This window comes from Punica granatum, chromosome 6 (assembly GCF_007655135.1).
Source record: "Punica granatum isolate Tunisia-2019 chromosome 6, ASM765513v2, whole genome shotgun sequence".
NCBI lineage: Eukaryota > Viridiplantae > Streptophyta > Magnoliopsida > Myrtales > Lythraceae > Punica > Punica granatum.
Genome location: NC_045132.1, coordinates 5,542,985 through 5,614,715, shown reverse-complemented (window position 1 = coordinate 5,614,715; position 71,731 = coordinate 5,542,985). Strand labels below are relative to the sequence as shown.

Here is a 71,731-nt window from a genome sequence, read left to right as displayed (position 1 = left end):
ATACAAAATTATTTTGCACAAGAAGAATATTGTTTCATAATAAAGGATTTCTCTTGTATGAGATCCCAAGTAAGATGTACGAAATTATTTTACAGAAGAAGAATATTGTATCGTACTGAAGGATTTCTCTTGTACAAGATTCCAAGTAATAAGTACAAAATTATTTTGCATAAAAAAAAATTCTTGCTGAAGGATTTTTCTTATACGAGATCCCAAGTAAGAAGCAGGAGAATGTTTTCCACAAGAAGAACATTGTTTCGTACTGAATGATTTTTCTTATACGAGATCCCGAGTAAGAAGTACGACATTGTTTTCTACAAGAAGAACATTGTTTCGTACTGAATGATTTTTCTTGTATGAGATCCCAAGTAAGAAGTACGAAACTGTTTTGCACAAGAAGAACATTTATTCCAAATGAATGATTTCTCTTGTACGAGATTCCAAGTAAGAAGTATGAGATTATTTTGCACAAAAATAATATTATTTCGTACTTAATGATTTCTTGTACGAAATCCCAAGTAAATTGTTTTGCACAAAAAGAACATTATTTCGTATTGAATGATTTCTCTCGTACGAGATCCCAATAAGAAGTATGAAATTGTTTTGCACAAGAGCAACATTGTTTCATACATAAGGATTTCACTTGTATGAGATCACAAGTAAGAAGTACGAAATTGTTTTGTGCAAAAAGAACATTGTTTCGTACTTAAGGATTTCTCTTGTACGAGATCCCAAGTAAGAAAGTATGAAATTGTTTTACACAAGAAGAACATTGTTTTGTACTTACAGATTTCTCTTGTACGAGATACCAAGTAAGAAGTACGACATTGTTTTGCACAAGAAAAACATTGTTTCGTACTAAGGATTTCTCTTGTACGAGATCCCAAGTAAGAAGTATGAAATTGTTTTGCACAAGAAGAGCACTGTTTGGTACTTAAGGATTTCTCTTGAAGTAAGAAATACGAAATTGTTTTGCGCAAGAAGAATATTGTTTCGTACTGAATGATTTCTCTTGTATGAGATCCTAAAAAAGAAGTACGAAATTATTTTGCGCAAGAAGAACATTATTTAGTACTAAAGAATTTCTCTTGTACAAGGACCCAAGTAAGTATGAAATTCTTTTGCACAAAAAGAACATTGTTTAGTACAGAATGATTTCTCATGTACTATAACCCAAGTAAGAAGTACTAAATTCTTTTGCACAATAAGAACATTATTTTCATACTGAATGATTTTTCTTGTACGAGAACCAAAGTAAGAAGTACGAATTTATTTTGCACAAGAAGAACATTATTTAGTACTGAAGGATTTCTCTCGTACGAGAACCCAAGTAAGAAGTACGAAATTATTTTGCACAAGAAGAACATTGTTTTGTATTGAAGGATTTCTCTTATACGAGAACCCAAGTAAGAAGCACGAAATTATTTTGCACAATAAGAATATCGTTTCATGCTGAATGATTTCCCTTGTACAGAAATATGAAATTGTTTTGCACAAGAAAAACATTATTTCGTACTGAAGGATTTCTCTTGTACGAGAAACCAAGTAAGTGATATGAAATTATTTTGCACAAGAAGAATATTGTTTCGTACGGAAAGAATTTTTGTAAGTAACATTCAGTAAGAAGTGTGAAATTGTTTTGCACAAGGAAAATATTGTTTTGTACTAAAGGATTTCGCTTGTACGGGATTTCAAGTAAGAAGTGCGAATTTGTTTTGCACAAGAAGTAGTACTTCTCATTAGGGGTGATTGGTTCCGAGTACCCTATATTTTTCACGATACCTGGACCCTACCCTATAAGAGACAGGTTTCAAGATTTTGGAATTGGACCCTACCATGTTGAATCATGAAACCAGAATCTATACGGAACCTGTATTATACCACAGGTTCCAGGTATTGTATTGGAACCTGTAAATTTTTTTTCTCTGGTTATATAAAATCGAAAATGTCACATACATAATCAATAATTACGCCAAATAGAATATCAACAAAGATTTAGATTAATCCACAACAACAAAAAAATAATGTATCATTAATCCATCGACAAAATTAAGCATCCATAATACGATCTTACACAACAAAGTATCTATGTTTTGATTCATTAGAAAAGACAGTAACTTTACTCTTTCTTCTTTTTTTTTAATAAATAACCGGTTCCGGATACCCTGTAGGTAGGAACCGGAACCGGAACCGGAGCCGATTTTCACCAGTTCCTGATTTTAATACCTGGAACCTACTCTATTTTCAATACGAGTTACCCGAACCCTATCCTAACGGGGGTAGGCTCCGACCGGTTTCGGGTATACACGGTACCCGTGCACACCCCTACTTCTCATACTAAAAGTCTTTTTGTACGAAATAATATTCTCTTTATGTAAAATCTTTATGTATTATTTTTTACAATATTATCAATAATGAAATTAATTATATTAAGATTAAATATTTTAAACAGTGGGTCCCCATAGTGTGTTTGTCTTTGAGTGACAGCCGTGGGCCCCGGCAGGATTTGGGTGAGAGGAGATGTGGGCACCATTAAAGGAAGAGGAAAGGCCAAAAAAAAGAAGGGCTGCGGCCCCTCCAGCAACCGGTGGAGGAAGAAAAACACAAATCTGACAGAAAATCAAGTGACTGATCCCAAGCATTGCCAAGGATGATTAGTCCACCAAACCATCACATTACAATAGCCCAAGACAAGATGTGTCTTAACGGTTCATCCAATCCCATGCCAACATTGACAAGCTGATGCGTTGTTTAAAAATTATATGCTTAATCAAAAGATGTTATAATGAAATGGTGTACTTTTAGTATAGTGATCAAGATGTTTCAGGTTCGATACTCAGTGGGACTACCTCTGCCGCTTTATTAGTTATTTAAAATTTCTATTTCAATATACTAAGTTTATAAACCTCCCCAATAATCGAAAAAAGAAATTATATGATCATCTTTTTTGATTAAGCAAAAAGTGCAACGTTTATCGTTAATTTTAAATCTACTCCTCCCAACGTTTGAATTGTAACAAAAAAGAATCGGTTAAAATGTTTGCTAAAATGGCACTATTAACAATTTTTTTCTTCATATGTCTTCCTTAACCTCTCATCTTTCAAATTCAAGTCTTCGGAGGGTTATGGTGGTTCACAACTAATACCTCTAGTTTCTTTCATGGTCACCGCCGAGGTAACAAAAAAATCTTCAGAGACCTTGCTATTAAATTTTGAGAAGTATTAATAATTTTTCACATTTTAATTAGATTTATATAGTTCCGAGTCACTAAAATGTCCAGAGAAACGATAAAAGTTGACTTAAAATTAACGGTCTCTTGTTAAGATAACAAACCATAGGCTTTGTTATGCAACATTTCAAATGTTGGGTTGGATAAAATAACTGCAGATATTGGGCCTCTGTTCCCGAATAATGGCTTTTTTCGATTTACAAATGATATACTTATAAGTTAGACAATTTTGATTGAAATTTATTTCTTATTTTTTAACCATAAAAAGGGATCACAAATTATTCTCATTTTAGATAGATTATATAATTTATATTGTCATTCAATATGTCACGTGAAAATCACAAAAGTCAATTTTTTTTGTCTCAATTTTGGTAAAATTTTCAATTTTGCTATAAAAATCTACAATATTTCATTTTTATTCCAAATGGAGCAAGAGGTTTCCATCTAACTAGGCTGAACTCCTACGCTCTGTTGTGGGTCCAATGAATCATTTGATTTTTATAATATTTGATTTAATCCAAAAATACTAATTATTTATAAATTTTACAAAATTGTTCGAGGGATAGATCATATGGTAAAATTTAATCATGTCAACAATATATAAATAATCTATAAAAATTTTGGAATCTATTAAATCATATGCTCAAAAATTATAATAAAGAAATAATATGTAAGAAATATCATTTTATTAGACAAAATTAGATTTTTAGGTTAATCGTATCATCATTTCTTTAAAATTTCATGCGTCTTTTTGTATTTGAAATTCTAATTGTAGTTCCATTATTTTTGAGAAAAATATAATTGTTTCTATATATCATCAATTTTTATTATCTTTACCTTTAAATAACTTACAATTTATTTTATTTATTTATCTTAAGTCATACTAGAAATGTATTTTAATGTATGTAATAAATTTAAAACTTTCTGTCAGAAAGTGTGGATGTTGCGCCTAGTATTATTTGAATAGCACACATAATACATGTATAACAAATTATAATTTTATGGTTTTCGTTTTAGGATGTTAAAAAAAATGAGGGTTGAAGAGTCAGTTTAGAAAATATTAATGGTAAACATATCATTTTAAAAATAAAATTAATATAGATGGTAGATGTAATTGTTGCATGTTAATATTATGTAAATGATTCTATTTGGCGATTAAACAAAGCCAGCAAATCTATTGTATTAGGTGTTATATCATCATTAATTTATATTTGGTAGAGTAAAATGCAGTTTGTCTCCCAACCTCTGGATCTAGTGGTAAAGTGCCTCCTAACCTTTAAAAATTTACACTATACCACCCGACCTATCTAAAAGGAAGCAAAGTGCAATCCGAAAGACTTCTTCAACAACTTTTACGGCCAAATTTTAATTTATTAATATCGTATGTCAAGAAATAATTTCAAAAACTACAAAAAAGAAATATTTGGAAAAAAAATGAATAGAGAACAAGAAAGGAGGGGTGGTGGTCGGGTGTGAGGAGGATGAGAAAGAGATTTGGAGACCTTGATTGCCTGGGCTATGTCCGAGTCTTTTGTCAGCTGTACGAGTCTGCTCTTGATCTTCTCAAGCCTTGAGAGCCTTGAGAATGAAAGAACAACGAGAGATACCTATGTCTTGTCCCATTTAGATAAATCAATAGCACCCTGCCATGTCATTGGGACCAAGAACATGTTTATATCCCTTCTCTTCTTAGGCCAAATTGACCTCACAAATTCAAGCCCTAACCAATAATATATATAGGCAAATGGGAATGGAGAATCCGACTACTAGTCGCTGCAATAAGCAGAACCTTACAATGAAACTGGTGAATGCCTTGATCTTTCATGTGAAAATTTTCAGTGTAGGTTTCTCTTTACTCTACATTGGCTCTAAAGGCTTGAGAAGAAAACGAAGAAGAAGCGGGAGAAAAAGAGTGTGATTTGCTTTCTTTTTTGTTTGCTTCTCCACTCCTACTCCTCCCCCAATTATGTTGACATTTCCCCCTTCCCTCTTTCAGCTTGTTATCTGTTTCTTTTTAATTTTCATTTTTTTAGTTTTTGAAATTATTTCCTGAAATATGAAATTAGTAAATTAATATTCGGTTGGAAAAGCCATCGGAAAAGTAGCCCGGGTGCACTTTTTTTCTTTTTATATAAGTTAGGTAGTATAGTGGAACTTTTCAAAGATCATGGGGTACTTTGCCACTAGACTCGAAGGTTGGGGGCAAACAACATTTTACTCTCTTTGGTATATAATATTTGACTTATGGTTGTATTTACCCAATATTTAATTCATTTTAATTTAATATCAGTATGTAATGGCATGTATCAAGATTTTTGTATCAATATTGTGGAAGTAATTTTATTTAGTTATTTAACAAAACTAACGAATCTATTGTATTACGTTTTATATTATCGTTTATATTTAGTAGATAATACTTGATTTATGGTTATATTTACAAAAAATTTAATTATATCATGAAGTGATTAAATTATTTTGAGATAATACTTAATTTATGATTATATTTATAAAAATTTAATCATTTTTATATCGAAGTGATTAAGTTATGTTTCATATAGAAAAAAAAGAAGAAAAATTGCATACTTATAACAAAATTAATAATTTTTTTATATCGAAGTGATTATGTTTCGTATAAAAAAAGAAAAATTATAAATACGGTTGGTTGAGGAAAAATGTTAGGGAATAAAAGGTTGCCTTCAATAGGGGTGGGTAGAGAATCGAAAACCTGACGCCTGCACTAACGGAGGCATACTTTATACCTGCATCAAATTAGCTATTAGCCTCTTAACTCTCTTCAAACTTTTAAAACGTTGTTAGGCAAAGATAAAAAAAAAATTGCAAAATTTAATGGAGCGCCACCTGTCCATTATAAATAACAGTTTTTAATTTAACTAGGGGCAAAGCCCGCGCTTTGCGGCGGGGCTATGTAAGCAGAATTGAACAATTATCGGTGAAAGTCAGTGAATGGTCATTCCACATAAATTTGAATCACATAAATGGTCATGACAGATATATTTCCCTCCTTTGCAAGCACGCCAAAAAACATGGATGTTTCAGCTATTGCCCAAGTAAAACCCAAAAGACTTTCTACTGAGCTTAAACAAAAAATAGTTATCCCCTATAAGGATGAACAAAAAATGATCTTTTTGTGAACGTGCACCTTAAAAGACAGAAGATCGACTTGTTGTCAAAGGGTATATCAGCTCGTTACACTAAGAACGGCAGAAGATCGAGTTGTCACTACTCAGTTTTGATCCTGTAGGTTTGAAAAGTAAAAGACATCATTAGTATTAAAATAACATGAGTGAAGTACAAGAAAATATAATTTTAGCTGGAGTAATAACACTTTCCAACTTTTATTGGATGGAGGCTAACCAGTAGAGATAATGCAGCAAAGATGGACATATGAAACAAAAATTTCAATCTAAGTGACAGAGAATGGAAGATCAGACCTTGCAGCGCAGACTCAACTGCTCAATTGAGGATAAAGAGTCCACGATATGCTGTTTGCCTGTAGTAGTTTCTATTGTACAACACAAAGTCGCTTATGACTTCGACGGGCATGCAGGTATAGCCGTTTGAGATGAAGTCAGTCACTCCTTACTTTCACACTAAAATTCTCAGCATCACGATTGTAAACCAACTACGTGTCCAATAAAATTCATCTCAAGCAGTGAAAATATATATATATATCAACAAATTTGGATTTTAGGCCAAGTAGTACTACTTCAAATAAAACAAAGACAACTTCTGGAAAGTCTTCGGAAAAATAAAAGGCACAATCTTAATTTCATGAAAAATGAAAATGTCATAAATTATTCTTGAATGTTATTCCTTATGTAGAATACTGAATCGCCAAACTAAAAACCAACACCGAAGAGCTTCATGAATCTCCCTCTTCAAACGGTATATATGAAGATTTCACTAAAGGCACCAAATCAACAACCACATAGCACAAATTTCACTCACCTTGAATCAGTCTTGTGCCTCTCATACAAGTGCCGGCGGAGCGTAGTTTAATTTGATGAAGTCAAACCAGTGCGTCAAAACATAACCGGTCAATAAGATTCTCACATTCCTATTGATAAACACTCTTTTGGAGCAGAAATAAATTTGCTGAGAGGAACATCCTTCCTGTCAATATTCTGTCACCACCAAAAATACAATCAGAACTGAAGGTTAGACTATGAAATCAGTTTTTCAGAAGCAAAATGCCGAGTTAGCCAGCTAAATTAGGAAACTTTGCTACCTTAACAATAAAATCGTGGGGGGTCTCCTCCGTAGCAGCTCGGGCATGGATGCCAGAGGACTGGACCTTGAAGGAAGCAGTGGATGAGATCGGAATTGCCAGGGAACCACAAAATTGACGGTACCTGGAATAATTAGGTGCTGCTTGCGCCAAAAGAAATGGAATAAAACAAAACACACGGAAGAAGAAGAATAACAGAGTCCGATGGTTCAATCTAATCAACTCCAACTGTACTTGAAACAGGAAATCGAGAACAAAATATTGTTGTGTTTGGTTTTAGAGTTAAATAGAGTTAAATTTTGGGTTGTAATGATTGTGTTGTTGAATTATGAAAAAAAAGTGTGAAAATGTAATGAATAATTGAGAGAAAATAATAATTGTGCAGTTGAATTGTTAAAAAAATAAGGAATAATTTAGAAAAAGTAATGATTGTGTTATTGAATTAAAGATAAATTGAGTTAAATGGAATAGAGTTAAAATTAAATTTAAAATTTATTTGTGAAAACAAACAAACAAATCTGGCACAATCGGAGTCCCCTAGCCACGCCATGGAACATTCAGGAACAACCGCAAAACAAACCCAACCTAACCTCAAAAAGACTGAGACGAACGAAAGGAAATGAACACTAGGTAAGGACTTACAGGCTTGGGATTATGCCTGCGATTGAGGGTTTTAAAAAAAAGGGAAAAAAAAGGGGTTTAAAGATGAAGAAAATCAAAATTAAAGAGGAAAGAAATTTACAGGTTGACAGTTGTCCCTAATGTACAACAGTTTTAGTTTTTTTTAAGATTTATATCACTTGATTTATGGTTATATTTACCAAAAATTTTATGATAATGAAGTGATTAAGTTATTTTGAGATAATGCTTAATTTATGATTGTATTTATAAAAAAAATTAATCTTTTTTAATATCGAAGTGATGAAGTTATGTTTCATATAAAAAAAGACAAATTGCATATTTATAAAAAAAAGTTAATCATTTTTTATATCAAAGCGATTATGTTTCATACATAAGAAAATAAATAAATAAATACTGGTGGTTGAGGAAAATGTCAGGGGTATATAAAAAGAAAGAATAAAATGCTGCCTTCAATAAGGGTAGGCAAAGAATCAAACTCTTGACGCCTGCAATAACGAAGACATACTTTAACTATTACACCAAATTAGCTATCAGCCTTATAACTCCCTTCAAACTTTTAAAATGCTGCTAGGCAAAGATAAAAAAAAAATACAAAATTTAATGTTGGGACACCGCACACTTGTCCATTATAAATAACATTTTTAATTGTATTTAATGATTGATGCGTGAAAAGTGACGGGAAGGTGGACCTTACTTATTGCCGACGGGGAACCTTTTTGCTGAGTAAAAGAGTTACACATGATGTGTATATTATTTGTTGACTAACAATCTATAAAATCATGATCTTTTCTCATTTTTCACTTTTGTCAAAGACTCACAAACAATACAAAGTGACGGGTAGCCATCGTGGTAGTGTGGGTGGCCAGCAAGGACTCTTGCACCACCTTCTCCGATCAAAAATCATTTTTTTTTAAATTTTATAATTACTTTATACTATTCTGCTGACTTGGCATAACCCATTTGCCATCATCTGTCCGTCATGTTAGTAAATTGGATAGAAAATGGAACTGGTGATAAACGTGAAAAGAAAATCGAAATTCGTGGTTTTACTTGTCAACATTTAAAATTCATATCTATCTATTATGTAGGGTTGTCCATTATTCGATTCGAACTGAAAAACCAGACCGAATTTGTCTCTTTGGTTCAATTGATGTCCTGGAATGTTCGGTTTTGAACCAAAACTGAATAAGAAATTGTCGATTCAGCTTCGGTTCCCAAACCTTGATTCAGTTTGGTTTGGTTTGGTTTATAAGGCAGTCGGTTCAGTAATCATTTCGGTTTGCCCAGTTCAGTGGGGTTTGAGCCGAATGGACAGCCCTACTATTATGCGCCTTTGAATCTAGCATTGAGCAGACCTCCATGACAAAATTGAAAAATGGATAAAGTTCATTATCTTTGAATCATTAACCTAAATCCTTTTTCCAATGAGAAACAAAACCAAGGCCCAAAAAGTTTTAAAAAAAATACATAAACATATACTAACAAGAATATGAATGGAGCAAGGCAGCTCTAACAATATCTCCATAGAGAAGACAAGACGCAAGCCTGTGAAGGATGATCAATCTCCTCAATCTTTGATTTACGTGCTAATTTGTACATCCATTTCCTTGTCACTGAGTATTTTGGGTAATCACCAAGTAGTCGCTACCGATGATAGGATTCCTTGGATAATACTCCCGCTCTATCCATGGTTGTCTCTCCTAGGCTACAAAGCTCGGCCAACAATTTCCAAGTCTACATCAAGGATCAATTGGCGAAATCGTGAGTACCATGCAAGCTCAAGGTTATGAAGGCTGACATTGTGAACGAAACCGCCCAACCGTCCGCCATATTGTCACGTATTATGCCATTTTTGATTTTAGAGTTAATTTTTAACTATACTTCACTTAACTCTACTTATCTTTAGTTTAAAGACACAATTATTACTTTTTCATTTTTTTCAATTTTTTTAATCATTCAATTCAATTTTTAATACTAAATTCTCTCGACTATTCATTACATTTTTTCCCCAATTTAACAACACAATTATTATTTTCTCTTAACTGTTCATTACTTTTTCACACTTATTCTCATAGTTCAACAACACAATCATTATAACCTAATTAAATATATACATATATAAAGTCAGAGTAGAGATGAGTTAAACTCAACTTTATGCAACTCTAATATCAAACAAGCCAGACTTTTTGCCACCCAAATTCCCTCCATCCTAGAAAGTGGGAGAAAAATGGATACCTCGTGGTCAATTTTTAGATTAGGTGGTTGAAGGCACGTGGCACATTTAGATAAAGGATATGAAAAATAAAGACTACATATTATTATATGATGGTGGGTGTTGAGAGCAGTGTTATCAAAATCGAATCGGATGTTGAACCGGTCGAGGTATGGTTAATAGGTTCGATGGGTCCAACCGGGTTCGATGGATCGGACTACACGTTTAATTAAATTATACAATACATAATTATTATAAAAAGTGAAAAACATACCCTAACACGGATTGTGAGCTGAGAAATTCATAGTAAATTCCGGACAATTTCTTCAATCTTAGGATCATCGAAACCATATTTGAGCAGAAATTAACATCTCAAATCTGTACAAGAATAGGGATTGAACAACAAAATGGAATTCATTGTCAGTTACTACTTACAACCTCATTACTTGCAGGGTAGCAATCACTATGCCTTTGCCTTTTGCGTGAGCCGCTTTCTGAGCTTCTAATACCTGTGCATAGTGATCTTCCTTCATCTTCTTCTTCTTCACACTGTCTACCCAAATTATCCCCTCACCATCACCCTCAGCTTCCTCCGACATTTTACCCCAGCCGAAGAAACAGGGCTCGAGCAGAACCCAAATGGCGAATTGGGGAAAATAAGTTGCTGGTATTGCGAAAGGTTGGGACTTACATTGATTCTTGGAGGTAGAGGAATCACTGGTTTTGTCTGGTCGGGTTGGGGGGTGAGGGAAGATGTTGTGGCTGTGGGTTTCGGAAGGAATGGGATGATCTTTTGAAGATTGGAGGAGCTCAAGAGCATGCGAGAGGACGAAGTGTTGCTGCTCCTGACAAGCTTCTGCAAGAAATTAGCCATTCCAGAGATCTCCAAGCTGAAAACCTTGAATCTTCGAGCTTACGAGAGGCCGATGGCTGAAGAAGAAAGAGAAGCTCTTTTCTCGTGAGCTTGGCGGGGCGGAACTTCGGTGAAGCCACTGATGATTGAGCTGGAGGGAAGAAGACTAGGGTTTCACTGTTGAAAATTTTCGGTGAAGAAGACTGGTCACATTTACGGGGGATTTCCTTTAAATTTTAAAAAATTATGAACCGTCCAACCGGCCGGTTCAAATAAGTTTGTTTAAAAACCGGCCGAATTTTTGGATTCACCGATCTGTTTATACATTTTTGGTTTTCAAGCTAATCGGACCGAACATAGATTTGATTTCGGTCCGACCGATCGAACCGTCCGATCCGATCCGGTTCTGATAACACTAGTTAAAAGTAAAAAGAAATTAAAGAGTTTATATGAGACTTGAGTTTCATAAACTAACGACTCGAGATTTTTGGATTAGATATCATCCAATCGCTTATAAGCTTAATTGAAAATTTAAGAATTATATGATTGTATTACATTTCCTATTATTCTGATCAATCTCATGTAGAAAGTTTAATTCCAAGTTCCAACTACTCTATTCTATCTATTTTAACAAACAAAATTTTATTAGAATTTCAGCATCATTCATCCTCAATTTTATATGCTGCTTACTGTACCCTGCATTATTTATATTCCAACGAATCGAACATAAAAAAAGAAAAAAGAAAAAAGAAAAATTCAAACATAATGAAAGTGTTGTCGAGACACACCCAAGGAAGAGACAGATAAGTGGCGCCCACAAATTCCCTTGTTAAGTGGGGCCGTTCACATGACAAATATTTCAACGCCACAAAATGTGGTCTTAACCTTCAAGAAGTTCCTCTCTCCCCACTCCCACCCACTTGGGATTCGGCGACGGTGGATTTATCTGTCTGGTTCGATCTATTTATTTGGTTCCCATTAATAAAATCATGAATTTATAACAACTTTTTTATTTTTCTCAAGATGCACTCAAATATTCGAAAATGCAATAGATCTCGACTAATTCAATTCGATTCGAGAGGCAATACTCTCTCAAAATGAATTTTTTTTATAAAATTCGAACTTGAGATCTTACTGAATGAAAATACATGTTGAATTATTTAAAACAATTCACATTAATGATAATTTTTTTTTATTAATTATTACTAGGGAGGGGGGAGGGACGGGGACCAGTTAGTTCGGTCCCGTGCCGATTATGGTCTGTTCTCGACTTTCGGCGGGGACAGATGGTTCCGTGTTTTATCTGAGTCGTCCATGTGCATTTAATTTGGTAAAACCGTCAGAATAGGGAAGAGGAGATTCTTGCACGCGTGGAATTAATTAAGTGAATTAATTAAGGGAACGCAAACTCTAACTTTAGAAAAATATTTTTTCCTTAAAAAAAGTACATAAGAGCAATAAAATGATTTCATATATCATCATCTATACTTTTTAAGAGATGTTCTTTTCATTTTTATGAGGATTCAATGTTGAAGTGAGTATTGCAAACAATTTTAAACATTATGTAAACTATTTTACATTTCCGAGAAACTAGTTAATTACTTGTGAAATTAAAAAGGAAAAATTGCACCATATATTCTAATTTTTATATAGTATCTTAATTTTATCCCAACGTTATTTTTTTCTTTTTACACAAGTATCCAAACGTTAATAGTTTGGTGTCAAATCTATCCCGCTATAAACATTCAGTCCATTTTTAACTGAAATGCTGACGTGGCGCGTTAAATTGTTTGATGGCGTTAATATGGAGAGTGTGTGAGTTCCAATACAAGAGAAAAATAACACTATATATCCCAACTTTTAAATATTATCTCAATTTTATCCCAACCTTTTTGTTTGTACTCAATTTTATCACAATTTTTTAAAATTTCTCAAATTTATCCCAACCTGTTGTAATAATATTGAGAAAACAGTAGAATATTGAGATAAAATTAAGAACCTATCGAAATGTTGGGATAAAATTGAGAAAGTATCAAAAGATTAGGATAAAATTGAGAAATAACAAAAAAGTTGAGATATATGGTGTAATTTTTCCTCTAGATAGGGACCCACACATTCTCCACGTTAGCTCTGTCAAGCAATTAATGGACCACATCAATATTTTAGTAAAAAATGGACGGAACTTTTACGGTGAGATATATTTGAAACCAAACCATTAACGTTATGGTAGCTCAAGAAAAAAATCGATGTTGGGATAAAACTGAGATAACATGTAATTGTTGGAATATATGACGTTATTTTCTCAAATAAAAATTGTATTAGAATATTAAAAAATATTGTTAGGTATATTAATGGTTAACTAGTCATGTAATCCGCGTATTGTGACCTTATTTGTTTTTTTTTTGTTTATATTGCCGGTACAGTACAAAAATTAAGAAATGAATAAAAAATTAGGATAGTCGTTTTATCAGTTAACATCTCTAAATAAAGTATGAAAGTCTCCATGAGAACATCCAATAAAATTATAAATACATTAATGGGAAAACTCAAGGAGATAACCGACCATGGGCTGAGAGTTTGTGCAATATGCTTATATGGAAGGCCCTTATTGCACAAATGGGAGAATTCATGGAAGTAATGCTAAATTTATATATATATATATATATATATATATATATATATATATTAATGCTAAACTAGGGCATTTGAAGAGTCATCTAATTTGGGGAAAAAATCCTCGAATAAGGAGTTGAGAATTTACGTTTTCAACATAGATGGCGAATTTTGGTAAAATTTTTTTACTCTTATACATAGAATGACAAAATATATATAATTTTTTAATAAGCATAAATGTGATTCATTATACTCTTAAAAAATAGTTTTAGATTTTAATACTGAAATCGAAAAGACACCTCGATTTATTTGAATGCCTTTAACATCTTTTAAAATGTGATAAATTATTCCTATAATTTGACATTTCAACTTATATTACATAAGACTTAGCATTTTTCAGCATTTTTTTGTTCATTTTTCAATCGGGAAAAATGTGATTTACTCTATTTTTAAAAATATGTTAGATTTTAATTTTGAAATTGAAAAGACACTTCGATTTATCTAAATTCCTTTCGCATCTTTTAATATAAGATAAATTATTGACGCAAAATAAAATCTCAACTTAAATTAATGTCGATTTACTGAGCATTTTCATCAAATTATGTTTGACTCTTATTCCTTTCACTATATGAAATTTTAAATAAATTCAATTAGTATCATTTTCAATTTGAGTGGATTAAATATTAACATAGAACCTATGAAGTTTTTAAGTATTCTAAGAATCTCCTTACACTTTCAATTATGTAAGTAATTGCTTTTAGAAAATGTTTCACTATCTTTTAGGGGAAAAAAATTAAGAACCCTTTTGCAAATCTAAGAATATATATATAAACGCCAGAAATAAAATAATTCTAATATATCAATTAAGCACTTGTGAAATTAAAAATTCAAAAATAATGTGGAGATAAGGATTAATATATATATATATATATATATAAAGGATATGGTGAAGTCTTGCTCATCAATGTATAATATAAAAAAGCAGACGCACGAAATCTACTGCCTCAGCTCTTGCTTCAACATCGTTAACGGATTAACCCATACGAAAACCCTAAGCTCCAGAACCATTGCCTCCTCAGTTGCTCCAAAAATGTTGTCTCCTCAGTTGCACCACCTATACTTCCTCCCCCCCCCAAAAAAAAAAAAAAAACGTTTTCCCTTTTCTCTCCTTGTCTGTACCGTTAGTTCCCCCCAAAGGCTTTCCATCTTCCTCTTCGTCTCCCAAACAAACCCCCAGTATGCTTCGATCCAGTTGCAAATTCTCCCATGGACAATCTCTTCGGAGGGTCCTCAAGTTGTTCCTCTCTTCCAACCTCGTGCCATTGCCATTGATGAACTTTGACAGCTCCTATTGGTGGTTGGTACAGGCCCTCCCCTTCCCGGAGCTCCTATCGTTTCCTCGCAGAGGTCCTCTAGTAGCCATTAAAGACTGCGTAGATCTTGTGCACTGCTCCATCTCTGTCCGACAGATCAGATTGTTATTTCCATTGAAGAGATTGCACAAAGCTACAGGTTCTCCCATTGCCATTGAAGGCTTCGCACAGGTTCAACAGTTTTCCCTGTATTGGATGTAGATCAATGTTATATATTATATATTGTTGTGAGTGATTTGCAATTTCCCCAACCCAAAATACGCATATTTTTTTGAAAATGTCACAACTAACAGAGCAATGATGGAGAGTCCTATAAGCCTTATGCTAAATTTTTAATGACATGGTTAAAGATTGACAATTTACGTTCCCCGGCTCAATAATTAACTGAATTATATATTGATTGGGAAAATGACGTCAAGTTCTATGAGATAGATTCTTATGAGTCTTCTATCTCAAGTGGGGCTCTACAGGATAGATGAAAGCTGGTGCTCGAATGAAAGCCGTTGTCCAAAGAAACTTATTGGGCGTTTGGTTTTGAAGTACAGTAATAACTCTACTCCACTCCATCAAATGGACACAAAATAGTTGGAAAATTTTATTTATTAAAAAATTAGTTGTAATAAATTAAGAAAAAATATGTGAGAGAATTTATTATAAAATTGAAAAAAAGACAAAAAAGTAATGAATAGTTAGGAGAATTTACTATTAAAAATCTATATATAATTATAAAAGCCAGGTCAATGCGTCTTGAAACGTCACGTAGGACGAATGAGGGCTTGCATTGTGTGACCTTTCATGTCACAACTAATAAGACTGTGACAAGTGGTGCAATATCATGCTGCCATGTCACTTTTGAAAACCCAAATGGAAAACCATCAGTCACATATTTGTATTTTATATTCATGTTGAAGTAATTATTATTATTATTAGTATTATTATTATCATTATTTACTGTTTACAATAGGTATGTCCTTTGGAGTCAGCACCAATAAGGATGTAAGAATTGATAGAATTTCGTGCCAAATCGAAGAAGTTCTCAACAATTAGGTGAGTGTTTTAGTTATATATAGAAGCTAAATATCGTTACAAAATCTTAAAATTCTAAAATATTTTCCAATTATGTACACAAATCAGTTGCTCTTTAAAGGTATACCTTACACCATAATATGAAAAATTAGAGCAAAATTTTTTTAATATGGAAGTCCATATTTTATATAAATTTTATGATTGAATTGCCATAAATATTTGATATTGCAAAAACTTAGATACGATTAAATTTCAACAAATATTGTTGTACTTCTTGACGTATATGGAGATGAAAATTTAAATTTTATTGGGGAGTAATAATTCTTAAGATTATTGTTTTACTTTTAGTTATTTTTTTAATTTTTAATTTGCTCATTTAATTTAAATATTGAGGAATATATTCTTTGTTAGTTATAATTTGTTCACTTTATCATCTATACAAATTATTTTTCATAATTATCGTCCCAATACTATCCTACGATTATTTCCTTAATCCTAGCAACTAGTTAGTTATAATAATGGTTAAGAAAAAGTATGTGAAAGAATTTATTATTAAATTGAAGAAAAAGTAAAAAAGTGATAATTGTGTGTTGAAAGGAATAATAGAGTAGTGTGGAGTGAAGTAAAGTTTCAATTTTTGAAAACAAACTCTCCATTAATATTTCATGTTAACTTCAATTACCGACTTATCCCTGGAGTGACTATTTAGCATCCACTGTATTCAAAAGATATGTTGAAGTGAACAATCAATTCCTTCTTGCCACATATATCATATGTTGTTTTGGTTGTACTCTGTAAGCCAAATTCTTTAGAAAAGGTTCGGAAGAGCGTTTAACAACTAACCCAATAAAGATTAATGTGATGCTACCGCTCTGCATAAGAATTATGTTATGCCTCAGAGATTGGTCTTATGTAATTATTTTGCAATTTTCAGAGTCAGTTATTCGGGCATGCAGAGATCAATGCCTTGGAGTGACAAGGAAGATGACTCTTCAAAAGAGTCGTCCTCCCACTCGGGTTCTGAATCTGATGATGTGGATGGAAAGACGAAGGCAAAAGACAACTCAAAGGCTGAAAAACTTTCAAAAGCAAAATCATGTGAAGGTACATTCGTCATATTTTTGAAAGACGGTTTTTTTCTATTGAATATCCGTTGTTGTTGTTCATATTTGTTGCACAAGAATTTGATCTCAGCTTATACCTTTTATATTGTCCTCTAACTGTTCTACTCTCTCCTCCACAGCTATGGCCTTCTCTTCTCCTCCCTCTTATCTCGAACCATCCCCTTCCCCTGCTTACTCTATTCTTGGTGTAAGTAATGCAAATAGTTCTTCCTATAAACTGTCGTGCGAGATAGCTAGATTGAAGAGACGATTAAAACTAATTTCACAAAAGGATAATGAAAGCACACAATCCATTAAGCTGCAGAAGATGGTTAAACAACTTGGTATGGTTGAATGCATATATTTTACATCATCGTACTGAAATTTGTTAGTATTTGTTACCGCTATTTTTTTATGCTCTGCTGCTTTCCTGCCATATGATTTACATTTTTGGAAAATGAATACCAATGCCTCGGTATGGTTGCCTAATACCACCAAGCGAGGAATCTAAGGAAGCAAATACTTAGTTTCAAGAGGAGTGCTCCATTCTCCTGCCATTCAGGTAAATTGGACTGATTTTTCATCTGCACAGCAGTTACAGTTTCTTCAGCCTAAATATGTTATACCTTCCATGTTCTACTATTACTATTGTGCTTACTCCATTGTAGGGGTGGCCTCAACTTCTCCCCTTCCTTATTCCATATCTTTCGACTTCCTCTCTTCCATCTGTTTGGTAAAAAAATTTAGAGGTAAGCTTCATTTGTGTTCAACGTTAAAGCAAATTCAAAATTATTTCAGAAACAAGTCATTTATCTTCATGTACAAATTTTCTCCTAACATTACGTCCCTATCGTAGATGAACTCACCCTCGGTTCAACTACAAGCGCAAAAGTTCATGACAATCTACAAATCCCGGAGGCAGCTGACATACTCCAGAGGTAAAGATTATCATTTTACATAACAAAAAATAACTTTACATCTTCAAAGGCCTAACAGAAATTAATTATAACATTATGCATTGAAGAGACGGGACCTCTATTCACGAAACCACTCTCAATATCAAACAAAAGTTGATATAGAGTCCAGAATTATCAGAAACAAAAGGTTCATACAAGACATACCACAGATGCAATAGGAATACCCTGATCAGGTTCTATCTTCTATGCAGTATTAACATAAATTTACTCAACAGCATTCTGCTCACAAATTTACCTAAAAAATTGTAGGAAAACATCTTCACTGTCTGGGCAACAGTAAATGGAATAGACGACAATTACACATGGTGCTACATCGCATGTGAAATTTGTATGAAGAAGCTTGCAAAGGATGGTGACCATTATAATTGCAATGCATGCAAAAGGAATTCAAAGTTACCCATTGCAAGTAAATTCTAATCTTAAATTTGTTGGAAAATATTCTCAGTTTAATAGACTAAAAAAATCAATTTCCCTACAGATTTATGATGCATCTAAAAGTATCCGATGCTACTAGATCGACAACTTTCACCATTTTCGATAAGGATGCTCAAAATCTACTTAGCACAATAGCTGCGGAGTTACTAACCATTCAAAATGGTGATTGTCAAAAGATACATCCACTGCTTCGAAATATGTGCAGCAGGACTCTCATTTTCGAAATCGGGTTGAATGATAACAATCTCAAGGAAGGCTGGCAGAACTACACGATCACGAAGAAATTCAGCTCGAATGCGTTTCTGGAAGAACAACATCAAGAAAAGATGCATCAACAAGTTATCACAACCACTTATTCAATACTTTTCTCCTTTCTTAGTTCTCAAAATTTCACCACAGTAAAATGTTCCTCACAATTCACATTTCACAGAACCCTTTCCAAGATGAATCCTAATCAAAAGATGAAGATCAAAGATCACTTCACCAGGAGGATGAAGAGGCATCCAAACAAGGTTCGCTCGGACTCACAACTCCACAACAAAAAATAGGAGAAAGGTTAGAGACTGTTTAGGATCTAGAGAACTCCAACCCAGAAACATCAAACCAGATCATCTCCACGCCTGGCGAGGAACTCAACATGCCAAAAGATTCAAATGAAACCTCATTCAAGAAGAAACTCACCATTGATAGATAGATTGATATATTTATATATCCAAATATCAAAAAATAATTTCGGAACAGTTGTCATTACAATGAACAGTTATAATCTTTTCCAATACCTTCTTGTCCATCCTTTTTATATATTATATGTATTGATTATTTATTATCTTTTTGCTCAATTAATAAATCAACAGTGGTTATTTATTTATATATAAATTTATATCTAATTATTCATGAATCATATTTCTGCGCACCTGCCTCCAACTCGTGCTTACATTGCACTTTGATAGAAAATATATATTCTAATGAGTAAATTGCACTGACAGTCTAAAAAGTTTTACAAATGTATGGTACAAAAAGTTTGTTTTGCTATTTGATGATACAAAATATTTTAAAGTTGTTTCAGTATAGTACAAACCGTCATCTCGCCATTAACGCCGTCAATTCGTCCTTTACAATACTGTAAATTTTGCACCATCATGTAACTTACGTAAAACATTTTGTACTATTAAATTACAATTTCAAAACATTTTGCATCATCATGTAACATCCCACAAAAATCGGTTTTGCACCATTAGCGTCGATTTGACGGCGTCAATGGCGAGATGACGGTTTGTACTATACTGAAATAACTTTGAAACATTTTGTACCATCAAGTAGCAAAAAAAAACATTTTGTACCATATTGAAACATTTATAAAACTTTTTTGGACCACCGGTATAATTTACCATATTCTAAACGAACAAGGGCTCTTTGTATTTTCAAACATCTAAACTTTATAATTTATTTGTATCTAAACAAATCCCCTTACAAAATTTATTAATCTAGAAGAAGCTGCAGCAACCTATGTCAAAACTAATTAATCAATTATTTCATTTTTTCTTGATAATTAATTATTTCATTATTACTCTTCTCACTAAAATAATAAATAAATGATAATGTAAATAACTTAACTCATTTATTCATATATAAAATTATATGCACTTTTCATGAAACATATCTCTCCGCCTCAAACTTCTACTTCTGCTTACATTGCAATTTAATAGAAAATATTTTCAAATTTAACAACGTCTTTTATATTGCAAAATTCGCAAGATTTAGAAATCAATTCTATCTAACATTATTTCATTCATATATATCCACCAATAGAAAACAAAACAATTAAACTTACACCTTCTCATTGCACAACAATAATGACCAATTCATTTAACTGCTATATTTCAATCATATGATACCTATAAAGAATAAAATGCACTCTATACAACTAAGTTATCAAATTTTAACTGAAAATAACCAAAACAGACCCCCACGCAACGCTCGGGACAAATTGCTAGTTTTCACATTAAATTTTGCCATTACATATTGTTATCTTTCGGCACTGGAGACTTTTTTTTTAATTTCAATTATGTCTCAATACATGCTATTATGACCTGAACGAAATCATTGGAAAATGGTGGCTAAGTACGACAATGGCCTCACGATCCTAGACCAGGTGATTTGGTGGTAGCTATGTGGGTCCATATTAGTCGCCATTGTGAAAAAGTAGCACCCCAACAAGGGAGATTAGAATAGGGGGTGGGGTCCCCCACCGGCTATACCAACTACTGATCAAGGTTGCCTGCCGGGTCTGAGCCCGCCAGCAACCTCGATCGGGAGTGTGGTGGCCGATGGGGCACTCTCATCCTGTCTACGATCTTCTCTTGTATTCTTTATTATATTTTTTATTTTTTATTTTTTAATTAGAGCCAATGATAATTTTATCCCTCAAAAAGGTCATGTGCCCGACACATGACTCATTTTGGCTAGAAAATTAATTTGAGGGGTTGACACGCTCATATTCCATAAAGTTCGGGGGGTACCATGCAAATTTTTAAAGATTGGGGCCAAATGTTTTCTACCCTCAAAGATGGGGCAAACTGCATTTTAATCAAATAAATAATACGGATTGAAAGAAATATATAATTGATATTTATAAAGAAAATTAAAGTATATGATACATGTATATTTTTTTTAGAAAAATATAATAGAGAGAGACTACACACGGTATCAAATACTATAGTATTTAAAAAGATGAGAAAAATCCCTACATGATAGGGATAAAAAACGTGATGTTATATTTATTCGGAAATATTAAATGCTTGCTTTTATAGTTGATATTATTTAAATATGTATAGTAATTCCATAAAAAAGGGGAAAAACTTATACACATAAGGAGAAATCTAGAAAAATCTGGAGAAACAAGCTATCCTTCGAAAAATTAATTACTTATTGAACCTTGTGAATTTTGTGAAAGTATGATACTCAAAATTTGGGGGTCGAAGAGTTTTATAAAATGTGGAAATTAGAAGAAAAAAAGATTAAACACTAGAGAGCGAGAAAAGTTCCCCATTTGCAACTTAAAATATGAGGAAAAGAGCGTTGCAAATATCGCAATTTGTATATTAAGTTGTTTTGGTACAAAATTGCTTTTGATTTTTCTAAACTAAAAGTTGGGAAAAAATATTTTTCTAAATACACTGGTCCTATCATAATGACTAAATTCTTTGTCTCGACGGGTTAACAGATTATTTTTTTTATCTTGTATGGATTACGTTTAGAAGAACTAGATATAGGGCCCACACGTATTAAGAAGATGACAGACTACTTATGACATAAGCTTATAAATGGTATAAAATGTTCACGAATATTAAATATTCGTCCATGATTGCATTAACAAAGTTGGTTGTGAGGAATTTTTTTCCTATAAGTATCTATGAGAAAGTTGTTATTGTTATTTTTTAATTTGTGAGCATATATATTTAGTTATGGTTGTTTTCTTATTAATCCTATTTCATTTAAAGTTCTTAATTTGATTTTTAGGGTTTTAGGGTTGATGATATGCTACAAAATAGTTAACCGAATATTTTTGTGCTTTAAAAAAAAATAGTTTTATGTAGTTCGTATAGTATGAAAGTTTGTGTTTTGTTAATGTGAATATGCTAAGGATACGTATAAACAAATAATTATTTTTGTAAAATTTTATACTTAAAATTATATTAGATAACTTTTCATCTTCTGTAATTAAAGAACTTTTAGAATTTCATGATGATGATGTGACTCGATAATACTATGTCATTTTTTGCATTGTAATTGGTAGGACCTTCAAGAGTCACTCAACCATGAGCCACTTACGTCCTATGTGACATTGTCCCGCGTATCGTTCCGGCTTTTATAATTATATAGATTGAAAGAAAGAAAAAATTTTAAGAAAATTTTTAAAAAAATTTTAAAAAAGAGAAAATTTAAAATAGAAAAAACCTGGCGTGTGGTGATTTTCCTCATTCGTCCTCTTGTTTCACTCGCCCACTTTTCCCATATTGGGACAAAAAGTTTTGTTTTATTTGTAAGATAAGAAGAATTGAAAGAAAGAAAGAATTTTAAGAAAATTTTAAAAATTCAAGAAAAAGAAAATATTTGAAATTAAAAAAACCGGCGTGTGGGGATTTTCCCCACTTCACTCGGCCTTTTTTTTTTTCCGAAAAGGAAAGAGGATTTATTCCTTGATAAGGACCAGTACAAGATGGGAAAATGTTCAAGAGAACTATTACAAAACAAGAAATACAGCTGGTTCGCCGAGACAATAACAAAGGAAGATATATATGATAAACACAATGGATAAGCACATTACAATTAAAGTAATCCATCCTTCGCCGTAACCCTAATTCACAATCTCATACATATCATTCTATATGGATCTCAGTAAAAATGGAGAAGGGGAGTCCTCAGTACCGTCCATAAATCTATAGCGAATTCTACCCACCCTCTTTTCCCATATTGGGACAAAAATTTTTATTTTGTTTATATAAGATAAGATTTTGCCTTTATATATAGTTATTTTTTTTCTGATACTAAGAGAATATTTTTCAATACATGAATTTAGCTAAATTTGTTATTTCAATTAGGTTCTCCAGTTTTTTTTTCTTTTAAAACTTTCGGATGTGCCTTAACTCTGACCCCGACCCTGAACCCATCCCACCCTTCTCTTATCGTGATAACACGGCCTATCATGAGCCAAACAAGATCGTCGGCAAGAGTGGCCACAAACGAATGGTCACACTATCATAGACGAGGTTATTTAAGGGCAACTATGAGTCTATATTTGCCAACACCTTATATCATGGGTTCACATTGGCCATCGCTAAACCACTAGGAGCCCATATTTTCGAGAACAATGAGGACATTAGGTGTAGGTTTCATGTTGGCTCAATAACAATCATTACAACTCTAGATGAGGTCGAAGGGAAAGAGAGCTGCCCGCCGACAATCTTGTCGAAGTTTGGGGAATTTTCTAGTGTGTGAATTGGGGTTATTCGGGGATCCCTTCGGGCCATATCAGGTCATAGACCTCACACGGATCCAGTGATCTTGAGGGATTCACGAATGGTCCACCAGCTCATGCCCGTAGAATTCCCCATCGGGCTTGCCGAATTGGGTTAGAGTTTAAAAAATTAGAGACTTGAAGGACCTAAAGAAGTTAAAAAAGGAAAGCGGTGACTTGTCGTCACCGGCAACCTTAGGATCATAAAATGAAAACTTCCCTCAAATCCCACACGAACGCACGACAATCATTGGAACCTCGACGACGCATTCGATCAAATCAATTTCTTCCTTCCTCCTTCGTCCATTTCGCGGTCGATCGATGACGGAGCTTTAATTGCGCCCCGATTCAATCCCTCGCCAATCGCAATCGAAATCCACGAGTAGAAATCGTAGTCGTCGTCGGAGGGGATTAAATGTTGCAGAGACCTCGGCGCCGCTGCGAGGGCACTGCCATGGGCGCAATCGTCCTCGATCTCCGGCCTGGCCTGGGCATCGGCCCCTTTTCCCTCGGTAAACTCCCTCTTTCGGTCGCTTGTGCTTTGTTGCTGCTCGCTTGCGTACTCGATTGAGCTCCTGATCGGTGAATTTGTTGAATATGGACGATCGGAAGTGGTTTTTTTTTTTTTTTTTTTGATTTGGCGGCGGAGCTGGTTTTGCGCCGGAATGCTTTGCCTTTGATGCGGTTGACAGCTTGATTTTGAATCATGAGTGAGCCTTTATGTTTGCCTCTACTGTCTGAGCTTACTGGTCGTTCGGCTTCTGTGTTGTTCTCTCTGCGCGCAGTGTTTTAAGTAATCAGTGAATGCTTCTGTATGTTGTGCAGTTTGTTTGTCGGAGAATCTGTTATGTATGATTTGATGTGAGAATTCTTTCTAGTCAAACCGTAAAGGTGGCTGGCACTCGTGTTGTTTGTAATGGTTTAATCAATCTAGCAAATATATAATTACAGTGTCCTCTGATGATCTAGGTATGCCAATCTGTGAGGCATTTGCCCAAATCGAGCAGCAGCCGAATATATACGATGTTGTCCATGTGAAGTACTATGATGAGGTACTTTTCCTTAAATCTGCAGTAATTTACTTCTCCATGCTTGCAATTTACTGCGAAAAATTACATGGTTACCTTAAATGACTATTACTTGAGTGATCCAAGGGCCAAAGTTGCTTTCGTCTGATCCAATTCCCATGGGCCTACAACTCTTGATCACTTTAAGTGACCATAGAAGCTATCAATTTTATGCAGTTAAGATTAAGACTAGTTGTAAGGAATAAGCAGTTATTCTAAGTAGAATGTAACTCTTTGCAGGATCCCCTGAAGCTGGACATTGTTATTAGTTTCCCAGATCACGGTTTTCATCTTCGTTTTGATCCTTGGTCACAGGTTTTACTTCACCTTCATTTCATGCATTGTTTATATACTCATTATTTGTGGTTCAATGATATCGCGAGTACCGGGACAGCTACTAGTGATGTGGCTCTATTGGAGATTTAAACTGCTAAAGACAAATTATTACTATCTTTTAGGTTCAGACAATGGCTAATTTTGTAAGAATACAGAGTTCATATCTTACTAGCCAGATTGATTGCAAAAGTTTTTAAACCATTTACTATGTTATGGGTTGACCATTTTGGCATGACCTGGTTCCCTAAATATGTGTCTCCTATTTATCATAGTTTCTCTGATCTGCTGTTAAACTTGCTTCAGAGGTTACATCTTATTGAAATTTTTGATGTCAAGAGGCTTCAAATGCGCTATTCCAATTCTTTGATTGGGTAAGTTAAGTTCTTTTTATTTTTATTTTTATTTTTTTGGTTTTAGTGCTTTGCTGACCCAAATTATTTTGTTGAACATGTTTTATATATTTAGGGGACCATCTACTCTGGCTACATTTGTTGCTGTATATGCACTTTTTGGTCCGACCTTTCCTGGCATCTATGACAAGGATAGAGGTGTCTACACACTGTTTTATCCGGTATGAAGTCTGAAGGCCTTGCAAGTTCATAATCTTTTCAGAATATACGTCACTCTTCAACTATTTCGCTTACTGAAGTGATTTAATTATTGTCAGGGACTATCCTTTGCTTTTCCTATCCCAAGCCAGTATACGGATTGCTGCCATGATGGGGAAGGTACTTCATACTTAAACTTGTGGCGGACTCTTTCTTTATTAAATTTAGGTTTTGACAGTGTCATTTCATCCTTATTTGTCAAAAAGCGGAACTACCACTGGAGTTTCCAGATGGCACCACTCCAGTGACATGCCGGGTTTCTATATATGACAGTTCCACAGACAAGAAAGTGGGTGTGGGATCTTTAATGGATAAGGCTTCGGTTCCTCCATTACCCTCTGGTAGTCTTTACATGGAAGAGGTCCATGTTAAGGTTTGAGATCCAATTGCATCGTCTTTCGAGATATTCTGTCATTTTTTTTCTTAAGAAAAAAAAATAATAATAATAAATGACTCAATTCTTTTCCAGCTTGGAGAAGAACTGCATTTTACTGGTGGTGGTCAGCGCATTCCTTTTGGTGCCTCTCCTCAGGTAAAGTTGGTGTGTTGGTGGTTGTAAATTTTAAAGCTAATTTCTCTCTGGTTGCTGTTTGATTAGATTCTCTCTTATAGTATCTTCAAGTTGAAGATTTTAAGATGTTTTGGATTTTCTATCTTGTTTATTTAATTAATTTAATTTAATGGAAAATAAATGTCTGCTGTGCTCAAACGATTTCTTCTCTGTCCATTTCTCTTTAAATTTATGCAACAGAGAATTTTCTGTTTGTTTTCTCGTCTTTTTGGTATTGGCCACCAAGCAGTTCTACATGAATCTCAACATAGCGACTCTCCGTCACAATTTTAATTCCCTGCATATTTTGCTTATTGCTGTGCCTAGTGGATGAGGTCTACTCTTCTATTCTACAATATCAACTGTGTAAGCTTTGCTACTTTTCAAGTATAGATTCATGTTTCTGTCATGCTGAAAAAGCAAAGGTGTATCTTTCAGGATAAGAGTCTGAGATTTGGTTTTAGTTACTGAGAAGTTTTTCAAATTGGCTTCGAGCAAATCACAATTTCTATATCGTTCCATTATGTTAATTTCGTCTTGAAAATGCTATTATTTGGTGAGTGTAAGAGGACTTTTCGGCAACTCTATAGTAAGGTTTGCCTTTTTTTTTCTCTTGGCAGGATGTGTGGACTGAATTAGGTCGTCCCTGTGGAATCCACCAAAAACAGGTATCATTAAATTAGTCTCCTGTGTATTATGGGATTATGTTCTTGTGGTGCACATTATTATTTATAAGAATAAATCAATAGGTTAAGCTTCTGGTTCTCTCCTATATTAAAGAACAAATCACATCACAACTTCAGAGCAGTAGCTCCATCTAAAAATCTCCGTATTTCCAAAATGTGTGATTCCCACTGTATTGGGTTGGAAGGAGTCAGGGTTCTTTTATACAGCTATCTGGATTTAATTGTTGAGTCATCTAATCTTGCACTCGGCAAAAGCTGTATGATGAATGTCAAGATCATTGGGTTAAAACAGCCAACAAAACCAAATTTTAAGTGCGCAGTGCTGAACTTGCTGTTGCAACTTTATATCTTGATATCCATTTTGATGCAAATTCAATGGATCTTGTGCATTCTGGAATATAGTTTTTTCAGGAACCTCTAATTGTTAATAGGCCAAATCATCTTCCTATATTTATCCAAAAACAAAGGGAGGGGGGGGGGGGGGGGGGGGGGGGGGGGGGGGTGGGGGGGGGAATGGTGCAGGGAGAAGAGGCTTCCTATACATGAACAACTTGTGTGTAGTTGTATGTTGTTTCAATACATTCATCTTTTATCTCAAAAAAGGGGATGCATGCACCATTTACGTTTTCAGTGGTGTTTGCTTCTACCTGCATAGGTGGACCAAATGGTTATTCACTCTGCTTCAGATCCACGACCTCGAACTACCCTTTGTGGGGATTACTTCTACAATTATTTTGCCCGTGGATTGGATATCCTATTTGATGGCCAGGTCTGTTCTTTCAAGCATTCGCGCAATCTTCAAATTGAGTTATTATTTTATGCATGTACACTTTTCTAATGTTGCTTTTGTGCAGACCCATAAAATTAAGAAGTTTGTTCTGCACACAAACTATCCAGGGCATGCAGATTTCAACACATACATAAAGTGCAATTTTATCGTCTATGGTTCTGATCGTACGTACTTTTTCTTCCCTCAAACTCTGGCTTTGGGTTATTGAAAATAAGCTAACATTACGGAGAGGTACGGGGGAAACTGAGACAAACTAGCGCTAGAAAATATGGAATTAATGGAGGATGTTCTCTGCTGGCAGTTGGGGAGTCTTACCAGGAAGGAAATGATCCTGCGCAGCGGATTACCCCGAGTACAAAATGGGAACAAGTGAAGGTATCATTCCTTTTTAGATAGAGATTGGTTCTTACACTTTTCTGCGTCGTTTTGATGGACGGATTCATAGGGAGAGCATTATCCTTTGTCCAAGAATCTTGTTTCAGGAGGGCAAGGAAATTGGTTGGAGAAATTATGGTGTTATCCATCCTCATCGACTGACATGTGCATTTCCGCAAGACCGTCCTTCCTAACTGTTGATATAATTGCAGGACATCCTTGGTGATTGTGGTCGAGCTGCCATACAAACTCAAGGATCTACTAGCAACCCATTTGGTTCTACTTTTGTGTATGGCCATCAAAATGTTGCATTTGAGGTGAGTATTTGTGATTCTTTCTTCCCTCCTTGAATAATTTCTTTCCACAGCCTTAATATCCAATTCTCTTTGTATCATAATGCCCACATTGAAAAATTGTGCCTTGAAACTGACTGTTAAGGTTAATGCATTCAGGTCATGAAAAATGGGTATATTGCAACTGTAACTCTCTTCCAATCTTGACGTGTCATAAGGTATGTCGATGCTGGGTCACTTTCTTCTTATGCTCTGGTCATTTTGTGTAGTTGATTTTCCTTGGGGAAAAGTGTGATGCTAAATTATTGTGTTTGGTTGGGTATGGAAGACCTAGGCAGAATTGTAAATGTATGGAAACATCCTGAAGCTGCTAAAAAGCCCCTCGCCGCCACTCTAAAGACCGACTAGGGATATGAACTTCTCCAAACGAGCGATCTGTTAGTGTTATTGGGCTGTTCTTTTGATGCTCTTTTTTGTCTCTTCGTCTAGTTTTTAAATCCTTTTGCTGTGATTGAATATAAATGACTGCAATTCTGTAATGTTTCTTCTCTGTGTATTCATTAATCGTGTTCGTTCCGAGCCATCCTTCCGGAGGCCACTAATCTTCTAGTACTCTCTGCCATTAACTTTTGATTCTTTCTCAGTCGAAACGAAGCACTCGTGGTGGTGAACCAGCTGGATCTTGTACAGGGGAACGGCACTGTGGGTGGAAGATTTACTTGTACATACAAATGTATCAAAATTGTACAGATGACCTATTTTAGTCTCGTCGCTGTTGTATGTCCTACATGACAAGCTCAAGCAAAGGCCAGTTGTAACTTTATAAACTATTTCGGAACTTTCTAAACGAACGTGGTAGTGCGGTTTGTTGAGTCATCCTATTATTCAAAAGGTGGTGTTCATAACAGAAATCTATTCATTCATTGACGGGGATCCATTTCATATCGAATGGGATCCATTTCGTAGGACATGTACGGATAGGATTATCTTCTCAGGGCAAAATTCGATCATGTGATTTATGGATAAAGTAAGATAGGGGCATCCTATACCAGATAAAAGTGTCACCATCCTGCTCTTTTATTTTGTTCATCTTCCAAGAAATGGATCTTTAGGACCAAACCAACCTCGGACATGAGAAAACCTGAGCATAAGGTGCGGTTCCGGTTAACAATCAAACTGCCGTAGTGTTCTGGTGTAAAGATAAAAACCTTTATTCTCCGAATTGCTCCATCCAGAGAGAGGGTTAAGACATGTAATTCCAAATAAAAAGACAATTCCGTTGCCGGGACTCGAACCCGGGTCTCTCGGGTGAGAGCCGAGTATCCTAACCAACTAGACTACAACGGATTTGACCTTATGATTATAAATAAATATATTTCACCTTTCAAAAACTGAACATTCTAATGAAATGAATGTCGGACAAGATCAACCATATACAATTACAAGAAGCATATATTTGTCGAAGCCTTGAGTTCATGCTCTGACTTCGAGTTCACAGATGAAACCTAGTACTTAGAGTGCCCCGTGCCCGAGTCGAGATAAACTTTCGTCCTTCGTGTTTCACTAGCGAAAGCAAGAAAGGAACCAGAGATCATCCCGAACTTTGGGGGTCGTGAAGTGAGGATTTTACAGGGAAATAAGAGTACATAGCAATTGCAAGTGCAGCGAAGGGGTGCCTGAAAACTAACCAGCAGTCATCCTAAAGCTCGAACACTTGAAAAATCAAAGTCACAGCGATTCTACAACTGTGTTCTTTGAAGAGCCAACGTCATTAAAACTAAATCCAAACAAGTTTGCAAACACATACACCCAAGTCTCGACAGCCCACGGCTATTTTTCACATCGTCACACACTAAGACGATGCCAAAACAATATAATTCCAAATTGCAAGAGAAATGCGTAACAGATGAGTTCCCTGGCTCCAAACTTCCGCCTTTGCACTAAGAAATTCCTCTTCAGCCATTTTCGTGATCTGTCGTCATTGCTGCAATACAGAAGAAATTCCCATGCTTCAGAAAATTTATTATAGGCCTCGCATTTTATATTGTACGGGCTTAGATTCCAAAACACTCATGGACCAGAACAAAAAATGGAAAGTTAAAAAAGAATAATCTTCATTAACAGAGCAAGATTTGAAAAGCACTTAAAGAAATTTCCCAAATCAACCGCATGAACTGACCTCATTAAATGAAGCCTGTTCGTGCATTCTGTGTGGCTTCATGTTCAGATCGATCATCTTTGAGTCCCTCTTACCAAGCTTCTCAGTGTCACTCGTATTGGGAGCTCGAAGAGCTGATTCCCGGTGGTTCTGATGATTCTCCTCCATCGTAGGCTTCAAGTTCTGATTTTGAGGATGTCCTCTTCTGGCCTCCCCTGGTTCCATAGAGGGCACAGCCGGCTCCTCATGGTGAGATGATTTGTCCCCTGGAAACTGCATCACACCACAACATACTTTGATTTTAAAAATCACAGTGAAATCGTAAAAGAAACATAAACATTACAAGCCAATGATTGGTGGGTTATGAAGGATGATGCCCCTTCTGGCAGCATTACATGGTTGATACATAGTCGCAGGAGAATAGGCCAATCTATACCTAAATATACAGCGTATCAGCTCTTAACCCCCAGTATCAGGTATAAAGTCTACGCATCTGCCAAAATATGCTGAGGAAACAGCATTTAGCAATGTATAATTAACTATTGCAATAGCATTGAGTCCGTTGATAACACGACTTGTCAGTACCTCCACTCTCTGCCTCAAGAGGAGATATCTCCCATGGGTCCTTTTGCCCCCGACGTGAACGATCATATCACATTGCAGGCAGAGGGAAGTCCCATCTATCTCACAGTAAAAGAAAGCTGCACACATGTAATTCACAAAGGGCAGAATGAATTTGAGAACACTGTTTCCCCGAAATGAGACGGAAATGAATCCAACAAATTGTAATTGAAAGAAACAAAAGGCTACCAGGTGCATTTTCGCAAATGTCACAACGAGGAACATCGCTGGGATTTGCCAGGCCGACCCTTACATGCCGACTAGCAAGCTTATTACACATATGGACCTGTCATAAATAGCTGAGAGAAGTCTATAAGTAAAGGTCATGGGAGAAGAGGATATAGTGAGCTCAACCAATCAGAGATGATGCACATATCGAACCCCAGATTAGATCAAAAAATTCTCAGAAATTTAAGAATTGAACAGCCACCGACTTTTTTCTTTATTGGTGAGGGGCATAAACTTCATTAATCACCACAAAATATTTACGCATGCATCACAAGCCACCAAGCCAAGAAGTCCAAAACAGGGCATAAAACACAAACCAGCTCAACTAAGGGAACGTTTTAACAATGCCCAATTTCCTAGCTATAGCTACTGTACAGACTTTAGAGAGACATTTGGTAAAACAGAAACTCAGTTGCACCTCATCCAAAACTTTCTGCACTAATATAGAAGGAGACATAACATTTCTAATAAAAATTACGTTCCTTCCATATTCAGTAGATGTAATGCGTCCAACCATGGACTTTTTACAATTACCCCATCGTAGGAGTCTTAAGACTCGAAATACTTAGCAGGTTCTCCTGCGAATAGTTCACATGTGATCCACGTCATCCCCAGTATATCAAATTTCACTAAATCATCTCTATCAGCTACTAAATTCATGATCAGGGTTCTAAATAGGATATTCGACAAGAACAATTCTGCACACAAAAACTCTGCGCCTCACTAGATTGACATGGAACTTCTTGAAACTCACTTGAGTCTGCAACAAAGTTCAATCTGATCATTTTGCCACAAAGTAAGAAGGACAGCGGATGTGATCCATATTTTGACTTTAGACATGCAGAGCACCTGGCAATCCTAAGTTCCACCTGAACCATGAAGGGAATCCATGGACATAGCTACGGAATGCGAAAACACAGCATCATTCAAATCTCGAACTCCAGTAGTGCCCGAAGTAGAACTAATCCCACCAACGGACACCCAAATGGACCATGATTATCGCGCTTCTTCAATCAGCTGATTCAGGATCAACATAACATACAACAAGAAACAAGATCGAAACCCAAAGGAATGGAACAAAAGTTCTGACCTTCTCATCGCAGGAAAGGCAGAGAGCCGCCTCATCCGCGGCACAGAAGACGGCGGCGGCGGCGCTCTCACAGGCGTCACAAAGCGTCCGCATAACTCCTCCTCTCCTCCTCTGCTCTCATATCTCTCCCACTCCAACCGATCGATCAATCATGCGACAAGAAAAACAAACACCAACACCCTCAACAGCAACACGGTAAGAACAAAGTGCTCCTTAGCACACACAGACCCACAGCAACAGAAGCCGAACAAGAACAACCAAGAAATCAAGAAATCCCCCCGAACCAAGAACAACAGGACACGACCCACCAAAGAACTGCTGCCTTTCTTCCTTCCTATGGTCTCTGTCTCTCTCTCGGGGAGTTCTTATGTTTGTGTCGTGGGTGGAGGGTGGGGCTGTTGTCGCTGTTCGGGGGTTTCTTCCGTGTCGCGTGTATGTGCCTGTGAGTTTGGCTTATTATTGGGAGTTTTTGCTGTGACAATGTATCGTGGATTTAATTGATTAACTGATGTGGCTGTGGGCAGAATCATGGCCTTTCTTTGCCCAGGAATGCATCGAAACGGGGCAAGACGAATGGATGGATGTAGAGAGACAAACAACTAGACAGAGGCAATTGGGTCATAAGAATATATATATACATATATATCCACAGAAACTGCACGTTGAATTTTTGAAATACAATTTTTTTGAACAACAATGGCCAGGCAATCGCGTGGGTGGGGGATGACGAGGAGGGAATTGAACTCGTGACGTGTAGAAACGAGTTCGAAATAATTGCGAGAAATCGAGAGAGTCCTATCTGTGCAATTCTTTTTGAAGTTTGAGAATACAACGGAAGCGAAATACTATCGAATATTCTCAGTCCCTTTGTTCCCATTTCATATCACAACTTTATGTGAAGTCTTGAAAAACATGCATTATTGTTATTAATTATGTCCCGAGCATGGAAATCTTTTATCTCACAATCGATTGATTTATTATGGTTCTAGTAAATGCCCTCCTTTGCACCCTAGTGTACAATGAGGGAGGAGAAAACTCCTTTTTTTTTTTTTTATACTTCAAGGCGAAGATAGTATATCCATTTCGAAGATATTGTTGATTGGTCTCCTCGTCATCTTGTTGAAGGACTCCAACGTATCAATTCTATCAAAAGCTCAAACTGAAAAGTATAAAAGATAAAATTTATCTTAGAATTTTTGATATGTAGGATAATAACACGACACTTTAAGGACTCTTTAGATGTTATTTATTGTTAGAAAGTGTACTCTAAGCACATTTCGATATTATTTTATTTTCGCAAACAATATATGTATAATCCCAAGAGAAAAACTGAAATCATACGTATTTTGATAAAATATCCCTTAAGCACAAATACGCACGTATTGTGAATAAAGAAAATTTCACATTAACAGAGTTTTACCCTTTCATGTATTTACCGAGTCGATCCTGAATTAATCATAGCTTTTATCTTTTATTGAGTTTTCAAATATGAAGTGGTGGATGCCGAAAATGTGATGAAAAATCAAGAAATTAAACTTGTATCAGCTCAGCACAATCTCGATAATGTCTAGAGAGAGAGGGAATATGTGTTGGTGTGGGGGGAATGATGTCAACGTTTGGTGGGAGAGAGATTTAAAGGGAAGACTTCTCTGCCACAAACTTGAAATCAAAGCTTTTCTAGACAAGATCGTCTGGGTGAGCCTCAGCCACTACTTACATATCTCCCTGGGTCCCACCTCCCTTCTCCCCTCCATTGCATTTCCTCGTCTCATCATCATATATGAAACATTATGTTGGGGGATGTATGATGTACCCTTTTCTCCATTGTCCTTCCTTTTGTTTTTTCCTCTTTTCCTTCTTGAAGTGAAAGCACGACCACAGTTTTCATGAATTGAGATTAATTTGAGTGGAGTACGGATTCATCCTAATTATGAAATGTTTTATGTTACGCATAAAATTCACTCATGAAATTTTTTTATGGTGCATTATTTGATATTCGAAAATTCAATACACCTCGTTTAAATTAAATTTGAATCGAATCAACCGATTAAGGTGTAAAACTTTTTCCATAATGAATTTTCTTTTGAATGCGCACAATATTTTAAAATCTTATTTAAGAAAAGTGAAATACTTGAAATAATCCGAATTAGTCACCCGTTGAAAATTTAGTACTAAAACTATCTTTGTTTACAAAATTAAATTTAACTTAAATTTACTTTACTTTTTTTTTTCAATTTAACAACACAATTATTAATTTTTTATATTTTTTTCGAATTTTCTTTCATATTTTTCTTATATATTATTATAATTAATTTTTTAATATTAAATTCCTTGAATTATTTAACATTTTTCTTTAATTCAACAAAATAATAATAATTATTTTATTATTTTCTTCTTTAAATTTTTTCACATACTTTTTTAAAATTATTTTTATCTTTATTTTTTAAAATTAAATTTAATTTAATTTCGTTATTAAACGTAATATAAGTACCGTGCTCTGCTTTGGTTCGTTGTTTGTCATATCAATCTTCTAGTACATGACAAAAGGGTGGGATCTTCCTGTCAACATACTCTTCACTTATCATCACTCACCTCTCTCTCTCCACCATGGAATCTCTCCTTTCGAGAATGAAAGGCTCCGATCTCCCCAGCTCCCTCCATAAAGTAGCTACTCATGGCGCATGCAACTTGTTTTTTGCATAAGTACAAATGAACCATTATTCTCTTCGATTGCCTAGGACACAAGTGATAGGATATATAATTCAAGCCCAAAAACAAAATAAAGTGATAGGATACATTAAAGCCATTACTATGTCACATGAGGTTTCACAAACTCTTTATCCAATTCATGGTGGAGAAACCGATAGTACTTCTGGCTAGGCACGATGGACACAAAATCCTAAGATTAACAAACTTCTTATTAAAGATACTGAGTATAGTGACCACAATTTCTTATTTGCATCTTCACGCGCTCCGCCTCTTATAATAACTCTAGTCAATTCGTTATGGATGAGTTTTGTACGGCAAGGAAATTATATGTAGGGATGGCACTACTGGAAAGGTTTGGGACGACTATGTTCATCATATATCCATACCCATTAAGAAAAATCAATTCTAAATCTTTTCTAAATCCGTTATTATTTTAAAGAAAAATTCTCAAATCTTTCTCACAAATTTAATAGAAAGCCACTGGACATCCATTTATCACTCGTAAATTAGTTTGCGAAAAAGGCTTGTGTGAACTTATCTTAACATCTAATTTATAGAAAATGATCTGATATGACAAGAAGTATTCAAATACAAAATATAAATTCCTGGCAAATAATTGTACGAAAAAAATAAACCACAATACTTATAAGTTCATAACGTAATCGAGAAAAACGAACCCGCAACACTTTTAAGTTCATAACATGTGTTAGAAATAATGAATCATAATACCTTCAAGTTCATAACACTAAACAAGTGTTACAAATATTAGAAATTAGAACTTAAGTGACAAAAGAAAATAAGGGCTATTTTGTAAATATGAGTAATATAAAGGGTAATTTAGTAACTTTATGCTTAACGGATTTGTGACGGAATTTCAGGTAAAATCCTAAATCCTATAAGGTTTTGACCTCAAATCTCTAAACCCTTCTAACGACCCAACGAGTAAAACCCATTAATCACCTATCAGGATTTGAAACGGGTGAAAAAACCGTTTACATAAACTCGTTACCATCTCGAATCATACTATGACTGAAACTAGCCTTTTGATTGTAAGATTCTTTGAATCTTTTCACGATATTTAATATGATACCTACGTCTAATTCCAGCTCTTGGCTACCCACGACATCTGCTTGCTAGGATTGTAAAATTTCACTGGGCTTCACCACGAGAAAATGCCAGATTTCCATCACTGAAGCCTTCAGTGATGAAAATTTCCATCACAAATCCATGGATGAAAGTTGAGTGACAGATGCTATCTGTGGTGGAATTTTTTGTCACAGAACTCCGTGACAGAATATATTCCGTGTCACTTTCCATCACAGATACCTCTCGACGGGAGCCCATAGTCCGTGATAGACTCGACATCTTGTGACCAATTAGTGAAGGAATTGGTGACAAAAAATATATAATTTGTGACAGATCACTAACGGAATTTGTAACATAAAATTGTGAAGAAAGAGTGACATAACTTTTGCAATAATTGTGACGGAGAGACAGAATTTTTGCGACAATTTTGTGACGGATTAGTTACCGAAAAGGAAGAGGATGCGTGGTCATTTTGTTACGGATTAGTGACGAATTGGCAATAGACATTTATTACGGATTGGCGATAGACATTTATGACGGATTAGCGATAGATATTTGCGATGGATTGGCGACGTACTTTCATGATAGGTTAGTGACACTATCTTCACGACAATTTTGTTTCAAATTAGTGACCGATATCAGTCACCGATTCGCGAACACAGTGACAACTCTGTCAGAAATCCCTCGCTAATTCTGAATCTGCATCACCAAATTCACTTAATTCAGCTACTTTCCAACCTATTTCAAGCACATATCAGCATCACATACATAAAATACATAATCCATCCTTTCACAAAAGCAATACTGAGTTCAACAATATTCTTGATACCACTTGTCCAAAATAAAAGGGGAGACATTCCTCACCAATAGTCCAAACGATAATAATAGCTCCAACAAAGTCAATACTAATCGTACCAAAACAAAATGATAGCTCCAACAAAGTTCAATACCAATCGTACCAAAGCAAAATGATAGCTCCGACGACAGCAGCAGCTCGGGCAGAAGCAGCAGGAGAAGTAACTTTAAAGCCCTAAACAATCATCGAGAAACTGGAATTGAGAGAAAAATATTCAGTCAAGAGGGACTTGAATCTGAAATGGAGAATGAATCTAGAAATTGCAACTTCGAGGCCCTACTTTGATATGAAACATATTCATCAGACTACTGGGGCTACTCTGATATGGACCGAAAAAGTACAGACCAAAGGTTCCAAACGACACAATTGGGAATCAATCTCTGGTATATGGATCGTTTATGTTTTAACTTCAAGTATGTACTAATATTGAATTCTCAAGATCACAATTTTTACATCACCGTGAGCAGGTGACTCAGCTTCATAACTGGTTGTCCTATTGGAATGAACAATTTCTTGATTCTGGGAAAAGGGGAAGGGGAAAAAGGCTACTCTTGAGTATTTCCCTTTTGCTTTCCTTCCTCATTGAAATACTGAAAAACCCAGAAAGAGTTGAAATAACTAAATTTTATAGTGGACATGATCCACTCATCACGAAACACAGCTAAACCAAATATTAATACATAGCTTGCTGGTAAAAACTGGAGCAGCAATTCTATGGAGTCACCAAGCTTATACTAAGTGGCAGGAAAAAGTGCTGCCTTGCTACGCAGGACAAAATTGATCAGGCAGATGCAAAGACCATTTAAGTAGAAAGTTGAACTGACAATGCATTCCTGCTTATCTTTATTTCCAACAGATGCAAGACGCAGAAAGCGAGTAACATGCACAGCATCAACATTGACGCAAGGCTCACGAGTGTAGAAGATGCCCTTTGTATCAGCAATATGGTAACTACCAAAGAGAACAGACTTCAATCATCAACAATCGAGGCTTATTTTAGAAGCTTGGCATACATTTGCTACTCATAGTGATATCTTTCCATCATCAGCCAGATATTCAGATATGATTGTTAATATAGCAGGTAAAAGACCCACCATGGTTTGATCTCAGCTACTAATTCTGCAACAGTAGGATCACTGCCGGAAGAGTCGGATATTCATTTTCCTAAAGGAATATCATCTGTGGTGGCTCTGTTCGTGACACCATTCGGCCACTCATTAAAATTGAGACATATTAGAACAGGACTGCCCAAGCACAGTGGCGACATCAATCGGGCTCCAATTAGCATTTCACATTGAACGTTGATTCGAGTTCAAAACCGGTACCCTGGAGTTTAAACTTGCCGCTGCCTGTCAAACCAGTGGAGGTTCCCGCATACAAAGCCGTCCATCTTAAACCCGGCATTGGCGTGATTCTTCGAGGCTGCCAACAATACCTTCACAGCTCCGACGCCGTAGTCTCCGATGAAATAAGTAGGCAGAGGGATTTAGGACCGACCTCCGACGCAGTCCATGGACTCCTCCAGCCGCTCCGGCGAGTCTGGAAAGAACTGACCCACGCACAGCAGCGCGTCGAAGGGGCCAGCTGATTTGGTCAACTAGACTGATTAGGATGAGTCAAATGAGCAGAGATTTCACGGCGAAAACCCCAGCTTAGACGAGCTGAGGTGAAGTGAGTACTGAGGAGACGCGCTTGGAGAGCCGGCCGAGGCGGCCGTGGGCGTCGCCACGCAGAGTAGGATTCGCGGGGATGCCATCGCAGGAGGGGGCCAAAGAGAGCAGAGGCAAAGGCGAAGGGACTGTTGGGAGTGTGTATAGTTTGAAATTGATACTTACGCGGTGGGCAGGCCGACCGACACTGCTGTGGCGGCAAGGGGTCGGTGTCTTGTGAGCTGTCAAGACGGATTCGAATTCGAGGAACGAAGGAGCAGGAAAAGAAACTTCGAAGCCCTAAACAATCATCGAGAAACTGAAATCGAGAAAACGTATTCAGCTACAAGGACTCGAATCGACTTATAAAAATTAAGCGCAGCGATTCGCGCTAAAACTGTGACGGATCAATTTTTATAATACGGTCACAAATCCATCACTGTTGGGGAGATACTTCCGCCAAGACGGATCTCACTTGTCACAAAATTTTCGTCACTGAAACCTGTTTTTCTTGTAGTGTTATAAGTTATTGAGTCCGTATTCAATTTAAAAGTTTGAGCTCGTAGCTTATCGTATCAATCTCTTGTAAATTTATAATTTTTTATGTAATTTTTCTAACACGGGACCTTTTAACTTTCAACAAGGGCAATGTACAAACATCAGGTATAGAGTCTTGGAATAGAATCAAATATTTCTTTTTCTATGTTAATTTCTTACTCCAACTGATGCGTATTTTGGAAGATGATTTGTAGTCATAAAATGTTGAAGTAATTCTTCATATTTAATTTTGCTAACTCAAATAGAATGGTTTCTAATAAACAATTTAAAATTTTGATATAAAAATTAGAAAGTCCAATAAATCGAAAGAATTTCAATTTAACAATCCATGCCTATTGAACCGATTAGGTTGATTCGACATCAATTCTGATTTTATATACCCTAGGGAATGGAAACCCGGGCTTCGGGCGGGACAACAATAACTTTAGCTGAATATTATTTGAATCAATTATAAGTTGTTCAACTATATGAATAAGCTTATTTATATATCAAATATTAGAAAGCAATGTCATTGTTACACTTTTACCGTGATTATGTATCATTTTTGCACTGTTAAATTATCCTCATGAAATACTATTGACTATATTTCATAAACCATATGTTATAGGCGTATGAGCTACGAAATCCTAGCTATACTCACTAAAATATATATATATATATATGTATATATATACATATAAAATTCTAAGGAGTTCCAACTTAGATACTTAAAAGTTTATTGAAAAACACTCTGGAATTAATTGACTATTTCCTACAAAGTTTTCAATAATTTGGGTGACCTATGAAATATTAATGAGAAGATTTTTGAAGAAGATTTGATTCGAAATTAAGAAATAAAATTCTTACATATATTTTTAAGATAGGGTGGTAAATCAAGAATGATATACAAAATTTGAGTGTTCCTCATAAAGATGAAATTATGATAATACTCATGCTACATCAAAACCATTAATTAATCATTAAATATTTGATAAAGATGAGGAAAAAAACATAATAATAATTAGAAGATAACTACGTAATTACATTATATCTGTTTTGCACTCGTCTCATCGTTTCTACTCTCTTTATTTTTTTAAAAAAAAATTCTAAATGGACACTGATAAGATAGAGAATCGAAGGATGAGAAATTTAATAAAAAATAATAGCTAAAGATATGGGGGAAAGACCAGTTGTCATCTATTATGTTGCCATTGTGAGGTAAGTAACTTTGAAATTATACTTTTTCAGTAAGAAAAATTGTGGAAGATATTGCTCTTGTAATTCTAGCATATTGAATATTTAAAGTCATTTTTCCTTTCAAAAAATATACTTATCGGGACTAGAACTTATGTTCTCATTCTTACGAGGTATTCCTTTGTATCAGTTAGAGCTACTTACTACTGAACCAATATTTTATTAGTCTTTGAAATTATATTTAAATAACAACAATCAACATTACTCAATTTGAGTGGTTCAACACCTCTTTCTCGTAAGTAAGGTGTGGGGTTTAACTCATATTAATGGAGATAATCTATGAAAATGAGAGCTTTACCAATTAATTGACTGACTTGAATCAAACTTGCATTAGTTGAGGCCTATTAAGTTTCCGGATATCGAATTGCATGTATAGGAAAGACTAAATAATCACAACGAGGTAAATTTTTTTAAAAAAAATAGAAAAAGTGTGCAGTTAGGAAAAAACTTCTCACCCTACCACCGAGTTGTTTTATGTGATTTGACGCTTCTTCCTCATAAGTAAGATTTGAAGTTTGAATTCTGTTAATGGAGATAATCAATGAATGAAAGAGTTTTACCAATTAGGTTGACAACTCGATTCAATATTGAATTAGTCAGTGTTTATTGAGTTTCCCAATATCGGATGATGTACAAGAAAAATTAAATAACGACAAACAGGGCTAAAGTTAAAAAAAGCGTGCAGTTAGAAAAATTTCCTAACTCGCTGCCTTCTATGTAAGGGCAAGTTTTCATTTATTACTATAAAATATAATATTAGGGTGCAACCTTCGCAATGCTGCGAGCTTAAAATAATTTTTCATTAATATTTTAATTTATCATATTAGTTTATATAATGATCAATACAAAATATAGCTGAAACTAATAATAAATTACTTATATATAAATATTAAAAACTCTCGGTTGTTAGTAAATGATCCAAATTTTTAAAAAGATCATACTAATTAATATGCCATATGATATAAAAGTTAACACTTCTATTTACTAATTTTAATTTTAATTTTCTATTACTAAATAGAAAATCATGATCGCAATATAATAGGTCAATTGACATTGCCAATTTCAATTAGACAAACTATACTTATAGTGCACGAGTCTGAAATTTATTAAAAGCATCTCATGGTCATGACATAGTCAATACCAAGTAAGAATTAGTTTAGTCAATACGTTGACGTATTATTGTATTCCGTTGAAAAGTCAAGACATTTTTAACGTCAAAAAATAAGAAGAGGCTAATTAAATTAGTGGCCAATTGAAATAGATTATTTATACATAAATAAAGAATTTATTAAAAATAATGAAATTATTAAAAAAAAGAAGATGGTGAAAAAAAGTATGTGGAAGTTTTTGTAAACGATAAAAATGAAAAATAATGAAATACTTGTGAAGTTTTTTTAAAATAGAAAAGCGGAGGCACGTGACACAGTATTGTTCGCACATATCCATTTTCATGTATTATGTATTATATAATATAATAATTCTTAATTATTAATTCTTTTTCACTAAGACTTGGTTTGAAAGTGTTGTTGCTGAAATAAAAGTGCTGAAATATAATTTCTGAAAAATTAGTTTCAATTTTAGAATAAATAATAACGTTTGGGAAGTAACAATTTGAAACTGTTGAAATTAAAATTAATATTTAAAATAGAAAATAAGCAAAATCAGTTTTTATAAGTACCTATTGATCCGCTGAAAAAAATCATATTTCCAATGACAAAAATTAGTCAAACCATAATTTTGAAAGAAGTCACAAAACATTGTTTCTGCTTTAAACTCAACAAAATAAGCACTTATTCAACCGCCATTGCGCTCCCGAATGAAGTCTAAATTTATATGTTCCTTTTTTTCTTATAGAAAGTTCTATATAAATTATGCAACAATGATATCTCATATATGCAATAACATATATTTATGCATAATTACTTATAATTTACTTGCGGATACATGATGCACATATCTTAGATAGGTAGATTTTGGAAAAAGCCGAATCTTCTTGAAAGACAACAATATTGAAATCACAAATACGATTAAGTAAAGATAAAAATGAGAACAATCATATTATATGATATTGTAAATAGGGCTTGATACCAAAATTAGTTTCCATCCATGGTCTTGTTGGATTTGAAAAAGAGTGATGTTTTTATTTGTAAAAGAAAGAGTTAATTACCTTAAAAAAGTATAAACTTTTCGCATCTTATGAATTTTAGCATAACTTTTTTTCTTGACCTAAAAATACATAAACTATTAAATTGATATCAATATTAACACAACATCATCTTTTTTATCAGTGAGGCCTCAACGGCAGTCACTACCCCTCAATCGAGGTAGCTTGTGATGGCATATGTCCTCATCGACCCCAATTGTGGGGTGGTGTCCGTTGATGAGGTCCTGCCGCCGACTCCTCTTCCTTTCTTTCTCGAACTTTTTTTTTTTCAAATTCAAGCAGTAAGAGCTTCACTGGAGGCCACCACCGCCCCTGTAGAGTCGCCGTCGACTAGTGAGGTCACCGACTACCCCGATCGGTGGTGGTGTCCAACAATTCCCATTTAAATAACGAAAAAGTTGGCGCATGCTAATATTGATATCAAATTGATAGTTTGAGTGTTTTTAGTTCAAGAAAAAAAGTTCGTGTTAGAATTAATAAAATGTTATATATTTTTTTATTTTTTAGACAATTAATCCTAAAAGAAAAAAAGTGAAGAATAAAAGGAAATAAAAAGATTATGGATAATGTTGGATTAAAAAAGAGTGACGTTTTATTTGTAAAGAAAAAAGGTGAAGAATAAAAGGAAAAAAAAAGATTATGGATAATTTAAAAAGGAGTATTTACCTAAAATGGCACATGGTTTGTCTGTTTTGTTAAATCTATCCTATACTTTTTTTGTCAAATCTATCACATGGTTTACTTTTTGTATCAAATCTATCCGGGCGTTATCTTTTCTGTCGACATCTAACGGCCGTGCTGATGTGGCGCCTACGTGGCAGGTGTGGCCCACTATCTCTCCACGTGTCACGTCAGCACGGCCGTTAGATGTCGACGGAAAAGATAATGTCAGGATATATTTGATGCAAAAAGTAAATTATGGGATAGATTTGATAAAAAAAAAATATAGGATAGATTTGACAAAACGGACAAACCATGAACCATTTTAGATAAAAATTTCATTTAAAAATTGGGAAAACAAATAAAAAGGAAACTGGGCTACCAGGAATCGAACCCACGTGGAAGAGCAACTGGAAGTTTCTGATTCATTTGGGCCATGCAGTTATTTAGGGCACAAATGAGGTAAAAGTCGAAACAAAAGGAAGAAAACGACATTCAACCAAAAAAAAAAAGGGAAGAAAACGACCCGCATGAGACAATGTCTGGAAAAATTCTTACTCGCCCCTCATATTTCTTAACGGGACCGGCAATCATTTTTTTTAATTTAATAATAATATAATTAATAATAATAAATTTTATTTGTTACGAATTAAAGAAAAATTAATTTGGTATATCTTTCATTTTGCAAAATTACCTTTTTTTGAGTTCTTTCAAAAAAAAAAACTAGCCAATAGATTTAAATAATTTCGTTTTTCCATGTTTCTTTCAACCAACTTTTTTCTCCTATAAATCCTCTTCCTCTATTCTACATCCATATCGCTCCTGCTCCTTTTTTTCTTTTCTATTTTAATTTTAATTATATTTATTCAGTTATTTCTAATTTACAATTAAATTTAGTAAAACTTACATATATGAAAAATGATGAATTTCATACGTAAAATATCGCATGGACGTGGATACCTTAGGAATATAATTCAAGTGACAAAAAGTAATTTACACAGTCTCGTACTTGGTAGAAGTTTTAAGGCCTGAAAATGAAATTATGTCTGGTATATGTATATATACATAAACACACTAGCATGAGGACCTCCAATTTGTTGCGGATCGTTTTTTCTTTTTGAATAACTATAAAAGAATAGAGCATTTTAATTAGAGAGTCACTGCTCATAAAATTTCATGGCAAGTTTTTTGGAAAATCTTAAACTCTATATTCATATATACAATATTTAATATGATCTATCATATATATATATATATCGTTGACATTTATAGCTTTTAATTATATTAAAATTCATTTAATAATAATTTGTTAAACTTATTGTCCAACAGCAATTAAAATTAAGAACTTACACATTTATTATCAAATTTTATTTTTATTATCTCAATTATCATTCATTTCAATTCAATTTACATGTTCCATTTTTTTATAGGAGTTCTACATAACTATTATTATAAATAAAACTAACCATACATCATAAGAAAAGGTCATGGAGTAATATATTGTTGTTCGTATTTGTTTATATTTATTCATGTTATTATTTATTAATATTATAATTTCTATATAACTCGGTATACATGCTTTAAATGCCTTAGAGAAAAACTCTAATTATTCTAAAAGGAAAAGCATAACATTGAATCCACAAATACGATTAAGTAAAAGAAAAACTAAGAACGATCGCAATATATCAAAATTGTGAATAGAAACTAATATTAAAATTAATTATGTCCTTAGTTATTTTTACATTAAAAAATGATAGGTATTCTATTTGGGAAGAAAAAATAATAATAACGAAGTTAAGAGGGAGGGAAAATGTAAAATTTCACGAGAAACAAAAAGAGTGACTTTAGAGGTTTAAATCATGACCATAATAAGCTCTTAGAGAAGAGGCACACAATATTGTGGAAGTTTTTTCTTTTTGAAAAGAATACAAATGAAAAATAATGAGAAGATTTATGTAAATTTTTGAAAAGAAGACAAATAAAAAAATAAAAATAAAAATTTATCTTAAATTATGCATGTTGGACACATGGCACAATGTTGTGCACACGGACAAGTTTTAGTTGTTTACTTAAACAAATAATAATAACCAACAAAAGTTTTGGTTGAGTGGTAAACAGTTCACCCCCATAAGGAGAAGAACACAAGTTCGAACCCCGGAAAGCGCTCTTGTTGGGAAGGAGAATAACCTTTAATGCTCGATCTCCTGACTGAATTAGTCAGAACCCATTGTGCTTTTGGATACCGGGGTACATACCGAAAAAAAAGTAATAATAATATGGTGTAAAGGCACAAACTATTAGAGTAAACTTACAATCTAATCCTTGAGTTATTGAGTTTACATCATCTAGGTCCCTAAGTTATTTTTTTTATCAAAATGGTCTTTGAGTTATCAATTTTACATCAGTTGAGTCCTTTTCACATCAATTAGGCCCTTTTTGTACATCAAATGTAACCTTTGATACATCAGTTAGATTCTTTGCGACATCAAGTAAGTCCTATGATGCATCATGTAGGTCATTCGCTACATCATTTAAGACCCTGCAGTTCATGACACATCATATCGATCATTTTACTATTTCATTTTAGTCCTTATGTTACATCACTTAGGTCCTGCCGTTAAGTTGAGAGACTAATGATGTTAAATGGTACATCAATTATGTCCCTACGTCCATTTTATGTGTATTTTAACATTTTTTTTTTGTAATTTTTTCCTTCAACCTTTTCTTGATATTTTTCTGCCATTTGTCTTGGTATGAGTTGAATCATTTATACATCACTTAGGTCATTTTAATGTGTTTTTTTTACCATGTTATAGCAATTATTGCAATAATTTGTACATAAGGTAGGTCTTTTTACTAGAACAAGTCCAAAATGGCAATGAAGAAGGATAACCATTAGCAATTAGCAATTTCACAATAATTTACATAAGAGTTTACATGTTACTAAGCCAAAGTAGCTTCACACATGAACATGAATTAGAGCTTTTGTAAAGTAACTTGTACAAAACCAAAAGAGCAACAAAAAATTATCCAAAAGACAAGACAATGTTCTTCCTATACTGCTAACAAAAAATTATCCAAAAGATAATATTGCTCCTTAAGTCTTCTTGTCGACCAAAACTAACCAAAGGACAAGGCAATCTAGTAGCCAACAAAAACACTATATTGCTCCCCAAATGTTCATAATTTCATTGTGGAGGTGGAGCCCTTGGGCCAAGGAATGTAGCATCAATTGCAATACTTGCAACTTGCATGGTCTCCGATGTTAGAAGGGTAACATGAGGTGGCCTGATTGGGGGTGCCCCAACTGGGGATGCCCTGAATGCTGGTGGCCTGAATGGAGGTGGCCTGGAAGCAATTGCCACTCCAGGGAAGTTGGAGGTAGGAAAAAACTATTTTATTGAACTTCCTGCAACAGAAATAATATTATTAGCACATATAAACAGTACACTGCCATGATAAACTTAGAATGGTGTGATGGCTGTGGGGTTAGTCTGACTGGAGGTTGCCTAAAAGTAGATGTCATCCTAGGAAATCTGTTCTTGTGACAAAGCTAACCTTCTGAGGTAGCTGAGATGGGTCTGATGCTTGTGATTGCAGTGGGGGTGGCCTAAAAGCAGGTGCCTCTGGTGAAATGTTGGTGGCTGTGAAAAAGTTGCCCTATTTAGGTACCTGCACCAAAATTCACCATTATCAATGCATATATACTAAACTCTCTTGATAATATTAGAAATGTAAAAATATTTACCTAAGATGGCTGTGATGGTTAAGGTGGGGCTGAGTCATGTGGTATCTATATTTCTTGTACTTCAATATTTTCTTATGTTGCTTTAGCTGCAGCTGATGAAGAAGGGCCATGCTTACCGCCCTTTCCTTTTCCTTTTCCTTTTCCCTTAGGTGCTGATTGCCCTTTGCATGTCTTCTTGTTGTTGCTAGATTCTCCACACATACCACGTGTTCCCTTAGCCAACTTCCTTTTCAGCTTGTTTGGGTAACCATGTTCTTATGGTGCCTTCTTCCTTTCTTGTTGGGCTTCCTTGGTGATCTCTTAACAATTAGAAAGAAATATACTATCATAGTTAACCCTTTCCCAAAACTCTTCACCAGCTTTAGGGTTTATAAATCAAGCATAAGCTTTCTCAGTAACCTCCTTCCTCAGCCAATGACAAAAAAATTCCTCAGGCCTTTGGCTATTGTAAGGCATTGTTGCAATGGCATGCTGGCAAGGTATGCTAGTCAAGTTCCATAGCCTACAATAACAAGTTTGATTCTTCAGATGTACTGCACATTTTGAGTAGGGTGGTAATGATTCCTCATAAAGGGACATGTCAGGATCCCCCATTCATAGTAGAGTCCAAGCCTTAGAATTATTTATGTAGTGCTCCAACTTGGCCTGAACCTTTGGGCAAAACACTCCTTTGCGCTTGGTTAGTAGAGTTTGACACCTTACCATCTTTCTTGGTGATGTACTCTCTCACTCCTTCAGCCATAGTTATTATGGATTTTCCCATCACCTTTAACAGTTCCTCGTTAAACAGTTCACACATGTTGCTGGTAAACGCTGCATCCTTTGCATCTGTTTCAAATGCTGACCTGCTCCATTTGTAAGTAGGTATATTGTTGAGCGACTCTTCAGCTGCTGGGTTCAGCCTATGTACAACTTTCATGAATTCCTAGAATCTCATCACCTGATCTCCAATGCTTAGTGAGATTGGCCCATATATGCCTGCAACAGAATCTATGTGGTGCACCATGACAAACATCATTCAGAACACCTTCCAAACCTTGCAATTACAGAAGCACTGTTGCTCAGAACAAGTCCGAAATGATGTAATAGCCTATAACAATTACAGAAGCACTGTTGCTCAGAACAAGTCCGAAATGATGTAATAGCCTATAACAAATGGACCAACTTAATTTAATAAAAATAAAAACATAATTATAACTCATCTTTTGCATGTCTAATATGAAATGTATATTTCTTTTGTAATGGATCCCCAATATCCTCCATCAAATTCTTCAAAAACCAGGTCCAATTGTCTTTGTTCTCTACTTCAACAATTGTATAAGCTATCAGGTAGAATCAATTATTTCCATTCTGGCTAACTGCAGATATTAGTCATCCCCAGAGTTACCTTTCAAGAAACAACCATCTAGGACAATGAGAGGCTTGCATCCTAACAAGAAACCTTTCTTATAAGCTTCCAAGCATACATATAATCTCTCAAACTGATGACTTTCAAGTGACACATGCAAGTACACATTTGAACTAGGATTGGACCTGATCAGCTCATGTGCATAATCCCTAAGCTTGGCATACTGCTCATTCTCTTCACCTTCACAAATCTTATGAGCCACTTGCAGACCCCTGAAAACCATTGCATCATGAAGCTTAACTATATGTTGTTGCATGAAGAAATCAAATACATTTTGTGAAGTCATGTCTGGTTGGATCCGTAGCCTAGGGACCAACTTCTCAGCCACCCAATGTCGTGTAGCTAATCAGGTCTCTATCCTTCTAGAAGAGGTATGCTCAAAGTAATATGTTCTCACTTGGAAGGATATTGTTGTAGGGTTCTTGACACAATGAATCCTCTATGTGTAAGCTTTCGCATCAGCATCATTCTTCTCAACACAGTAGGCCCTGACTCTTTCACTATCATTTTTATCATATACATAGTTCATCCCCATAGCTATGTTCATCTCTCTGATTACCTTTTTGAACACTTCAAGATATTCAAAACTCTATCCTAATAGTTATTACCGTATTTTAGTTGTCTTCTGAATTGAATGTTGGAAACGTGGCCCCTTCCTCTTCCTCATCACCATCCAATGACTTTAATTCCTCAGTCTCATACCCATCAGACAACTTGTCATCATCATCTACCTACTCACTTGCTGCCATTTCTTAAGGATGTGCATGACCTGCATCAACTTCGGCAAACATCTCCTCCTTCTCCCTGAGGTTGTTATATGCTTAAACTTGCCTTTGGTCTTGTCACCAGATCTCCTATAAGTTTCCCCCTTTCTTTCCTTGCTTCTTTTCTTCCTAACAACACAACTTTTCTTCATTTTTGGAGTAGCAGCTCTATGTTCATGCTCTACTCCACTTATTCTTACCCTAGCTCCCATCTCATCAAGACCAAACATAGTTGATGACTCAAATGCTAGATCATCATTTTCTTCATCCCAGTCTCTTATGTGAAGGCCCATTTTGTAATTAGGGTCCTCAGCAATATCATTATCAGTGGTGGGCTTCTCTTCAACATCTTGTTACATCATTCTCATAGCTTTTTCACGTTCCCTCTTTTTAGTCTCTTCTTCTTCCCTTCTCTCAGCTTCTTCGTGTTCCCTCCTTAACTTCTCTTCTTTTTACCTCCTCAACTTCTCTTCTTGTTCCCTCTTCTCAACCTCAATCCTCTCAAGCTCCTTCATCTCCGCTTCACTAAGCTCAATAGGAGCATCAATAATGTTCATAGTACAGGTGCAACTCAAACTGATCTTGAAGTACACAAATCAAGCATGTTGTATCATGGTCACTTTCGAACAAGTTTATGGCTAAGTCAAAGTTTTTAAACGTAGGATCCCTATAGTAGCAAGCTATGGGCTTACTAGCATATTCATGGCCCAGCAAATCACATATACCAACTGTTGTCATGGTATCAACATCAACATTCTCAATGGTAAAAATCTCACCGCCCTCATAACCTTCCTTAGGCCCCCTCACAAAGCTTCCCCTGTGGTGAAGATGCACATCCACAGTCTTCCGTAGATGAACACAGTATTATCAAAATCAAACAACAAACTTTAAGGGGAAACCCTAACCTGTACCATTTCTCAGAAAATTATACTGAGATCTCGACCTTACAGATAATGGCTAAGAAACACATGAACAAAGGAACTTGCTATTTTCATGATTAGGACCAAAAAATGTCATTTTTATACTAAAAAATCCATCTTTCTTATGAAAAACATCATCCAAGCCCAAGTCAAAGATCATGCATGGTCATCATCAATAGGGAAGCACACATCATAACAAATGTACCCCAAAATTCAAATTTTCATCAACCTTCATAGAGGGATGTTGACATACCTCAGAATGTAGACAAACTTGCTCTTAGGATAGTCGTCCTCCATGATCGACCTCAATGGCGTCGCTTTTTCTAGGAAAGGAAGAGCTTCACCATGTTCAACGCTAACAAGAGCAGCGATAGCTTCACGGAAGGGTTGAACAAAAGAGAGAATATGGACATTTGATAGGGATATGTTGAAGTGGGAGGGAAATGGCGAGAATATTTAATGTAGAAGTAAGAGAGAGGGAGAGAGAAGAAAAAAAGGGAAATGAGCATCTGGGTTCGTTACATTAGTTAGGTCCCTAACAGCGTTACGACAGAAAATCGCGGGGACCTAACTGATGTTAGTAGAGACTGAAATAATGTTACAAAATACCAGATTGATGTAACTCGATAACTTAGGGACCTAACTGATGAACATCGATAACTCATGGATCATTTTGATGGAAAAAATAATTCAAGGACCCAAGTGATGTAAACTTGATAACTCATGGACCAAATTGTTAGTTTTTACTCATTAGTTTAAGCAAAAAGAATGCACCTGCAAACACAACTAAAAAAAAAGACAATAGTGTATAAAACAATATGAAAACACTTTGAGCGTAATCCATACAACATGAAGGTTAGCACATTTTAATAGTGTCAAACAGGAATATTCCTATATTTTTAATTAATTAAATGCAATTAATATTGTCTAAACAAAAAATGTGGATTAATATTAGTCCGCTTTGGAAAATAAAAATGGTGTATAATTATCAGGTAATTTGATCTGATCCTTCCGTAACACTGTTCATATCTATTTGGTTCCTCATCACGTACATGTGAATGAATTATCCCGTCAAGATAGAAATTGCCAACTCTAGTGTTTTAATATGGGACAACATCTAAAACCATTTAGAGAGATTTCCTTAAACATGGACGGATAAAGTAATTTATGATTGAGAATGTGAAATTTTCATTTGATTTATAAGTAATTTCCCGTTTTCAATTAAAAAATTTGAGCTATTAGGTTGTATAATTCAATGATTTACTACTTAATTTTTTCTACTTGGGACTTTTTAACTCTCAAGAGAGACATGAGATTTATGGTATTGTGACATTCACTCTTAACTCAAAATAAAGAGATCAAAAGTCCCTTTACTAAAGTTCTTGTACTTTATTAATGTTCTGTATATCCCTGTTTGACTTTTAACCTCTATTATAAGCGAAAATATACATTATGATTTGACTTAAACCAGCTGAATACCCATGCATTGTAGGTGAATGATACAAAATAAATTAATTATTTTGGTGAAGAAAAATGTTATAAATATATACGTGAATTAAAAACTTATTAGAAGAAATTGAGATATTAGGAATTATAAGAGAAGGTAGCTAAATAAATAAAACAATCTATACATGTATCTTTTTTTAATCCCAATTCTTTTACAAAATAAATAACCATTGTAGCACTTCAAGATTTGTTATGTTGTAGACATATCAAAAAGATGAAAGGAAAAATTCTAATGCTAATATGTGACAAGAATTGAATCAAAATATGTTAGCAAATATATCGATTAAAAGAAAGTAAAAATGTCTCATGCAAATATGTGAAAAAAAGAATCGAATAAATATATATGAGCAAATATATGAATCAAAGGAAAATAATAAACACTTCAAGCAAAATATTATTAGAACAAAGTAAGCAAAGGGAAGACCTATGAAACCTTTTTGAAGATACCAAAATGACATAAGATTGGTGTTGGCACTAGATGAGCATCTAACACAGTGTATATATATAAGTTTGCAGAGCCTTATACACTTATGTACAAATGGAAATATAATAGCAAAAGTTATAATTTATACGACATCTATATATAGTTGCCAATATATAATAAATTTGTCCGTGAGCAGCCAATATATATTTTCAACTATATATAATTACCATAATGTATCTTCATATATATATATATATATATATATAAAGCTGCCAATATAAAAATTACTTGTATTCCTATTATGTAAGATTGTGCGTTATTTTTAGATTCGTTAATATTGGTTTTCAACTTTATATTTTGCTACAATATATATGAACGATAATTTGACTGCTACAATATAAAGAATTTTCTAAATAGTAGGAAATGTATATAGTATATATTATGTTGGACTCTATGCAAATAATATATATATTTTACTGCATAATTAATGATAAAATTTCCTTAATACATAAGTGATGACGTTGCAAAGCAAGGAAGTTTTTCAAGTTTTGTTTTCATATATATATATATATATATATGTTATAGATTTGATTTTTTAAAGATTAAAAACCATATCCGTACCCAAAATATTTTTTTCAAAAATAAAAACAAATCATAAATTTTAGTTTATTTTTTTGGTTTGGTTAACCGAATAATCAATTTTTTTTATTATAAAAGATGCCATGAGGCTAGTACAAGTGCATTAAATATTTCAAATATAACAAATCATCACGTGCATTGTTGGACTTTACACAATAAATAAATAAATAAAATAAAATAACACTAAACAAAACTTTAGGTGCAAGTTGGCATCTCATGAACTCCGGGGAACAATATGGGGGCCTCTTGGACCTGGTAATAAAATCGAAATTCATTGGAGAAGTGAGCCGAACACATGAAACATAAAGAGGCATAAATATTTATGTTAGCAAGAATCGAACTTTAAAAATCTCTTGATTCTTAGATTATGACGTGTGTTGCTCCTTTCTCCGCCCAAACATGAAACTTTTGGGGATGCAAAGTATAATTCGATTGACACGTAAATGTCTTGTGGGCTTCACTCTTGCAAACTATAACTTAATATTAATCTACCCGATAGTGTAAATATATAATCAAATATAGTTTACCCAAGAAGAAGAAGAAGAAGAAGAGAGTACAAATAGTAAAATAAATAAATACAACTCTCCACCTGCACGCATTGATATATATATATATATATAGATATTCTTTTTTTGCTCGAGATATTTTATGTATTTAGACCGACCACATATATATACGACTAGCACTGTATAAAATAATTTACCCAGTCCAACTTTAAATCCGGGATAACCCGAGCTAATCACAGCCTAGCTTGCAGACTAGTTATTTATTGGATATGGGACTCTTGACGCGAAAATTTTCACCCGCAATCCTTTCAGGGTTGTTCGTGCTCTCGCTTGGAGCTTTCACTTAAAAGGAGAAATTCATGATGTCCATGCTTAAGCTCTCCATCATCACGGTCTCCATCATGTCGTCCCTGCACTTCTTAGAGGTCTTATTGTAACTTAAACCGCTCCCCATCAGTGACGACATTTGGGGCTTGAGAGGGCAAACAGAGAGGGGGAGGATCGGGATGTTGTCGCAGTTGCAGATCTCGATCATGTAACCGTCTGGGTCGTGGAAGAACACCTGATCCACGGTAATTCCAGCCTCCTCCACCACTGCTGTCACGTACCTCATCCCCATCTCCTCCAGCCTCTTCTTCACTAATCCAACGTCCGTGCACTGTTCAATATAAATTGAGCCAGCATATATGTTTTAATATATTTATCTATGTATATATGTATAAACAAAAGACTTGATTAGAGAAGATGATACTTACTTGGAATGACATATGGTTGTCCTTGGGATTAATTGGCCTTGGCTCATTGCTTGTTTCACATTCATCAAGGGATGGGTTCTCAATCAAGTGTATCCCGATCCCGTAGTTGTATAACCTACGAATACAGGAAATCACATTCATACCGATAAGTAATTTCTTTAGATATATGCATGCGCTATACTCAATCTTATCAACCATACTGAATGTATACATTATACGAGTTATATTCGGTTGCATATATATGTCAATTAGGCACCAGTAGTTGATGTCTATCTAATTTGGCATAGCAAATACAGAGATAAGTATATGTTAAAGCCGTGATAAGTCAAGTTAACAAAGAAGTAATCGAGGGTCATCCCTTACCAGGCACCATTGAAGTTAAAAGAAGAGGGGCGTTTGATGAGAACGAAGCCGAGGACTTCCTCATAAAAGCTCGTGGACTCACACACGGACCGGCACAGCAGAGAGACGTGGTTGAGCAAGAGCAACGGAAGGGCCTCAGTGCAGCTGCTGCTCACTTCTTCGATCTCAATTCTCATCTTCTCCTTTTGTTGTCTTGTCGAGAATAAACTTCCGCTTTTAGCTCCGTCCCTGCCCGGCCGATGATGTCCTCTTACACGATGGACAAGCTATGAAGGATCTTTCTAATTCTTTGTGTGCGCCTCCTCAACGGAGTTGGTATAATGTTAGTGCCCTATTTATAGGATGAGTTGCTTCAAAAGTGATGAGCGTTTCTTTGTACGGACGTTCAAGGGAGGAGCGGGAAACGGAACTTTCCCCGTAGATTCTCGACGCTCGATAGGACAAATTACGGGAAGGTAATAGGAAGTCCCATCTTGTTTTTTTTTTTTTTTGCTTGAAATATCTTGTGTTTGTTAGTACATAAAATATCCATCCATATATATGTATGTGGAGGGAAAAAACGATTTGCGGACTAGTAAATTACCACATGTGTTCTCCATGTTTTATTATACATTTTCTTCAATTCAATAATACAATCATTACGTTTTTATCTTATTCTTCAATATAAAAATAAATTCTCCCACATACTTTTTCTTAACTACCATTTAATATAAAGAATTTTCGGAATAGCAGCTAATGTGTATAGTGTATATTTTGTTGAACTATATGTAAATAATATATATATTCTACTGCATAATTAATGATAAAAAATTTCCTTAATACATAAGTGATGATGTAGCAAAGCGATAGAACTCTGTTTCTTATTTTTGATAATGTGGTGGTATAAGAATTCGGCTCGGGTTTTGTTTATATATATATATTATATTTGATTTTTTAAAGATTAAAAGTTATATTCGTACCCAAAATTTTTTTTAGAAATAAAATCAAATCATAAATTGTAGTATCTTTGTGAGTTCAGTTAATCGAATAATCAAATTTTTTCGATTATAAGAGAGGCCATGAATTTAGTACATGAAATAGAAAGTTTAATATCATAATCTACATATATCATATATATAAACTTGAATACAAGTGCATTAAATATTTCAAATACAACAAATCATCACGTGCGTTGTTGGACTTTACACAAAAAAAAACAAAAATAAAATAAAACAAAACTTTAGGTGCGAGTTGGCATCTCGTGAACTCCGGGGCACAATATGGGGGCCTCTTGGACCTGGTAGTAAAATCGAAATTCACAGTAGAAGTGAGCCAAACACATGAAACATAAAGTGGCATAAATATTTGTGTTAGCAAGGATTGAACTTTAAAAATCTCTTGATTCTTAGATCATGACGTGTGTTGCTTCTTTCTCTGCCCAAACATGAAACTTTTGGGGGTGCAAAGTATAATTCGATTGGCACGTAAATGTCTTGTGGGCTTCACTCTTGCAAACTATAACTTAATATTAATCTACCCGATAGTGTAAATAGATTATCAAATATAGTTGACCCAATCTCAATATGAATCCTCATACTCATGTAATTTAAACATTATATGGAAGTACAGAAGACATAATATTGGCCAAAAAGAAAAAAAGAAGGGAGTTACAAACAGTAAAATAAATAAATACAACTCTCCACCATGCACGAATTGATATATATATATATATATATATTCTTTTTTTGCTCGAGGTATTGTATGTAGATAGACGGACCACATATATATGCCACTAGCTCTGTATAAAATAATTTACCCTGTCCAACTTTAAATCCGGGATAACCCGAGCTAACCACAGTCTGGCTTGCAGACTAGTTATTTATTGGATACGGAACTCTTAACGCGAAAATTGTTCCCCCGCAATCTTTTCGTGGTTGTTCGTGCTCTCGCTTGGAGCTTTCACTTAGAAGGAAAAATTCATGATGTCCATGCTTAAGCTCTCCATCATCACGGTCTCCATCATGTCGTCCCTGCACCTGTTAGAGGTCTCATAGTAACTGAAACTGCTCTCCATCAGCGACGACATTCGGGGCTTGAGAGGGCAAGCAGAGAGGGGGAGGATCGGGATGTTGTCGCAGTTGCAGATCTCGATCATATAACCATCCGGGTCGTGGAAGAACACCTGATCCACCGTAATTCCTGCCTCCTCAACCACTGCTGTCACGTACCTCATCCCCATCTCCTCCAGCCTCTTCTTCACTAATCCAACGTCCGTGCACTGTTCAATATAAATTGAGCCAACATATATGTTTTAATAAATTTATCTATGTATATATGTATAAACAAAAGACTAGATTAGAGAAGACGATACTTACTTGGAATGACATATGGTTGTCCTTGGGATTAATTGGCCTTGGCTCATTGCTTGTTTCAATTTCATCAAGGGATGGGTTCTCAATCAAGTGTATCCCGATCCCGTAGTTGTATAACCTACGAATACAGGAAATCACATTCATACCGATAAGTAATTTCTTTAGATATATGCATGCGCTATACTCAATCTTGTCAACCATACTGAATGTATACATTCTATGAGTTATAGGCACCGGTAGTTGATGTCTATCTAATTTGGCATAGCAAATACAGCGATATGTATATGTTAAAGCCGTGATAAGTCAAGTTAACAAAGAAGTAACCGACGGTCATCCCTTACCAGGCACCATTGAAGTTAAAAGAAGAGGGGCGTTTGATGAGAACGAAGCCGAGGACTTCCTCATAAAAGCGTGTGGACTCACACACGGACCGGCACAGCAGAGAGACGTGGTTGAGCGAGAGCAACGGAAGGGCCTCAGCGCAGCTGCTACTCACTACTTCGATCTCGATTCTCATCTTCTCCTTTTGTTGTCTGGTCGAGAATAAACTTCCGCTTTATCTCGGTCCCTGGCCGGCTGATGATGTCCTCTTACACGATGGACAAGCTATGAAGGATCTTTCTAATTCTTTGTGTGCGCCTCCTCAATGGAGTTGGTATAATGTTAGTGCTCTATTTATAGGATGAGTTGCTTCAAAGGTGACGAGCGTTTCTTTGTACGGACGTTCAAGTGAGAAGCGGGAAAAGGAACTTTCCCCGCAGATTCTCAACACTCGATAGGACAAATCACGGGAAGGTAATAGGAAGTCCCATCTTGTGTTTATTAGTACATGAAATATCCATCCGTATAAAAATATATGTACACGATATGTACGTGGAGAGAAAAATCGATATGCGGACTAGTAGATTACCATATGTGTTCTCCCTGTTCTACTCTACTTTTTCTTTAATTTTAATAATATAATCATTACTTTTTTATTTTATTCTTTAATATAAAAATAAATTCTCCCATATATTTTTTCTTTATCTACAATTCAATATTTTTAAAACTAGAATATTTCAATTATATATTACTTTTCCAACAATTTAACAATATAATCTTTACTTTTTTTATCTTATTGTTCAATTTTGTAATAAATTCTTACGTATACTTTTCCTAACTATTGTTACAATCTCACTTAAATATTTATATAAATATTTACTAAACGCTATGTAAGATCCTGGTCTGTTCCAGACAGATTCGATGAGATCTTTACCTGAGCATTACGAAAATATTTGCCAGATTGTACTTGACATCTTTTTTTTTCCCCTATTATTTCTATAATATCCCCAAAATTTATGAAGACTGGACAAGCCTATAGATTGACATAAGTTCGCGTGCAAAGACGTTTCTGAGGAAGGGCCATGAGTGGAAAGGGGGGATTCTACTCTACCTACAAAATCGGGACTGCTCAGAAGGCGTACGCGTTCCCTTGTTTGGCTCAAATTAAGACCTTATAGATTTGATTTTTTAAAGATTAAAAATCATAGTGGTATCGAAATCATTTCTTTTCGAAATAAAATAAAGTCGTAAGTTTGTTTTCGCTCAATTAATCAAACAGTAAATTCTTTTTTCCAGTCATAAAAGGTCATGAGTCTAATATAATAAAATAGAAAGTCTAATATCTAATAGCTAATAAAGAGTACATAGTAATCCCACTATAAGACTCCAACTTCCTACCTTTAGTTGATAAGCAATGACATGCGCAACTGCGTTACAATATCCTCTTTCTCGAGTAACCGGATTTCTTTCTATATATTCAACCATAATATTGTATACTAGTTGATATTCATAGGATGAGAGTTGAGAGGTGAAAAATAGACTTGAAGTGTTGACCGACTCCGTAGAAGGAGAAATAAGTGTAGATTCAGTAGAATTATCCGTGTTCGTTTATTAGTTATTAAGATTTATATTTCATTACACTAGACTCGTGAACCTCCCTTATAACCGCAAAAAAATAATAATAATACAAATATTCTCTTGAGGAAAATGAAAATGAAAATGAGAAAAGACCAATAGAAGGGAGGACCTACCATATTTTCTGTTCATAAATTTGCCTTTTTTTTTTTTGTTCATGGGGGCACTTGCCCTCTCCAGGAAATTTGGTAGCTCCATCCCCGTCTAAGTATATATTCCTCCAAGGCAAATATTCGGTCAAAAATTGACTCTACAACAGACCCATAAATTTTCACTTATAGACATCATACTGGTTGTTATTAATTCAAAGTGGTAATACTCAATCAATATTTATTTTTCCTTCATGTTCACCGCTGACATACTTAGCTCTTGCAAGGCCAAATCAGACTCCCAATCACTGATTTTACCGTCTCTTATGGTGGTTGCAGGTCATCACGACAAACCCCTTAGCCTTCTTCGTCAGAGCAGCTAGAGATGACCAGACACTTGAGGACTGTGTCTGTGCATTCCTTTCCCCTACACTCGCTTGATGATTTCTTGTACGTTGTTGGACTTTACAGAAGGAAGAAAAAAAAAACTGTAAGGTGCAAGTTGACATCTTGTGAACTCCGGAGCACAAATTTATGGTGGCCTCGTGGCAGTAAAATCAAATTTCACAGTACAAGTGAGCCAAACACATGAAACATAAAAGTGGCATTACTATTTCAGTAGTTCTGTTAGTAAGAATCGAACATGAATCTTTTGGGGTGCAATGTATAATTTTATTGATTTACCCAACAGGATAAATAGATAATTATCGTTTACCCAATCTCAATGTGAATCCTCATACTCATGGAATTTTCACATTATATGGAAGTACGTACACAAGACATAATATTGGCAAAAAAAAAAGGGAGTACAAATAGTAAAATAAAGACAACTCTCCACCATGCACGCATTGATATTTCACGGGCCACATATATATACGACTAGCACTGTATAAAATAATTTACCCTGTCCAACTTTAAATCCGGGATAACCCAAGCTAACCACAGCCTAGCTTGCAGACTAGTTATTTATTGGATATGGGACTCTTGACGCGAAAATTTTCACCCGCAATCTTTTTGGGATTGTTCATGCTCTCGCTTGGAGCTTTCACTTAAAAGGAGAAATTCATGATGTCCATGCTTAAGTTCTCCATCATCACGGTCTCCATCATGTCGTCCCTGCACTTGGTAGAGGTCTCATAGTAACTGAAACCGCTCCCCATCAGCGACGACATTCGGGGCTTGGGAGGGCAAGCAGAGAGGGGGAGGATCGGGATGTTGTCGCAGTTGCAGATCTCGATCATGTAACCATCCGGGTCGTGGAAGAACACCTGATCTACCGTGATTCCTGCCTCCTCCACCACTGCTGTCACGTACCTCATCCCCATCTCCTCCAGCCTCTTCGTCACTAACCCAACGTCCGTGCACTGTTCATATATATGTTTTAATATATATAATTATGTGTGTATATATATAAATTATATGTATATATATAAATAAGCATAAATAAAAAGACTTGATTAGAAAAGTTGATCCTTACTTGGAATGACATATGGTTGTCCTTGGGATTAATTGGCCTTGGCTCATTGCTTGTTTCACATTCATCGAGAGATGGGTTCTCAATCAAGTGTATCCCGATCCCGTAGTTGTATAACCTACGAATACAGGAAATCACATTCATACCGATAAGTAATTTCTTTAGATATATGCATGTGCGCATATCGACCATATTGAGTTATACATTATACGAGTTATATTCCGCTTCATATGTCGATTAGGCATCAGCAGTTGATGCGCATTTAATTTGCATGGCAAATAGGGCAATGTATACGTTTAAAGCCGTGATAGAGACGTAGAGTTAATAAGAAAAGTAATCGAGGGTCACTTACCAGGCACCATTGAAGTTGAAAGAAGAGGGCCGTTTGATGAGAACAAAGCCGAGGACTTCCTCATAGAAGCGCGTGGACTCCCACACGGACCGGCACAGCAGAGAGACATGATTGAGCGAGAGCAATGGAAGGGCCTCAGTGCAGCTGCTGCTCACTTCTTCGATCCCGATTCTCATCTTCTCCTTTTGTTGTCTCGTCGAGAATAAACTTCCGTTCCTTTCAGTCCCTGGCGGGTTGATGATCTCTCTCTTAAACGGTCGACAAGATATGAAAGATGTTTCTATTTCTTTGTGTGCGCCTCAATGGAGCTGGTATAATGTTAGCGCCCTATTTATAGGATGAGTTGCTTCAAAGAGATTGAGCGTTTCTTCGTACGGACGTGTATGGGAGGATCGGAAAAGGAACTTTCCCCGCAGATTCCTGACACTCGATAGGACAAATAACGAGAAGGTAACATGAAGTCTATGTATATGTCTTGTGTTTATTAGTACAGCAAGCTGATCTATCCATATGTACATGATACGTAAGTGGAGAGAAAATTCAATGTGCGGCACAGTATGTGGATAATTGTAGATGACCGCAACATGTATTGTGCATGTTACGAGTCCTCGACGTACACATAGGATATTTCTTGATTCTGATCATATTGATGCAGATGACACTAATGTCGAAGATCCTGGGATGTGCCAAATAGAGCCAGAGAGATCTTTAACTGCACATTACAGAAAAATTTTGCCAGATACACATTCGTATGATGGAAAGACGTTAATATCATAATTCATCGAGCTGAATCAATCGTTCTAGTTTTCATCCTTTTTCGATAAATCCTTTCATATCACTGCAGGTTGGCTGTTTACACTCTCTATAGTTTGCTGTTCGATCTCTTTTTATGTCTTTCGTTGCCGTACAAAAAAATTGAGAAACTTCCATGATATTTCTTAAGAGGAAACTTCCTTCCTCCCCTGCCCCACCCTCCTCCCTCCCTCTCTCATTCTTGTTTTGCATAGAGTAGGAAATGGAACTTAAATCTTGATCACGTCCTAATTTTGTGTATTCTATCTGTATTTCGGCGGACCATCTTGTAGACATCATCGATGATTTTATCTCTCGAACTGCTGGACATGTTTGGCATGTTTGCACATTTTGATTGATGCATGCAATTTGTACGAGATTCTAAGACTACCTTTTTTTCAATAGAGATACATTGCAGTATATATTTTTTTGGTTGAAAATGAGACTCCTGGACCAGTACTAGGAAATTAAAACTGAAAGCAAAATAAAGGGCACGCACGGTTAGAATCGAATCTGAAATTTTTTTTGTGCAAGAGAGACGTTGCTAATAATGACCAATGGTCGAATACGCCAAAAAAAGAAGAAGGAATGTTTAAGCATTGGACAATCAATCAAAATATCTACAAAAGAGATGAGCGGGTCAAGGACGGTCACACTTCACATGAAAAGATATGTAAGTGTTGATTAGATAGCTCGGTGGTCGAGTCTTTCGATTACAAATGTCGGAGGGTCTAGCATGACTCGGTGTTAGGTAACATCGGGATCACGACCGTTCACCTCCATCAAACGGGCACTCAAGTGAATCTATTTGACAGCATCATTGGAGCAGCCTTACTCCGCTCAAGTGTTCGTTAGTTTTTAGGTTTTTTTCTTATGCTTAGGTGATATATTAGATAAAGTGAGAGAAGAAATTTTTTCGGTAAATAGGAAATTAATATGGATTAATTTGAGTGGTTCAACGTATTCTCCATTTAAGTAAGGGTTTTGATTCGTGTTTTGTGAATGAAGAAAATTATGATATGAAAGAATTCTATATCTATATCTATATATATAATGTAATTTGGACTCCTCCCGCAATAGCTCACAAGAGTCTTCTGTTCATGTGAGGAGGAGCCGTACGTGAGCATTATCATGTAAACCTGCCACGTGAGTATTATCATGCGAAGCGAAGTTGCCACGTGAGCATTGACCATCTCCATTAAATAGATCATCTCTCGCGTTAAATCATTTTTGACTTTATTCTTTCTTGAGTTCCTCTCCCACTAACTTCATTTTCAATTTTGGAAAGTTTCACAAAAATTATAGTAAATGAGTTAATAATGTTTCAGTAAAATTGATGCTCGCGCAATGCACGGGCTGCAAGACTGGTTTACTTACTAATATATCGACCTTTTTTTTCTCGGTCAATCAATGAATGTTTATTGACATGAAAAATGAGTACAAGATAAAATGATGGAAAGTGAAATTACAGAGATAGAAGGAAATACAACCAAGATAACATGGGTTGAGAAAATCCAAATGGCGGTTTCCCCTTGGCGGCCCAAAGGCATTTTGGCCATGTCATTGATTTTGAGGTCCAATGAGGGGTTTAATTAAACTGAGATTGGGCTTCATGGGCCGTAGTATAACAACCCACGGGCCTTTTGTTACCCGTAACATTTGATGTTATTGGAATTTGGAATCTCCTATAATATATTCCAAAAAATGTTAAATCTTCTAATAGTATGCCTAGAAAAATCTCCTATAATATATTCCAAAAAATATTAAATCCTTCTAAATAGTATGTCTAGTGAAAATCTTTCTGCTTCAAAATTGCACTTGCATCTATTAAATAGTCCTTGAACACGTGTAAATATAACTCATTCCATTACAAGTGAGATTTTGAATGAGAAAGATTTTTTAAGCTAATTATTAGGAGGCTATAGCAAAGCTCAATATTTTTACTATGCGCAAAGCCACACCGTGTCACATTATTCAAAATTTAGTCATGAACAATATATCACTTTTTTTAAAAGGCTCTTTTATATATATATATATATATATTTGAATATAACATTTTTTTAATCAAATATGATTTATCCTTACTGTAAAATTTATGTGAATCTATAATTTATACAGTAAATTATATATTATTCCAATTTTATTATATTTCATAATATCTCCTACATAAAATAGGGCATGACAGCTACATAGAACAATACGTGAATATGAAATTGTGTAATATGAGATATATATACTATAACTGACAGAAATATGAGATTTTGTGCTAGGCCACGTCAGGTTTAAAAAACGTAATAGGAAGTGAAAAAAGTGAAAAACTCGTGCTAATTGGTGTAATTTACACAACTAAAAGAATTTCTCATTTCTTTATTAGTAATACATAGAAAAGAGAGATGGAATATGAACACGAATATACTAAAAGAATAAAAATATAAAGGATAAGAATATATTATGCTAGTAGAAAATCTCTTATTTTTTAGGGATAAATCTTTTAGAAAACCGTGCGATGCCGGGATAAATTAATATGTTCTAATATGTTTATTATGATAATTTTAATCAAGTTATATAAGTATTTTTTTCATAGTCAATTTTTTTTTTATTTCAGGTAAACATATAAAAGGTCTTAATTGTAAAACTGATTATATGTAAGTAAACATTTTAGTATTTGACAGTCCAAATTTAAAGTATAGTAATTTAGATTGAAAGATTCACTAAGTAATCTATATTATAAAGCTAAAATCCCACACTTGAAATGGAGAAAATCGATGTTATGATAGTTTTATCTATTTTATGGATAAATTTAACTCGAACTGGATTAATTGAGAGCCATTGAACTTTTCAATTATATAGATACACACTAAAAAAAATCTCACATTATATATCACTTTCACTTTCCTAAAAATGCCTTCATTTTGATAGATTTCAACTTATATTGATTATTGAATTGACGATATAATGAGAACTGAATGGCATATTGATTAATATATATTATACAATGTAGAAGCTAATATGTCTTTATACTTTGTCTAAATTTTATTTTTAATAGTTATAAAGGTATGCTCTATTTTATTAGGCCATTTTCTCAGTCGATATTTGTTAGGCTATTGAAATATAGAAAAAGAGTATATGATATTTTTAATAAGAAAAAAACCATTATGATATATTAGGACTTATTATATAACCAAGGTGTAGACCGGAAAGTATATGGTACTCAAAATTTCTTTCTAACATCTATTACTGTATAAAACTTACCAAAAAAACTCCATTATATTTTAAAAAATTATTAAACTCTCAAAAACCACATATATAATCAATTTAATTAATTAATTTCCAAAGAAATAATAAAGTCCCTCTTTTTCAGCACCCGCATTAGTCTAGAACACATATTTAAGTAAGATAAAAGTACTTGAAGTTACCCCTTATTGATTCATTTTTCTTTCTATAAACGTATAACTTAATTTTACTTATTCTAGTGATATATTATATATGATTACAATTTTATTTATGACATTAAATCAATTGTTATTCTTTTTTTAATAAATTAATAGTATAATATATTCATCTTTAACAAGTTTTTATAGTACCATGCATGATACGTGTGTATTCTCCCCTATACCTATGAAAACGAGAAAAATTGCTTCAAGAATCAATTAAGAATATTAGAAAATAACAAAAATAATGATTAATAAATGTCTAGATACATCATAAATTATGCAAGATTAATACTTCTTATAGGGCACCTTGTACTTGTAAGGGGCTAAATTATAATATATTCCGTGAACTTGTAAGGTGTTCGTGAGAGTCGTGGAAAATAATTGACCAAAATGCAGACACCCTTCATTATTAAAAGAAAAAAAGAAGCATGTAGCTGAATTATAATTGCTTTGTGAACTTATATTGTGCTCATGAGAGTCGTGAGAAATAGTCGACTGAAATTTCGAATATCTTTCATTATTAAAAATATAGATAGTCGGCCGACACTCAGACTCCTTTCGTTATTTTAAAAAAAAAAGAAAAAAGAAAGAACCGTATGGCCATAATATAGAATTGTCCCCTGAACTTATAGGATATTAATGGGAGTGATGAAAAATAGTCGGTTGAAAATCGAGTACATTTTCATTATTATAATATATATAATATGCAAACACATATAAAAACATAAAATGGAAAATTTTTATAAAATATATATTAGATATTATAATTTTTTAAAAATATGTATAGAAAAAGAAAGAGGGTGCGGGTGGGAAAATCCCGCCCACTCACCCCCTCTAATGGATGGATCTCAAATCATTTCTTAATATAATATAATATAATATAATGATAGATAAATGATCCTATGGTGATGGTAAAAGTTATTTTAGAGCTAGCATGCAACTCGCATATCAATAGAAATTTGGACTTTAAATTTAATTTAGTCTTTGAGAAAAGAATTGGTATAGTGGCTGATGGAGTCCGGGTTTCGGCCACCTCGAACCCGAGCCCAGCAGGCCACTCAATGTAGGCCTTGGCCGCAAGATCAAATGGGCCAAGCCCCCAAGAGCCCCCGCGTCCTTATTCAACAAGGAAAGGGGTATATTTCCCCGATAGCATATCTCTAATATAAACTCGAGAATTTTTCAGGGAATCTACATATTTCTTAATATCACGGGGAATATCTCTCCACGTCACCCTCCTATATAAACAAATCTCATGTTTGATATTTACAGTTTTACGCACTATTATTCTCCACAAATAGTCTCTGACTTAAGTATCGGAGAGGGAATCGAGAGCACTCCTCCCGAAGTCCCTTAGTGTAGGTCGGAGCTGAGCTTGTTCGTGGGATTAGAGAACGTGAAGACCACCAAGGCTTGAGATCCAGATTCCGACTCCATCCATGGCATTCACTTTTACTTTGGTCCCTCAAATCATAAGTTCAATTCTAACCAGTGAAACCTTTTATACTCTTTTATATTAGGCTCATATGAACTTATATAAAAGTCAAAATGTAGTATTCATAGTCTTTTTAGCTTTATCAATTATAACATTAGTTCTCCTAAGAGACAATAATATTGAAAAGTTTCCTGCTCTCACAACTAGGGACGGACTAAGGATTTGGACTGAAGGGGTCCTTGAGGGGTGAATAGCTAAAGCCTGGTTCATTTACAAAATTAAATTAAATTTAACTTAACTTCAATTATTACTTTTATATTTTTTTCTTTAAATTCTCACTCATACTTTTAGATTAATTTTTCAATATTGAATTCTTTCAACTAATAAACATTTTTCCTCAATTTCAACACTTTTCTTCAATTCAACAATACAATTATTACTTTTTTATTTTCTTTTTCAAATTCTCCCACATACTTTTTCTAATTACTTTTGTCTTCATATCCTCAAATCAAACTAAATTGAATTAAATCAAACTTAATTTCGTTGTCAAACGTTATGTAAGTTGTTTTTTTTTTAGTTGAAACAAATTAAAAGAATTTATAAAAACTTAGCAAACAATATGTAAATTTTCTTGGAACCCAAAAAAGTTTAGGAGGCGACTACTTCCCCATTGCTCCCTCTATATCATCCCTGCTCACGGCTAAAGTACAAACTGCATCAAGCTATAGAAAGTACTTCACGTCACAATGTCTTCGCTAGTTTTGCATCTTTAATAATTTGAATGTAGGTTTAATTATCATCTGCAAACTACCTAACCATTGTGACCGGAAAACTACTTAACAATTAAAAAGGTCCTATTATCTATCTATACATTAAGTTAACTGAGTTATAAAGGAAAACTCTCCTTTAGCAATGTGTCAGTCATAAAATTTTACAATAAATTATTATAAAACCCATTTATCTTTTCTTTATACATAATTTTGAAAACTTTTTCAAATGGTTAGGTAGTATGCATATATATAATAAAAAACATTGATTATATAATAGTCTTTAAGCGGAACATATTTCCTTATTATCATATATTATATGTATAATTGTATCATATATCTACACTCTATAATAGTTAGTACAAACATTTCAAATATACTTCAAGATTTTTTAGTATTTTTACACAAAAAATAAGTTTTTCAACTGACAAAATATTATTTTTATTTACGTTTATACCAAAATCAAAATTTTTAATTAAAAATAGATATTAATTTTTCTAATTTTATTTTCATTCGGTTTTTTATTTTCAATTTTCTAAATTTCACCATTTCCTACCAAAAATTCTTTTATAAAGAATTAACTTTTACTTTGATATATTGATATGTCTTTATATCCTCATCGATTACTAAAAATTTCTTCAGAAATAACTATATCGTTAAATTTATACACATTCCGCTAAATAGGAACGGTCCAATTTGTCTCTATTTCGTCTTTATCCCACCCATAGAGAAGAAATGGAGACGATCTTGGCACCGTTTCTAATTTTAGCGTTGCCATGAGTTGAGACGAAAAAATTTCATCTCCATGTATAGGGATGGAAACATCTGTCTCAATTTCGTCTCTAAGGGACAAACTACAGATGGACAGTTCTGTCCACACGAGATAACAATATCAGTCCCTATTTTGATTCTATGGACATACTGACAAATTATGGACGAACTTTTCTGTCTGTAAGTGACAAAATTTTGTATTTTTAAAATCATCTCAACAATGACATAGAGACAAAATTATCCGTTTTCTAGAGATGGAAATTGCCGTCCGTAATCCGTCCATACATTAGAGACGACAATATAGACAATTTATTTTTGTCTCTTAGGGACGAAAAATTCCATCCATTTATCCATCTATAGGTTAGAGACGAGAATATAGACAGTTTGTTTCTATCTCTCTTGGACAAAATTGTCGTTCCATTTTCTGTCCAAATTTTTGAGACAAAATTACACTCGAACACTTCCGTCCATCCATACAATGGGCGCACATGTGGACATAATTTTTTGTATACCAAAGACGAAATTTTGCTTCCATGATCCGTCTCTATGATCCATTTGGGATAGATATTAAGATTCATTCCGTTCAAATTCTATCTCTATTAAAATAACTAAAAATTTTAAAAAAATCTGAAATTCTAAGTCACCAGCCACACAGCCATTCACAAAGCAGATAACCAAATTTCATCCTTCCATAATAAGTTAAAAACAAAATATAAAAACGATACTAGTCATCATCAGATTCCGAGTCATCATCATCATCGACAGAATCATCATCTTCGGGATCATCGTCTTCGTCATCATCGGCATCATCCTCATCTTCCTCGTCCTCTGTGGGCTAGGAAAACATCGTAATATATTGAACATTTCGTATAATATATTTTTCTTTCTTACCAATACACCCTCATGTATGCAATGACCCACCCTTGCCTGAATTCTGATTCTTTTTATTCTTCTCACACTTCTCTTTATATTTTGGATCATTTCACTTTTTCGGCATTTCTTGCCAATTTGCATCAGAAATAAAATCTAGTCGTTTTCCGGATTTGCGTAAGCTTGCCATTAATTGCCTATAACTCTTCCCAACTCTGCAATTGAATGCTATCTTCATGTATTCCTCCAGATGTGGCAGCCAAAATACATGATCCCGTGAAGCAAAAGAAAATTCCCATGATAAAGATAAACGAATGTATTTGGAAGCCATTTAAAATTAAAACGTTCAAAGTATTAAGCAGCATCAATATGTTGTACCTTTCACATTTCGAACCACAATTGCTTCGTCGGATCCAGAACTTCTTTCCATCTTATTCAAGGCCCTCCAAATCTTAATGTGATAATATATACGACGGGGGTTATGACTTTGTGAGACGGACAAAATCTAAGTGCAACATTCAATATTCAAAAAAGAAATTTATTTAAGTTATTTAATCACTTTCACCATTTAGAGCGAGGTTTTAGATGCAAAAACACTATAGTCTCATTATTTAGGGACCCACTTGATTCTACAGAAGATCGATGCACTGTACTGCATTGTTCCGAAGTTGATCCCGCTGATGGTTCCTGATAGTTTTATGCTTCTCATTGGGCCCCATTTTGTGATTCATGAGCCACAGTAGGTGCTGATTCCTCAGTGCCCAGGGGAGATTGCTGAGGCTATTGACCTAAGGATAGATTAGATTCAATCCCCAGTGAGAAGGAGGGATTGAATCTGGGGATAGTAGGTGAGGACTGTGGTACTTTTCGGGTCGGGAAGTGGCCCCTAATCCGTGGGTGTCTCTACAGTTGTAGGGGTATTCTCATCACTTCAAATGTGCAATTTCGCGCCCCTAACTTTAGTGCTCCGATGTGTTGGAACCACTTTTTGTTTCTTTCTTTGTGGATGATCCATAAATATCACAGGGCTGGAAAAGTTCCTGCCAATGCAAACAAAAACTTGTTCAATACATTGAATACCACATGCAAGTCCGCCTCAAGAATCAGCTTCCTAATGCTAAAATAGAGAAATTCAGAGTTGCCTTAAAAATCAGCTTCTTCACATCAGGAGCAAGGAGCTATAAGTAGTTTCACATCAACATTTAACGAACTCCCACCCCACTGTTAATTCATGTAGAAAGATAAGGTTCTATTAGAGTAGACCAACTCAATCAGTACATATTCGAATTCAGCAATAAACTCTAAAGAATCAGTTTCATATGTTCAATTAGACCTTCAAGAAACTCTCCTTAAGCGGTAACTCTTCATTTTTTTGTAAAACGAGCTCATCGTGGATCGTGGCAAGAAGGGAAATTTTAAGAGTCCAGTATCGAGGGTCTCTCGAATCCCCGATGAGCGAGTGGATCTAGGGCCCGAGAGACATTCTACAACTGTTCGGATGATCTGAGCGACGTAAGGGGCTCTGGTTGATTCCCCACGTGTTGTTGCCCCATTCTGGTCGTTTCTGTATCTTTTGTCGTCGAAGTCAACCGATTGACTTGTGTTGACTCGGGCTTGACTCGGAGTCGATTGTTGGACTCATGGCTCGGGGCCTTCCTGAAAGTTCCTGGATAATCTAGGGAGCACTCGGGGCTTACCGTGACAACCTCGTGTTGAAATCGGCTTCATGGGTCGAGTTAGAACCTATAATTGCTTGGAGAGTTCGCCGGCTCGAGAAGATGATCTTCGAAGAGCGACCGAATGGGCTCCTCATTAGTTTGGCAGCACGAGGGACTTTTGGAGCCCAATACTGGACACCTTATGATGGCTTGGTGATCGAGCAACCCTGGAGGTTACGGAAAGGTGCTTGCGATTACTCGAGAGTTCCCCGGCTCGAGTAAATGGATCTCTGAGAGCGATGGATGTGCTTCCCATCAGTTTGGCATTCTGATGGATCTTTAGGTTTTGTTTTGTAACGAAGTAGAGCTTAATTTAATTTGATTTCAAATTTCTTAAAATTTGAAAAACGCCCCATAATTTTTTTTCAAAAAATGCACCACTCCTCTCTCTCTACTCAATTCCTTCTCTATCCTCGACTCTGTCTGCTCTCTTCGTCTTCCATAAGTCTGTCCATCCAGCTCGACCCATCCATCTTCCTTTCCCCATCTCCTTCCTTCCTCAATCCATCCATCTTTCTCCCATCACTACGATGAATCGAGTCTTCTTATGGGGGAGAAATAAGCCTAGGTCGAGCCCTCTCCTGCCTTTCCCCTCTACTTCTCCATGACTAATTCGAAGCCAAATCCTCATTGTACGTCGCGATCTGCACGAGCCAGTGAAGGACATCGACGAAGTCGGGCCAAGTGTGGGGGGTTGCAGGGGTCCGGAGGATGGATTTGGTGATCCTGGAAGGGCATTTAAGGGATTTGAGTATGATCAAGAGGTCGTCCTCCATTTTAGGATTGTGGTAATCGAGCTGAGAGATGATGAAGTTGACAATGGAGGTGATGTCCTTGGCGAAAAGGAGAGTGGTCTTGATGAGGAGAGGGAATGAGTGAAGATGATAAGGGTTGAGGTGAAAAGAGAAAAAGGAAGATGGGTATGAGTAGAGGAGGAAGACAATGAATAGTGGATGAGAGAGAAATGGTAAGGCACATTTTAAAACTTTTTAAAAAAACTAGGGTTGTGGTTGGTTTTAGAGTTGAGTAGAGTTGAGTTTTGTTTTAAATGGTTTGTAATGATTATGTTGTTAAATTATGAGAAAAAGTATGAAAAAAAAGTAATGAATAATTGAAAGAGAGTAATGATTGTGTTGTTGAATTGTGAAAAAAGTAATGAATAGTTGGAAGAAAGTAATTATTGTCTTGTTGAATTGTGAAAAAAATAATGAATAATTGAGAGAATTTAGTATTAAAAATTAAA

The 71,731-nt window shown here is 34.9% G+C and overlaps 5 protein-coding genes, 1 long non-coding RNA gene and 1 other non-coding gene across 11 annotated transcripts; 1 reads left to right on the top strand and 6 right to left on the bottom strand.

The window, feature by feature from the left end:
- Positions 1–6,173: 6,173 nt before the first annotated feature.
- Positions 6,174–7,707, bottom strand: LOC116210278. Of its 2 annotated transcripts, XR_004157458.1 has the most exons (3): positions 7,479–7,707; positions 6,682–7,374; positions 6,174–6,485 (listed from the first exon to the last, which is right to left on the bottom strand). It is a non-coding gene; the product is annotated as an uncharacterized LOC116210278 (long non-coding RNA). The 2 variants fall into 2 exon arrangements; XR_004157457.1 differs by having other exon boundaries at positions 6,174–7,374; positions 7,479–7,703.
- A 16,213-nt stretch (positions 7,708–23,920) lies between these two features.
- LOC116210783 (UPF0183 protein At3g51130) lies at positions 23,921–29,339 on the top strand. Of its 2 annotated transcripts, XR_004157564.1 has the most exons (16): positions 23,921–24,241; positions 24,699–24,781; positions 25,037–25,111; positions 25,436–25,503; positions 25,598–25,703; positions 25,800–25,860; positions 25,947–26,113; positions 26,210–26,272; positions 26,911–26,958; positions 27,632–27,745; positions 27,831–27,930; positions 28,068–28,141; positions 28,354–28,458; positions 28,594–28,652; positions 28,763–28,871; positions 29,079–29,339. XR_004157564.1 is itself a non-coding variant. In XM_031544833.1 (15 exons), the coding sequence occupies exons 1-14, from the start codon at positions 24,145–24,147 to the stop codon at positions 28,639–28,641; spliced, it is 1,209 nt and encodes a 402-aa protein (XP_031400693.1). In that variant the 5' UTR covers positions 23,923–24,144; the 3' UTR covers positions 28,642–28,652; positions 29,079–29,339. The 2 variants fall into 2 exon arrangements, 1 of the variants encoding a protein (XP_031400693.1); XM_031544833.1 differs by lacking the exon at positions 28,763–28,871 and having other exon boundaries at positions 23,923–24,241.
- Positions 29,340–29,708: 369 nt separating this feature from the next.
- TRNAE-CUC lies at positions 29,709–29,781 on the bottom strand. Its single transcript has one exon. It is a non-coding gene; the product is annotated as a tRNA-Glu (tRNA).
- Positions 29,782–30,025: 244 nt separating this feature from the next.
- On the bottom strand, positions 30,026–33,238 carry LOC116210784 (B-box zinc finger protein 18-like). 3 transcript variants are annotated; one of them, XM_031544836.1, is made up of 5 exons: positions 32,532–33,238; positions 31,403–31,512; positions 31,178–31,293; positions 30,614–30,865; positions 30,026–30,418 (listed from the first exon to the last, which is right to left on the bottom strand). In XM_031544836.1, exons 2-5 carry the CDS (start codon positions 31,491–31,493, stop codon positions 30,413–30,415), a joined length of 465 nt encoding a protein of 154 aa, XP_031400696.1. In that variant the 5' UTR covers positions 31,494–31,512; positions 32,532–33,238; the 3' UTR covers positions 30,026–30,412. The 3 variants fall into 3 exon arrangements, with proteins under 3 accessions (XP_031400696.1, XP_031400695.1, XP_031400697.1); XM_031544835.1 differs by having other exon boundaries at positions 31,403–31,499; positions 32,532–33,230; XM_031544837.1 differs by lacking the exon at positions 32,532–33,238 and adding an exon at positions 32,196–32,310.
- Positions 33,239–53,332: 20,094 nt separating this feature from the next.
- LOC116209833 (lactoylglutathione lyase-like) lies at positions 53,333–54,796 on the bottom strand. The gene is made up of 3 exons (XM_031543553.1): positions 54,480–54,796; positions 54,117–54,231; positions 53,333–54,019 (listed from the first exon to the last, which is right to left on the bottom strand). Exons 1-3 carry the CDS (start codon positions 54,653–54,655, stop codon positions 53,705–53,707), a joined length of 606 nt encoding a protein of 201 aa, XP_031399413.1. The 5' UTR covers positions 54,656–54,796; the 3' UTR covers positions 53,333–53,704.
- Positions 54,797–56,036: 1,240 nt separating this feature from the next.
- Positions 56,037–57,475, bottom strand: LOC116209832. The gene is made up of 3 exons (XM_031543552.1): positions 57,172–57,475; positions 56,834–56,948; positions 56,037–56,736 (listed from the first exon to the last, which is right to left on the bottom strand). Exons 1-3 carry the CDS (start codon positions 57,345–57,347, stop codon positions 56,422–56,424), a joined length of 606 nt encoding a protein of 201 aa, XP_031399412.1. The 5' UTR covers positions 57,348–57,475; the 3' UTR covers positions 56,037–56,421.
- A 2,118-nt stretch (positions 57,476–59,593) lies between these two features.
- Positions 59,594–61,016, bottom strand: LOC116210113 (lactoylglutathione lyase-like). The gene is made up of 3 exons (XM_031543925.1): positions 60,702–61,016; positions 60,353–60,467; positions 59,594–60,239 (listed from the first exon to the last, which is right to left on the bottom strand). The coding sequence occupies exons 1-3, from the start codon at positions 60,875–60,877 to the stop codon at positions 59,925–59,927; spliced, it is 606 nt and encodes a 201-aa protein (XP_031399785.1). The 5' UTR covers positions 60,878–61,016; the 3' UTR covers positions 59,594–59,924.
- Between the last annotated feature and the right edge of the window lie 10,715 nt (positions 61,017–71,731).

What these genes read in the sequence shown, in the direction of transcription:
- LOC116209833 (XM_031543553.1), bottom strand. Translation starts at nt 54,655, where the DNA reads ATGAGAATTGAGATCGAAGAAGTGAGCAGCAGCTGCACTGAGGCCCTT. An exon ending in TTTAACTTCAATGGTGCCTG is followed by an intron (nt 54,232 to 54,479) that starts GTAAGGGATGAC and finishes CTGTATTCGTAG; the next exon opens with GTTATACAACTACGGGATCG. An exon ending in ACAACCATATGTCATTCCAA is followed by an intron (nt 54,020 to 54,116) that starts GTAAGTATCATC and finishes TATATTGAACAG; the next exon opens with TGCACGGACGTTGGATTAGT.
- LOC116209832 (XM_031543552.1), bottom strand. Translation starts at nt 57,347, where the DNA reads ATGAGAATCGAGATCGAAGTAGTGAGTAGCAGCTGCGCTGAGGCCCTT. An exon ending in TTTAACTTCAATGGTGCCTG is followed by an intron (nt 56,949 to 57,171) that starts GTAAGGGATGAC and finishes CTGTATTCGTAG; the next exon opens with GTTATACAACTACGGGATCG. An exon ending in ACAACCATATGTCATTCCAA is followed by an intron (nt 56,737 to 56,833) that starts GTAAGTATCGTC and finishes TATATTGAACAG; the next exon opens with TGCACGGACGTTGGATTAGT.
- LOC116210784 (XM_031544835.1), bottom strand. Translation starts at nt 32,624, where the DNA reads ATGCGGACGCTTTGTGACGCCTGTGAGAGCGCCGCCGCCGCCGTCTTC. An exon ending in GCCTTTCCTGCGATGAGAAG is followed by an intron (nt 31,500 to 32,531) that starts GTCAGAACTTTT and finishes TATTTATGACAG; the next exon opens with GTCCATATGTGTAATAAGCT. An exon ending in TCTTGAGGCAGAGAGTGGAG is followed by an intron (nt 30,866 to 31,177) that starts GTACTGACAAGT and finishes GGTGTGATGCAG; the next exon opens with TTTCCAGGGGACAAATCATC.
- LOC116210783 (XM_031544833.1), top strand. Translation starts at nt 24,145, where the DNA reads ATGTTGCAGAGACCTCGGCGCCGCTGCGAGGGCACTGCCATGGGCGCA. An exon ending in CTTTTGGTGCCTCTCCTCAG is followed by an intron (nt 26,273 to 26,910) that starts GTAAAGTTGGTG and finishes TTCTCTTGGCAG; the next exon opens with GATGTGTGGACTGAATTAGG. An exon ending in ATATCCTATTTGATGGCCAG is followed by an intron (nt 27,746 to 27,830) that starts GTCTGTTCTTTC and finishes GCTTTTGTGCAG; the next exon opens with ACCCATAAAATTAAGAAGTT.
- LOC116210113 (XM_031543925.1), bottom strand. Translation starts at nt 60,877, where the DNA reads ATGAGAATCGGGATCGAAGAAGTGAGCAGCAGCTGCACTGAGGCCCTT. An exon ending in TTCAACTTCAATGGTGCCTG is followed by an intron (nt 60,468 to 60,701) that starts GTAAGTGACCCT and finishes CTGTATTCGTAG; the next exon opens with GTTATACAACTACGGGATCG. An exon ending in ACAACCATATGTCATTCCAA is followed by an intron (nt 60,240 to 60,352) that starts GTAAGGATCAAC and finishes ATATATGAACAG; the next exon opens with TGCACGGACGTTGGGTTAGT.